Source organism: Ranitomeya variabilis, chromosome 2 (assembly GCF_051348905.1).
Source record: "Ranitomeya variabilis isolate aRanVar5 chromosome 2, aRanVar5.hap1, whole genome shotgun sequence".
NCBI lineage: Eukaryota > Metazoa > Chordata > Amphibia > Anura > Dendrobatidae > Ranitomeya > Ranitomeya variabilis.
The window spans coordinates 988,764,912-988,817,680 of NC_135233.1; the positions used below are offsets into that span (position 1 = coordinate 988,764,912).

At 45.6% G+C, this 52,769-nt stretch overlaps 1 protein-coding gene across 3 annotated transcripts; it reads left to right on the plus strand.

The window, feature by feature from the left end:
- Window positions 1–21,404: 21,404 nt before the first annotated feature.
- On the plus strand, window positions 21,405–44,994 carry STK25 (serine/threonine kinase 25). 3 transcript variants are annotated; one of them, XM_077290997.1, is made up of 11 exons: window positions 21,405–21,555; window positions 22,463–22,693; window positions 23,917–23,973; window positions 24,995–25,103; window positions 25,219–25,376; window positions 25,459–25,644; window positions 25,818–25,960; window positions 26,054–26,156; window positions 26,547–26,618; window positions 30,076–30,206; window positions 44,777–44,994. In XM_077290997.1, exons 2-11 carry the CDS (start codon window positions 22,472–22,474, stop codon window positions 44,793–44,795), a joined length of 1,200 nt encoding a protein of 399 aa, XP_077147112.1. In that variant the 5' UTR covers window positions 21,405–21,555; window positions 22,463–22,471; the 3' UTR covers window positions 44,796–44,994. The 3 variants fall into 3 exon arrangements, with proteins under 3 accessions (XP_077147112.1, XP_077147113.1, XP_077147111.1); XM_077290998.1 differs by having other exon boundaries at window positions 21,422–21,559; XM_077290996.1 differs by lacking the exon at window positions 21,405–21,555 and adding an exon at window positions 21,575–21,912.
- The last annotated feature ends 7,775 nt before the right edge of the window (window positions 44,995–52,769 follow it).

Genomic DNA, 52,769 nt, shown 5'->3' on the forward strand with positions numbered 1-52,769 from the left:
ATCCCCTGACCTTACCCTCGCTGTACTACAGAACGCCAGTGACTGTCTGTCTGCAGTCTCTGACATCATGTCCGCTCTCTATCTGAAACTCAACCTCTCCAAAACTGAACTTCTTCTGCTCCCGCCTTCTACTAGCCTCCCTAAATCTGACATTTCTCTCTCTGTGGGTGGCACCATAATAACACCCCGGCAGCAGGCACGCTGTCTGGGTGTTATGTTTGACTCCGATCTCTCCTTCACCTCCCACATACAATCTCTTGCCCGCTTGTGCCGCTTACACCTAAAGAGCATCTCTAGAATCCGCCCTTTTCTCACCATGGAGACAACAAAAACCCTCACTGTCGCCCTAATCCACTCCCGTCTGGACTACTGCTTTGCTCTATTAATTGGCCTCCCCCTCACGCGACTTTCCCCTCTTCAGTCTATCCTTAATGCAGCAACCAGGGTTGTCCATCTGGCTAATCGTTACTCGGACGTGTCCGCTCTTCGCCAGTCGTTACACTGGCTGCCCATTCATTACAGGATACAATTCAAAGTACTTGTTCTCACCCACAAAGCTCTCCACAGTGCGGCACCCCCTTACATCTCCTCCCTCATTTCTGTCTATCGGCCTAACCGACCACTGCGCTCTGCAAACGACTTTCGACTAACCTCTGCACTAATCCGTACCTCCCACTCCCGACTCCAACACTTCTCCCGTGCTGCGCCAATCCTCTGGAATGCTCTACCCCAAGATATTAGGACCATCCACAACTTGCATAGTTTTAGGCGCTCCCTCAAAACACATTTGTTCAGAGCGGCTTATCACGTTCCCTAATCAAACTCATTTTATGTTTGTGTGTGTGTAGCCCATTTGCTATCTCCATCTACCCCCCACTCCCTGAAGATGGCTGGACCATCATTGTAAATACATCATTGTAAATACACACCTGTACTTTGCATCTCCCCACCTCATTGTAGATTGTAAGCTCTCACGAGCAGGGTCGTCTTATTTCGTCTTATTTTGTCTTATTTTGCTTTATTACTGTATTGTTAACATTGTTACCTATGACTGTTGTGTTTGAAACTGTTAAACTGTAAAGCGCTGCGGAATATGTTGGCGCTATATAAATAAAGATTATTATTATTATTATTATTATTATTAATGCTCTCAATGTTCAGTGAAAAACAGAGAGAAGCAGAAGAGAAGCTCGTTGTCACAGGACCATAAGTATGAAAGTCGCATATGAGTGAAGTGTCCATGTGACGACTACTGGAACCTGCAGAGCTGAATCCTGACATTGCAGCTTCTGAATTCTCACAACGAATGCACTGCACACTTTTAGGATTCCCCCCTATCCGGTGGACAGTCATGTCAGCACAAGAATGCGATTTGTATACTTCTGACCACATTCCGACTAGACGTTCCCGGCCTCGCTCAGTTCATTTTCACAGAGTGAGGCCACACATGTCTAGTCAGCACAGGACTGCATGTATGTAAATCGCCAGCACGAGAGAATCCTGACAGCGTGCAGTGCGCACTGTGAGAAGTCAGAAGTCTGCAGTCACAAAGAATGACTGCAGACTCATTACAAACCTGGACATTCCCTTTAATGCTCCTAACATAAATAAAACATGAGAGTTAGTTAGTATCACAAATAACATTTACATCCAGGTACCTCTGGAGCCGTTCTCCTTCTTTTCTTCATCTTGTCCAGACCCCATGATGAGTTTTCTCATCCACAGCCGTCTCTGCAAACCTCCATCTTCTCCGCTCTTTTGCAGAAAATCTCCACATGATGCCCTTAAAGATACAAGTGTCATTATAATGCTCCTGAATGAAAAATTGCCCCTCACTATATTGTCTGCACAAAACATGACCCCCACACTGTCCCTCTTATGGTACATGCTCTTTACACTGACCTATCCTTTCCATACCGGCCCCTCTTCACACTGTCCACTCACACTGTGTCCCCCCTATAGGGCCCAGTATTTATACTGTACTCTCTCATCACACTCCCCCTCCTTGGTATACTGTCCCCTCCTGGCTGTGCCCTTACACTGTCCCCCATGCTACGAACCCACTACTCAGTTTCTATTCTGTGCCCACTCACTTTTCTCCCCCCATACTGTCTCATCACACTATTCCCCTCCCTCCTCATACTGTCTCCTCTCACATTCCTCCTGTTCACCATACTGTCTCCTCATATATTTACCCCCTCGCTTTCTATACTGCCTGTGCACCTGACTCCCCATACTGTGTCTGCACACATCCCATCACCCTCACTCCCCGTACTTTGTCCACATACATTTTTCACATCGCTACTCATACTGTGCCCGCATACATTCCCCCGTTCGCTCCTCATACTGTCTGCACCCATCCCCCCGTACTATTTCCTCATACATGCCCCCCATTGCCCATACATGCCCCCCATTCCTCAGTACTGTTTCTTCATACATGCCCCCATTCCCCTGTACTGTTTCCTCATACTTGCCCCCATTGCCTAGTACTGTTTCCTCATACATGCCCCCCATTCTCCCATACTGTTTCCCCATCTCCCCCTTTGCTCTTCATTTTGAGTCCTCAAATATCCCCCCACACATTAAATCCTCCATCCCCACTCCAATTCTCCCCACACATAATAAATCCCCCTATCCTCATGTAAGGAGGTAAAGCACAAGAAGAGTCTGGGGGCGGTTACATTCTCGGCTCTGTGCCTGGAAAAATTGAGCTGTGCTACAGGTTCCCCAGGGGGCAGACTTAGAGACTGGGACTGGAAGGAGGCCGGGCAGAGAGCGGGAAAGGCGCGCGTGCAAGGAACAGAGCAGCATGAGCAACGGTCAGAGCAGGGAGCAGCTGCGCTCCGGGAGAGAGAGAGCTCCCGGTCAGAGGACAAATACAGGGAGATGCTCAGAAAGACTGCATCTTGTGAGTACATGAAAGCGGACTCTGCTGTGACTGGAGATGGGCGCTTTGAGACCCGTGCAGAGACATTGGCCCGTGCAGAGACTGTGACCCCCTGGTACCCACGGTATCAGTACAGAGACTGTGACCCCTTGTACCCACTGTATCAGTGCAGAGCCCTTGATTCCTGATGAGAGACTTAATAATAGACTGACCATCGTTTTCCCGGGATAGGCTGTGCTGCAAAAGCTAAAGACTAAGAGCCTGTGCATATCACATTAACTCCCGAAACCCCAGGCAGCGGGCTCCTAGAGACTACCCAGCCCACGGACAACAGAGGGACGACAAGTGCCGCTGTTTCTCGGCGTCTGCGTTGGAGAAGACGACTCTTCAAGCAAGTCCTGATCAGACTGATAAATGTTCTGTTACTCAAGAAATCCTGCTTAGTTCTGTTACACTGTTTGATTCCCATATTTTTGCACTGTTTTATTGCTAGTTATATTCCACTGCTTCCTCCCTGCGAGGAGAACCTGATTCCTGTTATTAAACCCCTCAACTGTTGGTCTGTCTGTTCCATGGTGACATACTCAGTACCTGCATACTATTACACTCACTCCAATTGTCCCCACACATAATAAATCCCCTCATCCCCACTCAAACTCATCACACACATAATAAATCCCCCCATCCCCACTCAAATTGTTCCCCCTCCCATCTTGTATGAATGGCTCAGCTTCCCCCCCTCCCATCTTGTATGAATGGCTCAACTCCCCCCTTGTACGAATGGCTCAATTTCCCCCCCTTGTATGAATGGCTCAGCTTCCCCCCCTCGTATGAATGGGCTCAGCTTTCCTCCCCCCTTGTATGAATGGCCCAACTTTCCCCTCCTTGTATGAATGGCTCAGCTCTCCCCCCCTTGTATGAATGGCTCAGCTCTCCCCCCCTTGTCTGAATGGCTCAGCTTTCCTCCCCCTTGTATGAATGGCTCAGCTTTTCTTCTCCTTGCATGAATGGCTCAGCTCTCCCCCCTCTAGTATGAATGGCCCAGCTTCCCCCCCCTTGCATGAATGGCTCAGTTTCCTCCCCCTTGTATGAATGGCTCAGCTTTCCCCCGCTTGTATGAATGGCCCAGCTTCCCCCCCCCCTCGTATGAATGGCTCAGTTTCCTCCCCTTGTATGAATGGCTGTTGTGAACTATACTTCTTGGCTCCCTCTTGTGGTCACTAGTGATTTGGCACTTGGATTGTCTTTTACCAGGTTGGTACTCACCTGCTTCGTTAGGCCTGGGGTGTTGCTATTTAAACTTCCTGGATTCTCAGTCCAGTGCCTGGCATTGTTGTAATCAGTTCATTTCTGTTTGCTCCTGTCTTCAGGTCCTGGTTCTTTGCAAGATAAGCTAAGTCCTGCTTTCTTATTTTTTGTTATTTTGCTTTGTTCATATTTTTGTCCAGCTTGTACAATATGTGATATCTGATATTGCTGGAAGCTCTAGGGGGCTGATATTCTCCCCCCTCACCGTTAGTCGGTTTGGGGGTTCTTGGATATTCAGCGTGGATATTTTGCAGGGTTTTTTGCTGACCATATAAGTCATCTTACTATTTTCTGCTATTAGTCAGTGGGCCTCTCTTTGCTAAAATCTAGTTCATTCTTACGTTTGTCTTTTCTTCTTACCTCACCGTTATTATTTGTTGGGGGCTTGTATTACTTTGGGGTCTTTTCTCTGGAGGCAAGAGAGGTCTTATTTTCCCTGATAGGGTTAGTTAGTTCTCCGGCTGGCGCGAGACGTCTAGGATCAACGTAGGCACGTTCCCCGGCTACTGTTAGTGTTTGTGCTAGGATCAGGTATATGGTCAGCCTAGTTACCACGTCCCTATGAGCTGGTATTTATGTTTGCAGACTTTTGCTGTAATCTCTAAGATCCTTGCCATTGGGATCATAACAGTATGCCAGGCCAACAGAATAGTTAATGCATTGCAGAAGTGGGATTAAAAGAAAAGGAGTTCTGAGTTTTTTTTCTCCTCTTTCTTCCATCCCCTTTTTCTCAGAGTGGCTGTAAGCTTTGCTGCAGACATGAATGTTCAGACCTTGATTACTAGTGTGGATCAGCTTGCTGCACGAGTGCAGAGCATTCAGGATTTTGTTGTTAGCAGTCCTATGTCTGAGCCTAAGATACCTATTCCTGAGCTGTTCTCTGGAGATCGATTTAAATTTAGGAATTTTAGGAATAATTGTATATTGTTTCTATCTTTGAAACCTCGTTCGTCTGGAGATTCAGCTCAGCAAGTTAAAATTGTTATCTCCTTTTTGCGTGGCGACCCTCAGGATTGGGCTTTCTCGTTAGCGCCAGGAGATCCGGCATTGGCGGATGTCGATGCGTTTTTTCTGGCGCTCGGATTGCTTTATGAGGAGCCTAATCTTGAAATTCAGGCAGAAAAAGCTCTACTGGCTATCTCTCAGGGCCAGGATGAAGCCTAAGTGTATTGCCAAAAATTTCAGAAATGGTCCGTGCTTACTCAATGGAATGAATGTGCTCTGGCCGCAAATTTCAGAAATGGCCTTTCTGAAGCCATTAAGAATGTGATGGTGGGTTTCACAATTCCTACAAGTCTGAATGATTCTATGGCGCTGGCTATTCAGATTGATCGGCGTTTGCGGGAGCGCAAATCCGCTAATCCTCTGGCGGTGTTGTCTGAACAGACACCTGTTTCAATGCAATGTGATAGAAACCCCGATCCAGCAATGCAATGTGATAGAATCCTGACTAGAACCGAACGACAAAATCATAGACGACAGAATGGGCTGTGTTTTTACTGTGGTGATTCTACACATGTTATATCAGCATGCTCTAAACGCCTAACCAAGGTTGTCAGTCCTGTCTCCATTGGTAATTTGCAGCCTAAATTTATTTTGTCTGTGACTTTAATTTGTTCATTGTCTTCCTACCCTGTTATGGCGTTTGTGGATTCAGGTGCTGCCCTGAGTCTTATGGACTTGTCGTTTGCCAAGCGCTGCGGTTTTGTCCTGGAGCCTTTAAAAATTCCTATTCCTCTCAGAGGAATTGATGCTACGCCACTGGCGGAAAATAAACCGCAGTTTTGGACACAAGTGACCATGTGCATGACTCCTGAACATCGGGAGGTGATTCGTTTTCTTGTTCTGCATAAAATGAGTGATTTGGTCCTGTTAGGTCTGCCATGGTTACAGACCCATAATCCTGTTTTGGATTGGAAGGCTATGTCTGTGTCGAGTTGGGGTTGTCAGGGAATTCATTGCGATTCTCCGCCGGTGTTTATTGCTACTTCTACTCCTTCAGAGGTTCCTGAGTATTTGTGTGACTATCAGGATGTATTCAGTGAGTCCAGGTCCAGTGATCTTCCTCCTCATAGGGACTGTGACTGCTGTCATGTTTCCCAATGGCAGGGAAACATCAAAACACAAAGATAACGGACGAGCTCTGGGTGATGGAATCTCGAGCTGACCGTGAGCTAAATCTACCACACAACTAATAGTAGCCAGGGAGCATACCTGATTAACCCTAGATGCCACACGCCAGCCGGAGGACTAACTACCCCTGGTAGAGGAAGGAACAGACCTGGCTTACCTCTAGGGAAATACCCCAAAAGATGATAGCAGCCCCCCACATGTAATGACGGTGAGTTTAGAGGAAAAGACATACACAGTATGAAGGTAGATTTAGCAAAGAGAGGTCCACTTACTAGATAGCAGAAGGATACAAAAGAGGACTTCACGGTCAACTGAAAACCCTATCAAAAAAACATCCTGAAATTACTTTAAGACTCCTGTGTCAACTCATGACACAGGAGTGGCAATTTCAGCCCACAAGAGCTTCCAGCTACAGAGAATAACAAAACTGCAAACTGGACAAAAGATACAAAACAAAAGGACAAAGCCCACTTAGCTGATCAGCAGACTAGTAGCAGGAACATGCAACCGAAGGCTCTGGTTACAATGATGACCGGCAAGGAAATGACTGGAGAGCAAGGCTAAATAGGAAACTCCCAAACACTGATGGGAGCAGGTGAACTGAGACAGCAAAGACACACAAGTCACCAGTACCACCAGCAACCACCAGGGGAGCCCAAAAGCGGATTCACAACAGTACCCCCCCCTTAAGGAGGGGGCACCGAACCCTCACGAGAACCACCAGGACGATCTGGATGAGCCCTATGAAAGGCACGAACCAAATCCGAGGCATGAACATCAGAGGCAGTTACCCAAGAATTATCTTCTTGACCATAGCCCTTCCATTTAACCAGATACTGAAGTCTCCGTCTGGAAATACGGGAGTCCAGGATCTTCTCCACAACGTACTCCAATTCACCCCCTACCAGCACAGGAGCAGGAGGTTCAGTAGAAGGAACCACCGGTACCTCATACCTCCGCAACAACGACCGATGGAATACATTATGGATAGCGAAAGATGCCGGGAGGTCCAAACGAAAGGACACAGGGTTAAGAATCTCCAAAATCCTATAAGGACCGATGAACCGGGGCTTAAACTTAGGAGAAGAAACCCTCATAGGGACAAAACGGGAAGACAACCACACCAAGTCCCCAACACGAAGGCGAGGACCAACACGACGCCGGCGGTTAGCAACCTGCCGAGTCCTCTCCTGGGACAACTTCAAATTGTCCACCACTTGTCCCCAAATCCGATGCAACCGATCCACCACAGCATCAACTCCCGGACAATCCGAAGATTCCACCTGATTAGATGAAAAACGAGGGTGAAACCCTGAATTGCAAAAGAAAGGGGAAACCAAAGTGGCAGAACTAGCCCGATTATTAAGAGCAAACTCTGCCAATGGCAAAAAGGCAACCCAGTCATCCTGATCCGCAGACACAAAACACCTCAAATAAGTCTCCAAAGTTTGATTAGCTCGCTCCGTCTGGCCATTAGTCTGAGGATGGAATGCAGACGAAAAAGACAAATCAATTCCCAACCTGGAACAGAATGTCTGCCAAAATCTAGACACGAACTGGGTTCCCCTGTCAGAAACGATGTTTTCCGGAATCCCATGCAGGCGAACCACATTTTGAAAAAACAGAGGGACCAATTCAGATGAGGAAGGCAACTTAGGCAATGGCACCAAATGGACCATTTTAGAAAAACGGTCACACACCACCCAGATGACAGACATCTTCTGAGAAACAGGGAGATCAGAAATAAAGTCCATAGAGATGTGCGTCCAAGGCCTCTTCGGAATAGGCAAGGGCAACAATAACCCACTAGCCCTAGAACAACAAGGCTTGGCCCGAGCACAAACATCACAAGACTGCACAAAAACACGCACATCTCGAGACAGGGAAGGCCACCAGAAGGACCTAGCCACCAAATCTCTAGTACCAAAAATTCCAGGATGACCTGCCAGAGTAGAAGAATGAACTTCCGAGATGACTCTACTGGTCCAATCATCAGGAACAAACAGTCTACCAGGTGGACAACGATCAGGTCTATCTGCCTGAAATTCTTGCAAAGCACGTCGCAAGTCTGGGGAGACAGCAGACAAAACCACCCCATCCTTAAGGATACCAGCAGGTTCAGAATCCCCAGGAGAGTCAGGCTCAAAACTCCTAGAAAGAGCATCTGCCTTCACATTTTTAGAACCCGGTAAGTATGAGACCACAAAATTAAACCGAGAAAAAAACAACGACCAGCGTGCCTGTCTAGGATTCAGGCGCCTGGCAGACTCCAGATAAATCAGATTCTTGTGATCAGTCAAAACCACCACCTGATGTCTGGCACCCTCAAGCCAATGACGCCACTCCTCAAACGCCCACTTCATGGCCAAAAGCTCCCGATTACCAACATCATAGTTTCGCTCGGCGGCCGAAAATTTACGAGAAAAGAACGCACAAGGTCTCATCACTGAGCAATCGGAACTTTTCTGCGACAAAACCGCCCCTGCTCCGATCTCGGAAGCATCGACCTCAACCTGAAAGGGAAGAGAAACATCAGGCTGGCGCAACACAGGAGCAGACGAAAAGCGGCGCTTAAGCTCCCGAAAGGCCTCCACAGCAGCAGGGGACCAATCGGCAACATCAGCACCCATTCTAGTCAAATCAGTCAAAGGTTTAGCAACGCCAGAAAACCCAGTTATAAATCGACGATAGAAATTAGCAAAGCCCAAGAATTTCTGAAGACTCTTAAGAGAAGTAGGCTGCGTCCAGTCACAAATAGCCCGAACCTTAACAGGGTCCATCTCAACAGAAGAAGGGGAAAAAATGTACCCCAAAAAAGAAATCTTTTGAACCCCAAAAACACACTTTGAACCCTTTACACACAAAGAACTAGTCCGCAAAACCTGAAAAACCCTCCTGACCTGTTGAACATGAGACTCCCAGTCATCAGAAAAAATCAAAATATTGTCCAAATACACAATCATAAATTTATCCAAAAATTCACGGAAAATATCATGCATAAAGGACTGAAAGACCGAAGGTGCATTTGAAAGGCCGAAAGGCATTACTAAATACTCAAAATGGCCCTCAGGCGTATTAAATGCGGTTTTCCACTCATCCCCCTGCTTAATTCGCACCAAATTATACGCCCCACGAAGATCAATCTTAGAGAACCACTTAGCCCCTCTTATGCGAGCAAACAAATCAGTCAACAAAGGCAACGGATACTGATATTTGACTGTAATTTTATTCAGGAGTCGATAATCAATACAAGGCCTCAGAGAGCCATCCTTCTTAGACACAAAGAAAAAACCAGCTCCTAAAGGAGATGAAGAAGGACGAATATGTCCCTTTTCCAGGGACTCCTTAATATACTCTCGCATAGCAGCATGTTCAGGCACAGATAAATTAAACAAACGACCCTTTGGAAATTTACTGCCAGGAATCAGATCTATGGCGCAATCACAATCTCTGTGGGGAGGGAGAGAACCAATCTTAGGCTCTTCAAAAACATCACGATAATCAGACAAAAATGCTGGAATCTCAGAGGGAGTAGATGACGAAATGGAAACCAAAGGTACATCCCCATGAGCCCCCCGACATCCCCAGCTTATCACAGACATTGTTTTCCAGTCAAGGACTGGGTTATGAGATTGTAACCATGGTAATCCAAGCACTAAAACATCATGTAAATTGTACAACACAAGGAAGCGAATCACCTCCTGATGGTCTGGAGTCATACGCATAGTCACTTGCGTCCAGAATTGTGGTTTATTACTAGCCAAAGGGGTAGAATCAATACCCTTCAGAGGTATAGGGACTTCCAGTGGCTCTAAATCAAACCCACAGCGCCTGGCAAAGGACCAATCCATAAGACTCAGGGCGGCGCCAGAGTCCACATAGGCATCCACAGTAATAACTGATAATGAACAAATCAAGGTTACAGACAGAATAAATTTAGACTGTAAAGTGCAAATAGACTTGTCAGCCTTCTTTGTGCGTTTAGAGCATGCTGATATAACATGAGCAGAATCACCACAATAGAAACATAACCCATTTTTACGCCTGTAATTCTGCCGCTCGCTTCTGGACAGAGTTCTGTCACATTGCATATTCTCTGGCGACTTTTCAGAAGATACCGCCAAATGGTGCACAGGCTTGCGCTCCCGCAAACGCCGATCAATCTGAATAGCCATTGTCATGGACTCATTCAGACCTGTAGGCGCAGGGAACCTGACCATAACATCCTTAACGGCATCAGAGAGGCCCTCTCTGAAATTTGCCGCTAGGGCGCACTCATTCCACTGAGTAAGCACAGACCATTTACGAAATTTTTGGCAGTATATCTCAGCTTCATCTTGCCCTTGAGATAGGGCTATCAAAGCTTTTTCAGCTTGAATCTCCAAATTAGGTTCCTCATAAAGCAAGCCTAAAGCCAGAAAAAAGGCATCCACATTGAGCAACGCAGGATCCCCTGGTGTCAATGAAAATGCCCAGTTTTGAGGGTCACCTCGCAGCAAAGAAATCACAATCTTAACCTGCTGGACAGGATCTCCAGAGGAGTGAGGTCTGAGAGAAAGGAATAATTTACAATTATATTTGAAATTCAGAAACCGAGATCTATCTCCGGAAAACACCTCTGGTGTAGGAATCTTAGGTTCAGACATCGGAGTATGTATAACAAATTCTTGTAAATTTTGAACCTTAGTAGCAAGATTATTTAAACCTGCAGCCAAGCTCTGAGGATCCATCTTTAAACAGGTGAGATCAGAGCCATTCAAGGATTAGAAGGAGAGACAGGCAAAGGCTGTAATTAGAGCTGAAATACAACTATGGAGCAAACAGGAAAAAAAAAAAAAAAAAAACTCTACAGACTTCTTTTTCTCTCCTTTCTTCTGCCAGTAACTTTAACACGGGCCGGTCATACTGTCATGATTCCCAATGGCAGGGAAACATCAAAACACAAAGATAACGGACGAACTCTGGGTGATGGAATCTCGAGCTGACCGTGAGCTAAATCTACCACACAACTAATAGTAGCCAGGGAGCATACCTGATTAACCCTAGATGCCACGCGCCAGCCGGAGGACTAACTACCCCTGGTAGAGGAAGGAACAGACCTGGCTTACCTCTAGGGAAATACCCCAAAAGATGATAGCAGCCCCCCACATGTAATGACGGTGAGTTTAGAGGAAAAGACATACACAGTATGAAGGTAGATTTAGCAAAGAGAGGTCCACTTACTAGATAGCAGAAGGATACAAAAGAGGACTTCACGGTCAACTGAAAACCCTATCAAAAAACCATCCTGAAATTACTTTAAGACTCCTGTGTCAACTCATGACACAGGAGTGGCAATTTCAGCCCACAAGAGCTTCCAGCTACAGAGAATAACAAAACTGCAAACTGGACAAAAGATACAAAACAAAAGGACAAAGTCCACTTAGCTGATCAGCAGACTAGTAGCAGGAACATGCAACCGAAGGCTCTGGTTACAATGATGACCGGCAAGGAAATGACTGGAGAGCAAGGCTAAATAGGAAACTCCCAAACACTGATGGGAGCAGGTGAACTGAGACAGCAAAGACACACAAGTCACCAGTACCACCAGCAACCACCAGGGGAGCCCAAAAGCGGATTCACAACAGACTGCGCTGTAGATTTGATTCCTGGCAGTAAATTTCCTAAGGGACGATTATTTAATTTGTCTGTACCCGAGCATGCCGCGATGCGTTCTTATGTCAAGGAGTCTTTGGAGAAGGGGCATATTCGTCCATCCTCTTCCCCTCTTGGTGCGGGATTCTTTTTTGTGGCCAAGAAGGACGGGTCTTTGAGACCTTGTATAGACTATCGGCTTCTGAATAAAATCACTGTTAAGTTTCAGTATCCTTTGCCACTATTGTCAGACTTGTTTGCTCGGATTAAGGGTGCCAAGTGGTTCACCAAGATAGATCTTCGTGGTGCGTACAACCTTGTGCGCATTAGGCAGGGAGATGAATGGAAAACTGCATTCAATACGCCCGAAGGTCATTTTGAATACTTGGTGATGCCCTTTGGGCTCTCTAATGCTCCTTTAGTGTTTCAGTCCTTTATGCATGATATCTTCCGGAAGTATCTGGATAAATTTATGATTGTTTATCTGGATGATATTCTGGTTTTCTCGGATGATTGGGATTCTCATGTAAAGCAGGTCAGGATGGTGTTTCAGGTTTTGCGTGATAATGCTTTGTTTGTGAAGGGCTCAAAGTGTCTCTTTGGAGTGCAGAAGGTTTCCTTTTTGGGTTTTATTTTCTCCCCTTCTGCTGTGGAGATGGACCCAGTCAAGGTCCGAGCTATTCATGATTGGACTCAGCCCACGTCTGTTAAGAGTCTTCAGAAGTTCTTGGGGTTTGCTAATTTCTACCGTCGCTTTATCGCTAATTTTTCTAGCGTTGTTAAACCTTTGACGGATATGACCAAGAAAGGTTCTGATGTGGCTAATTGGGCCCCTGCAGCCGTGGAGGCCTTCCAGGAGCTGAAGCGCCGGTTTACTTCGGCGCCTGTTTTGTGCCAGCCTGATGTCTCACTTCCCTTTCAGGTTGAAGTGGATGCTTCTGAGATCGGTGCTGGGGCTGTTTTGTCGCAGAGAGGCTCTGGTTGCTCTGTGATGAGACCATGTGCCTTTTTCTCTAGGAAGTTTTCGCCTGCTGAGCGGAACTATGATGTTGGTAATCGGGAGTTGTTGGCCATGAAGTGGGCATTTGAGGAGTGGCGTCATTGGCTCGAAGGTGCTAAGCATCGTGTGGTGGTCTTGACTGATCACAAAAATCTGATGTATCTCGAGTCTGCTAAGCGCCTGAATCCTAGACAGGCTCGTTGGTCATTGTTTTTCTCTCGTTTTGACTTTGTGGTCTCGTACCTGCCTGGTTCGAAGAATGTTAAGGCTGATGCTCTTTCTAGGAGCTTTGTGCCTGACTCTCCTGGAGTCTCGGAGCCAGCTGGTATTCTTAAAGAGGGAGTAATCGTGTCGGCCATATCTCCTGATTTGCGACGTGTGTTGCAGAGATTTCAGGCTGGTAGACCTGACTCTTGTCCACCCGACAGACTGTTTGTTCCTGATAAATGGACCAGCAAAGTCATTTCCGAGGTTCATTCCTCGGTGTTGGCAGGGCATCCGGGAATTTTTGGTACCCGAGATTTGGTGGCTAGGTCCTTTTGGTGGCCTTCCTTGTCACGGGATGTGCGATCATTTGTGCAGTCCTGTGGGACTTGTGCTCGGGCTAAGCCTTGTTGTTCTCGTGCTAGCGGGTTGCTTCTGCCCTTGCCCGTCCCGAAGAGGCCTTGGACACACATTTCCATGGATTTCATTTCTGATCTTCCGGTGTCTCAGGGAATGTCTGTCATCTGGGTGGTGTGTGATCGTTTTTCCAAGATGGTCCATTTGGTACCCTTGCCTAAGTTGCCTTCCTCTTCCGATCTGGTTCCTTTGTTTTTCCAGAATGTGGTTCGTTTGCACGGCATTCCGGAGAATATCGTGTCCGACAGAGGGTCCCAGTTTGTGTCCAGATTCTGGCGATCTTTTTGTGCTAGAATGGGCATTGATTTGTCGTTTTCATCTGCCTTCCATCCTCAGACTAATGGTCAAACGGAGCGAACTAATCAGACACTGGAGGCTTATTTGAGATGTTTTGTTTCTGCGGACCAGGATGATTGGGTGACCTTCTTGCCATTGGCGGAGTTTGCCCTTAATAATCGGGCTAGTTCCGCTACTTTGGTTTCGCCATTCTTCTGCAACTCTGGTTTTCATCCTCGTTTCTCCTCGGGTCATGTTGAGTCTTCTGACTGTCCTGGGGTGGATTCCGTGGTGGATAGGTTGCAGCGGATTTGGAATCATGTGGTGGACAACTTGAAGTTGTCACAGGAGAAGGCTCAGCGGTTTGCCAACCGCCGCCGCGGTGTGGGCCCCCGACTTCGTGTTGGGGATTTGGTTTGGTTGTCTTCTCGGTATGTCCCTCTGAAGGTTTCCTCTCCTAAGTTTAAGCCTCGCTTTATTGGTCCTTATAAAATTTTGGAAGTTCTTAACCCGGTTTCTTTTCGTTTGGATCTTCCGGTGTCGTTTGCCATTCACAACGTGTTCCATAGGTCTTTGTTGCGGCGGTACGTTGTGCCTGTGGTTCCTGCTGTTGAGCCTCCTGCTCCGGTGTTGGTTGAGGGCGAGTTGGAGTACGTGGTAGAGAAGATCTTGAATTCTCGTCTCTCTAGACGGAGGCTTCAGTATTTGGTCAAATGGAAGGGCTATGGTCAGGAGGATAATTCCTGGGTGGCCGCCTCTGATGTTCATGCGGCCGATTTGGTTCGTGCCTTCCACGCTGCTCATCCTGGTCGCCCTGGTGGTCTTGGTGAGGGTTCGGTGACCCCTCCTTAAAGGGGGGGTACTGTTGTGAACTATACTTCTTGGCTCCCTCTTGTGGTCACTAGTGATTTGGCACTTGGATTGTCTTTTACCAGGTTGGTACTCACCTGCTTCGTTAGGCCTGGGGTGTTGCTATTTAAACTTCCTGGATTCTCAGTCCAGTGCCTGGCATCGTTGTAATCAGTTCATTTCTGTTTGCTCCTGTCTTCAGGTCCTGGTTCTTTGCAAGATAAGCTAAGTCCTGCTTTCTTATTTTTTGTTATTTTGCTTTGTTCATATTTTTGTCCAGCTTGTACAATATGTGATATCTGATATTGCTGGAAGCTCTAGGGGGCTGATATTCTCCCCCCTCACCGTTAGTCGGTTTGGGGGTTCTTGGATATTCAGCGTGGATATTTTGCAGGGTTTTTTGCTGACCATATAAGTCATCTTACTATTTCCTGCTATTAGTCAGTGGGCCTCTCTTTGCTAAAATCTAGTTCATTCTTACGTTTGTCTTTTCTTCTTACCTCACCGTTATTATTTGTTGGGGGCTTGTATTACTTTGGGGTCTTTTCTCTGGAGGCAAGAGAGGTCTTATTTTCCCTGATAGGGTTAGTTAGTTCTCCGGCTGGCGCGAGACGTCTAGGATCAACGTAGGCACGTTCCCCGGCTACTGTTAGTGTTTGTGCTAGGATCAGGTATATGGTCAGCCTAGTTACCACGTCCCTATGAGCTGGTATTTATGTTTGCAGACTTTTGCTGTAATCTCTGAGATGCTTGCCATTGGGATCATAACAAATGGCCCAGCTTTTGTCCCCCCCTTGTATGAATGGCTGTTTCCTCCCCCTTGTATGAATGGCTCAGCTTTCCCCGGCTCCTGCTCCCATCTAGCATGCATGGCTCACTCCCCCATCCTTCCTCCGCCTTCCTTCATCCTCCCCCCTGTCCTCCCTGGCTGTTATACTCACCTTTCCACAACGTGCCGAATTCAGCTCTGTCCCGGCGCGGCAGCTTCTTCCTGCGTGAGCGGTCATGTGGTACCGCTCATTAAGGTTATGAATATGTGTCCCTATTCATCACCTTAATGAGCAGTACCATGTGACCGCTCACACAGGACGAGCTGCAGGCGCTGAGACCAGGCATCGCTGGAGTAGGTGAGTATGACGCAAGCGGGAAGGAGACCCCGGACTTAAATTTAAAAAAAAAAACAGATCAGAACAAAAAACTTGCTCAGGTGATGCCCCCCCCCCCCCCCCGCATCGTCCCGCCCTAGGCACGTGCCCTCAAGTGCCTAGTAGCAAATACGGCCCTGCATTTAGGCAACATTTACACGATCAGTATTTTCCCTCAGTATGTGTAAGCCAAAACCAGGAGTGGAACAATCAGAGGAAAAGTTTAATAGAGACACGGCACCACTTCTGTATTTATCACCCACTCCTGGTTTTGGCTTACAAATACTAATGGTAAATCCTGACCAAGTACTGAACATGTGACCGTAGCCTACAGTCATTATCTCCATGCACTCCGGAGTTTCTGTGTGATCTTCCATCAAGTAAAAAACAGTATTACTGGTCATTTATAATAAAGAGAACCTGTCATCTTGTATAACACTGTTTACCTGCAGATATATTGTTAATGTGCAGGTAAATAGTGTTAAGGTATGTTCACACATATGCATTTTTGGTGCATTTTTTTCTCCAGATTTTTGTATGCTAATTTTAGGTGCATTTTACAGTACCGGCTATGGCTATGAGATTTTTGTCCTTTGTTTTTTTGTCCTCGGTATTTTGTGCAAAGGAAAGAGCATGTCACTTATTTCAGCGTTTTTTCAACGTTTTTCACCCTTTGAAAGTTATGGGTGGTGAAAAAAAAACACTGAAAAAATGCAGGTATCAGGTTTTGCTGCGATTTTGGGGCCAAAACCTAATGAAGTAGAATCAGATTATTATTTTTTTGCCACTAAACTTCATCAGCATGTGAGTCGCCCGCCAGGGCCATGGGGTACCCGGTACCTGCTCCGGTATTCACAGGGGGATGTCACGGTGGTGACCCGGTCCGTGGCCCTGGGCGCCCATGTAAAAGGGGTATTGATTACAGTTTGTGTTCATGACGCCACCTGTGGTATTCGGTCAGTGGGGACCGACGCTGCTTTAAGGGGTCCTCTGGGGTGATGTTATGGCAACTAGATGGTATAACTTCCCACAGGTGAAGTATATCCCCAAGGCTCCTGGTGTGTAGATGGAAGATGGTGAATGGTGCAGTAAAGAATGAGGACACAGGTTTGCAGTCTCTTTACCTGGTTTACTGAAGACATCGGGCAGCCACAGTCCAGGACACCAGATCACAGGTACAGGCAGGGTCCAGCCAGCTTGGAAGTGAATCCAGAGTCCCCTTTACCAGGTGGAGTCAAAAGCCTTCCTCTTAGCGCGGTGGTATTATAGTCCCTTACTGCCTATGGCTTCTGATAAGGTCCTCACAATTCTCTCTGTCCTCCATAAAGGTGGGACATAAACCCGTATGGCAGGTGACTCGAGCCTTTTTACAGGATCTCTATCATGACCCAGGCTCTATGTGTCACTGTGCCTCCTGGGTGTTAGGGCGGACAAGTGATGTGTAATCCAGCTGTGCTGACTGTTTCTGCTGTCAGTCTTAGGCTACTTTCACATTTCCGTTGGTAGTCGCCCGTCACAAAGCGTCGGCGCGACGTACCGACGGAAGTGTGACCTTTCACATTTCCGTCTGCAGTCCCAGCCAGGAAAGAGACAGAGAGAGACATTTCCTGCTGGGCATGCGCAGACGGAAAAACTGGATACAACGCACAGAAAAATGTTCCCTTGAACGTTTTTCCCAGACGACGGGCTGCCAAAACCCGACGCAACCAGTGCACGACGGATGCAACGTGTGGCCATACGTCACGATCCGTCGGCAATACAAGTCTAGGGGAAAAAATGCATCCTGCGGGCAAATTTGCAGGATGCGTTTTTTTACCAAAACAACGCATTGTGACAGGTAGTGCCCGACGTAAATGTGAAAGTAGCCTTAGAGTCCCTCACAACATCGGTGTTCCGGCTACCGGTAATCTGCGCCAGCCTGGGAGATAGCTAATTCACTGCTCTGCTCCACTTGTGTTCCTCTCCTGTGCTTCGCTCTCCCAAATGCTCACTACAATACGCTTTCGGTATTATTTCTGTCCAGGAGCTGCAGCACTTTCTCGTGGCTGCATGGCTCCGAGTCCTCATACGTTCTTCCTGCCTCAGACTGCTCCAATCTGTTCTCCGGCACTATCTGACTAACTTTCCCTCCAAACCACAATATATCTCTATATGCAGGGGAGTCACCTAGAAATAGGATCAAAAGCTCCCCCTTGTGGTCTGGAGTGTGAACATGTTGCATGTTTGTGTTACCTGGTGAGAGTTATCCTTCGTCGCTTCCAAGCGTAACATTACTCTCCCCGTGAGGAAAGCAATGCCACTGTGACGACCAGGACCCTGGGGCGTCACACATGCACAAGAGACAAACGTACCATGACAAAAACGCAGCAAAACACACAACAAAAAAACAAGCAAAACCTGCTTTATTTGCAGCAAGTTTCTTACTGCCAAGAGAGCAGGTTTTTCTGCAGAAAAAAAAAGCAGCAAAAATGCAACTTGTGAACGTAACCTTTCAATGGCGCCCAGCCTCTTTACTGAAAGTGCGACTACTGGGAGAAAAAAAATATTTCTTCCCAGTAGCCACCATTTTTCAGCCAAAGAAGCATGAATGAACCAACTTCAGTCACCACTCACTACACTGTGAGCAGCGGCTGTAAGTGCAACCCGGCACTTTGACAGTTCGCTCTGCCTCCAGATCTCTAAAGGCCTCTCTTATTGACCCAAAGGACCTTTTTAAGGGCCACCAGAACTAATATATGTGTTATGACCTTGGGTTTAACCCCTTTTCCCAATGTGCTGTATATATATATATTACTGGTATATTAATTTATGGTATGAGCAAGTGGGACTTAAAAAGGTTTTTCAGTGCAAAAATATTGATGACCTATCCCTTTGTTGGGTCATTAATATCAGATTTGTGGCGGTCCAGCACTCCCTCAGACCAGCTTTTGCCAAGAGGGTGCAGCGGTCGGATGTAAACAGTACGATTGCCATACAGCAGCTGTCCGTTCACTGTTCAGTGTCTGCCACGGGTTATTTCACCAAAATTGTGACAGCATGCCCACCAGGTGCTTTCATAATTTTGTAGTCTAAGGGGTTTTCGGGGTTTTAGAGCAATGTAAGCAGTCAGTCTCCGCCAGTTTAAACACCAGTGTAAGCCTAGCCTAAGGGCTACTTCACATCATAGAAATTTTGCAAAGAAACACTACTATGAGCATGCTGCCGATTTATCAAAGCGATTACGCCAGAATTTAGTTGTAGCGCCCTGTGAGAAGACGCAAAATTTATGCAAAATGCGGAGTTGTGCAAAACATTTGATACTTCCGCGTGTGTTACCAAATGATATGGATAATGTAGTGTATAGAAGAGAAGCTCACAGAAAAAATTCTACAATTAAAAGCTAAATTTTTTGTCATGGCTTGGTTTCAGGATTCAGTCTGGTGACCTTTTGCTGCATGGTCGGTTTCCCACTCTGCTGGGCTACAGTCCTTTTAATCTCTGTCCAAATGCAGATGATTTCTTCTGTCTTGTTTTTCCTTTCTTGGTTGGCTTCTCTCCAAGTGTTTTTGCTCTGTCCTACCACATTTTTGGGATGGTTTTATATGTTCACCTTTCACTTGCATCACTTGCTGTCTATTCTTCCATATAAATTAGTGTTTGGAGTTTCAGCTCCTCAGCTAAGGGGTTTACCTTGTCCGGTAAGTCCCAATTGTTTTTCCTGCTGCAATACTGTAAGTTTTCTTCCCCAGCACCTTTTCCTTCTTCTTCAAGTTTGGGGGTCTGGGAGGTTTCACTTATTCTGTTTTGTCTTTTGATTCTCCTTATTTATCCCAGTCTATACTTTGTGACGGTGCTTTAGTTTCTCACCCTGCGTTCTTGTGACTACCTGCACACTTTCCTGTACCTTTGTTGGATTTGTGTTGCGGCCACCACTTGGGGCCCCAGGAGGTACGAGAAACCCCTCAATGGCTTTTTAGGGAGCCAGGTCCAAGGACGTGTAGTAAGTTATGTGGATAGTTCCGTTTTCTAGTCTATACAGGAACCAGTTGGGTACAGGTGCGGCTTCTCTCTTTGATAGTTATTTCCCTCCTCTGTTACTCGTGTGAGCATGATCATAACAGTTTTATTAGATATGCAATAAAAAGGTCTTTATGTAGAAACTAAAATAATATATAAAAAATCTGGAAAAACAATGTAGAGGTCTGTCTTATGTTTCTTTATGAGGGTGAGTAAGGGTGTTATGAAGACAGAGAATACGTAGCCAATGATTGTTAGTAACCTCACTTTGAAGTGCCCTATAAATCTCTCATAGGAGACACCCTGCCTGACTGCAGAGGTTACCACTCTAAGTAATGCAAATGGTGCCCCCACACAACGAAGGCTCCCCTTCTTATAGCCCTAGTAGGCCCTAAAGCTACACGTGTGAGATGCGTTACCTGTCACACTTGCAACTGCAATGTGAGAAACTTGGGCGAGTCTCTCGCCTCAATACCCGGAACTGCTGCCAGCACTCGGGACCGGAGCATTCAGATACATAGAAATACATGCAGCTGAACACTCCGGTCCGAACCGCCGGTGGCAGTGCCGGGTATTGAGGTGAGAGACTCGCGGGAGTTTATCGCAATGCAGTTGCAAGTGTGACCCCGGCCTTATAGATACAATCATACCGCATTCAGATATATTCCAAAAAATGCCCAGGCAGCTTCTGGAGTTTCGGTAACCTATTGACTTGTATGCAGCATTTTTTTTTTTTTCTTAGCAGAAAACCTGAAGAAAGGTCTGGTCACTTATTTTAACGGCTTGGGATTTTGGACACTTGATGCTAATAAACAAAAACTATTGAAAGCCTGAAGGTAATAATAATAATTATAATAATAATAATTTTTATTTATATAGCGCCAACATATTCCGCAGCACTTTACAATTAAGCGGGGACATGTACAGACAATAAATTCGGTACGAGTTAAGACAATTTAAACAGTGACATTAGGAGTGAGGTCCCTGCTCGCAAGCTTACAGTCTACAAAGGTAAGAATAGAAAATTCATTCATCAATAGAAATAAATAGGAAGAGACTTGTAAGCGATTTTTTTCAGACGGAGCCACTCAAAAAGTGTCTGACAGAAAACCTTGTGTGAACACAGCCTAAGCTTCCTCTGACACCTGCGGGTTTTACTTTCCGTCTTTTCTTAGTTTGGTTCCACATAATGGAAGCAGGTGGACCCCGCTGACAATAATGAGGTCAGTCTGGCCTCCATTATGATGCCCGTTTCTTACTGGGACACACAGCGCATGCTAATATCATTTTAGAACTTAAATGTCAGTATTAAAACCACTTTTTTTTATTACTAGGCGCAGGTTATTGTAGAGGCCAGTAGTGTTACAGGGAATACATTTTAGTTTCTATTGTCTGTGACAACCACACGCGTCCGCACACGGTCTCTCCACAGTATATCGGCAGTGCGTGGGTTACTTGTGGTCACGTGACACCAGTTACCCTTATTTCCTCCCACTTTCCCGGAGCGGTTTCCATGGGCGTGACGTAACGCCTAACTCCGGTCACATGACTTAAATTTCTCCTGTTTACGTCCACATCTAGCTACTACAACTCCCAGAACACCCCGCGCCTTTAGCTTTTGGGAGTTGTAGTTCTCGGTGCTGTCAGCACAATTGACGACGTTTTTCAAAAGAACTACGTGTCCCAGATTCCCGGGCGGGGATGACGTAAGTACGTGTGTGACATTCGGGTGGGCTGTTTTGCTCTCCGTACAGAGCAGGCCAGCTGTGCTGAGCGGCTATGGCTCTCGCTGTGGGCTGCCATAGCTTAGTATAGGAGGGAGCTGCGTGCAGCCTGGGGATGTAGTGTGTGCTGGGCGCGGGACACGTTATCTGCACACTGCTGGAGACTAGGGGTATTAGTGGCATTAGTGGCAGTGCAACCTCACAGCTGCTGCTCCGTGTCAGTGTGTGTAGAATATAGAGGGGGCGAGCGATGTGGGGCGAGCTGTGCCACCATCCCCAGTGTGCGGGTCACTGATCTGTCGCTCCAGAATGGCGCATCTGCGGGACTTCCCATCACAGGTAATTGTCCCTCTTATTGCAGGACGCCGCTATGGTGCTCGCCCACCGACAAGCTCCTGGGCCGATGGCTAGCGTGGCTTCTTCCCGGGTCCGTGCCGCACTAGTCAGGCTCTCGTGACCGGTACCTGCACTAACCTGCTCAGCACTGATCCACAGCCTGTAGTACAGAATGAGCCTCCGGCATCGGTGAAAGAATGTCGCCTACAGGCAGTCGTGTTATTCTTATCATGCAGATTGGAAAATGAAAGACGCTTTTTGGTTGATTTCAGAAAAACAAAATTGTCAAACTGATTGTGGTTTAATCCCAAAAGGCGACTGCTGCCTGTACACCGAATCCACCATTGGTTACGGTTACATGAGGCGGGCTGTGACCGGTATAACTGCCTGGCGCGGCCTGCATTACGCTGCCACGTGCCCCGGGCTTTGTATGTGGAATTCGGTAAAGGAAATGGGACGGGGGGAGGGAAGCCGCTCTCATGTGACAGCTCATCTAGACTAAGTGGTACAAATGCTATGTGTTGTGACTTTCTGATTATTTCTTCCTCCGTAGGGATCGAGAATGGACCCAGAACGCCTCTTCACCAAGCTGGAGCGCATTGGGAGGGGATCATTTGGAGAAGTGTACAAGGGTATAGAGAACCGCAGCAAAGAAGTGGTGGCCATCAAGATCATAGACCTGGAAGAGGCAGAAGATGAGATTGAGGACATTCAACAAGAGATCACTGTTCTGAGCCAGTGCGACAGTCCTTACATCACTCGCTACTATGGCTCCTACCTGAAGGTAAACGTCCTAAATCTTTATTAATGTGCTGTGCATGCTCTGCACTAGGAAACAGAGTCTAGATGAGAGACTTAAAGGGCACCTGTCACCCCGTTTTTTCCGTAAGAGATAAAAATACTGTTAAATAGGGCCTGAGCTGTGTATTACAATAGTGTATTTTGTGGACCCTGATTCCCCACCTATGCTGCCGAAATACGTTACCAAAGTAGCCGTTTTCGCCTGTCAATCAGGCTGGTCTGTTCAAAAGGGCGTGGTGTCTTCCCCCAGATCTTGCTTAGTTTTCCGTTGGTGGCGTAGTGGTTTGCGCATGCCCAAGTCCAGAATCCACTGCACAGGGGAGGGAAAAGAGCGCGATCTGTGCTATTCCCCTGGTGATCGGTGGGGGCGGCCATCTTCCTGTAGATGCGAACTCTGCTTCAGGAAAATGGCCGCCGCGATCTCCATCTGCGCACACGCGGCATCCCGCGGCCATTTTCCTGAAGCCCCGGGCAGCAGAGCGCTCAATCTGCGCACGCGTGGCCACAGGAAGATGGCCGCCCCCACCGATCACCAGGGGAATAGCGCAGATCGCGCTCTTTTCCCTCCCCTGTGCAGTGGATTCTGGACTTGGGCATGCGCAAACCACTACGCCACCAACGGAAAAATAAGCAAGATCTGGGGGAAGACACCACGCCCATCTGACCAGACCAGCCTGATTGACAGGCGAAAACGGCTACTTTGGTAACGTATTTCGGCAGCATAGGTGGGGAATCGGGGTCCACAAAATACACTGTTGTAATGCACAGCTCAGGCCCTATTTAACAGTATTTTTATCTCATACGGAAAAAAAGAGGTGACAGGTTCCCTTTAAAGGGATTGTCCAGCCCAAAGTAGTACAAAAAGCAAAGGAATAAAACATTCTTATCCTCAAAGTGTCCCGATTTCCATGGCGGTTCAGGAAGCTTCTCTTCCAGTTTTGTTTCGTACCAGCAGAGCGCTCCGTTTATCTCTGCGTAACATGTCAGCTGATAATATGAGCAGCTAGATCCCTTCTATGTCCCCACATCAGCCATGACTGATTGAGGTGCGGACTTTGATAATAAATGGAGTCATGTAGTTAAACCTCTTTATTGGAGGTGGGAGGAGGAGGGGTGTGTGTAATATATATTATTTTATATATTTTACTTTTTTTCAATTATATTTTTTATTTCCAACAATAACATATTACAATGTCTTTGTTACAGGGATCAAAGCTATGGATCATCATGGAGTATTTGGGTGGAGGATCTGCTCTAGATTTGGTAAGTTCACATGGGTTTTGTTTTTTTTCGGGGAGGGGGAGTTATAGAGCAGATGATTTCCTGCTGCATACCTCCAACACAAGGATGAATGTATCAAACTGACCCTAAGAGATAGGGAGAAAAAAGGGGAACAAACACAGCGCACGATTTAAGTGTAGTACAAACTGTTTCTAAATTGCACGCTGTAAGGGTATGTGCACACGTATTTTTGAGGGCTGTGGATTTTACCGCAGCAGATTTCACAAATCCGCAGGTAAAAGGCACTGCATTTTACCTGCGGATTTACCGCGATTTTTATGCCGATTTTGTGCAGATTTCTATTATGGAGCAGGTGTAAACCGCAGCGGAATCCGCACAAAATTGACATGCTGTGGAATGTATCCTGCAGTGCTTCCACGTTTTTTTTCCGCAGCATGGGCACTGCGAATTGCGGTTTCCATAGGTTTACATTGTACTGTAAACGCATAGAAAGCTGCTGCAGATCCGCAAAGTGTGCACATAGCCTAATAGATGCACTCACCAGAAACAGGCAGAATGAGGCATAAACAGGATCCCACAGGAATCCCGAGAAGGCGGACTGCAGCTCGTCCAGCTGGGCTCACGGGAGGCTTCAGACAGCCGTGGTGAAAGCAATCAATAGACAGGGAAATACCCAGATAGTTGTCGGCGCTTCCATCACAAGATTCTCATGGAAATCAAATATTGTTTATTTAGGAGTTACAGGATAAAACAACAATATACATATTTTTAAAATAACCTGAAGAAGACTCCGGGATGTTGGAGTCGAAACGCGTTGTTTTATCCTGTAACTCCTAAATAAACGATTATATTTGATTTCCACGAGAATCTTGTGACGGAAACGCCAACAACTATCTGGGTATTTCTCACAAGGATGAATGTATAAGTAAATAATACTGAGCTAATTTTTTTTTGTTTTTGTCAGTAACTTCCTGACTATAGGAAGGTGCCGCAGACTGCAGTTCCATAGACCTCATCTTTTTTCTGCTCTCTATTGCTGCAGTTAAAGCCCGGCCCACTGGAGGAGTCCTATATAGCCACCATATTACGGGAGATCCTGAAAGGCCTAGATTATTTACACTCCGAGAGGAAGATTCACAGAGACATTAAAGGTGAAGCACTGGTGCAACATTTACAGAAAATTCATATAATGTTTTGTCATGGAGAAACCTCCTTTTACTTCCAGTGGGTTGTCGGCTCATGTAATTGTCCTCTTTGTCTTTTCAGCTGCTAATGTGCTGTTGTCAGAGCAGGGTGATGTGAAGCTGGCTGATTTTGGGGTAGCCGGCCAACTGACAGATACTCAGATCAAGAGGAACACCTTTGTGGGAACACCATTCTGGATGGCTCCTGAGGTCATCAAGCAGTCTGCCTATGACTTTAAGGTTGGATTCTCTTACAGCTTCTCTGCTTATTCTCTAAAGTCTTGTTTTGTTTTTATAATTTTTTTTCCTTTTTTAATTCCAGGCTGATATCTGGTCATTGGGCATCACAGCCATTGAGCTGGCTAAGGGGGAACCTCCGTATTCTGACCTCCATCCTATGAGAGTCTTGTTCTTAATTCCTAAGAATAACCCTCCTGCTTTGCAGGGGCAGCACAGCAAACCGTTCAAAGAATTTGTGGATGCCTGCTTGAACAAAGACCCCAGACTGGTGACTATTTTTACGCTATAATCCCATTCTTTAACAGTCTTAGATTTGAATGGTCATCGGAAAACCCAACAACAAAATATATAGTAAATCCATATTTTAAAAAACAAACTTAAATTGAGTATTTTGAATTGTCGTATTCCTTTCTGTGGTCTCACATATGTCCTACATTGTAGAGGCCTACAGCAAGGGAACTGCTGAAACACCGCTTTATCTTACGATACACTAAGAAAACCTCCTTCCTGATGGAGCTCGTAGAGCGTTACAGGCGCTGGAAATCTCAGGGCCACCGCGACGACTCCAGCTCGGACGACGACTTGTGAGTACAATTAGTAAAGTGTGGAGTATCCGTGCTGATACTTATTTATATGCGGCATTGTGCAGTACCGATTACTTCTATCGTTATACCCAGAGACAACGAGGATGACAAGAGTCAGTCCCAGACTCCGCACTGGTCATTTCCAGAAACCATGCGCCCCTCCTCCATGAGCCGTCTACAGTGGGGATACCAGCAGGTGAGTGTCATTCCTTTACTTTCTGAATTTACTAAATTGTCACTCTGCATATAGAAAAATCTCGTATATGTAACATTATAGGGAAGATCACGTTGTAGGCAGCTGATTGTCTGTAAAAGTATTTTCTTTAAGTATGATAGAAGAGCTGTGAGCCAGTCTGAATTATTTTATTTATTCTTTAAGTATCATGCTTTCAGCCATAGGCATGGCATTATACCCAAGTACATATTTTTCTGGAGAAAAAAAAAATACATCTGTGTAGTGTTCCGTTCCTTGTAAATCAGTTTACAGACTGCAATTTTTTTTTTCTGAGATGAATTAAGTTTTGACAATTGTTTAAATGTTTGTGATGAATTTAGGAAAAGACTTACCTTGTGCTTGTATCTGCAGCCAGCAGAAGCGATAAAACGCTTGCCAAGATCCCGCTGCTTATCAGCTCTTGTTGCTCCAGTTTTCCAGGAGGTGAGACTCTACTTTATGGACAGAATAGCAAAGGCATAGCCAGTAATGGTGCCCCCTATTGTTTGTGACTCAGTATTGTTTTAATGCAAAACTAGGTGGTATGCTGCACCAGTGAATCATACACATTGCTGAAAATTGATTTACACTAATTACAACCTATTGCTTTAAATAGTCATGTATATTGCTTCATTTTACCTGTGGGGGCCAGGGCTGTGGAGTCGGTAAGCCAAACCTCTGACTCAGACACAGCTCTGCCTCACTACTGAGCACGTACGTAAAGTGCAGCACAGATTCATCTCACCTATGACTCCACAGCACTGATCACTACTGAGCACGTACATAAAGTGCAGCACAGATTCCTCTCAACTCCACAGCACTGATCACTACTGAGCATGTACATAAAGTGCAGCACAGATTCATCTCACCTATGACTCCACAGCACTGGTCACTACTGAGCACGTACATAAAGTGCAGCACAGATTCCTCTCAACTCCACAGCACTGATCACTACTGAGCATGTACATAAAGTGCAGCACAGATTCATCTCAACTCCACAGCACTGATCACTACTGAGCATGTACATAAAGTGCAGCACAGATTCATCTCACCTATGACTCCACAGCACTGATCACTACTGAGCACGTACATAAAGTGCAGCACAGATTCATCTCACCTATGACTCCACAGCACTGGTCACTAATGAGCACGTACATAAAGTGCAGCACAGATTCATCTCCACTAATAGCCAAGATCCTTAGATCAGGAACAGAACAGACATTTATAGGACAACTCATAACTTTCCCAAATTCTTATGAAAAAAATTTTACAGCACAAACTGCATTGTACTATTGTACCCAAGTTATTATAAATTCTCTGAGTCGGTCCATTTTATACCAAACTTGAATGACAAAATAGGATTCTCCAAAGTCACCACACACATGACGGCGACTTTACTGGTGGCATGGTCGCACTGGCCCCTGAGTACTCCCCTGATGGGTGATGATGAAAAACACGTCTAGAAAAAGGAGAATGGGGGAGAGTGTCCACCACTGAATTAGGATAGAGGAATACAGCAATCATTTCTTCCGAATCGGGTGAGGCCACTCCTATATACATGATTTATTTTGCCTACATGTCGCATTTGATTCCTTTATGGATGTTATGAAGGGTCTGATTTAGAGTGTGGTTTACCATAGACCATACCATACCATAGTACAGAGTGTATGTACAGAACATAACACCGTATATATCGGTGACACCTCCTTATGGCTCGTATGTGGCGTGCTATGACCTTAAATTATTAATGGGAACTATGATAGTCGACTGGAGATTTGTGAGACATGCCATAATATATAAAGTCTGATTACACAGGCCAACAAAAAACAACTTTTTTTATGTTTCTTTGATGAAAATAGGCAAATATTACTAATTTTGGGTCGAGAAACTCAAATATACCCACAGAATTGTTTAATTAGCTCTCGTTTTTTAGATACACGCCATGGAAGTATGTGCTGTAGGTAGCGAGAAGAATTCATTACAAGAGTATAAATTGCACAGTACAGTACACATATTTAGTATCGCCGCGTCCGTAACGACCCAACCTATAAAACTGTCCCACTAGTTAACCCCTTCAGTAAACACCGTAAGAAAAAAAAAAAAAAAACGAGGCAAAAAACAACGCTTTATTACCATACCGCCGAACAAAAAGTGGAATAACACGCGATCAAAAAGATGGATATAAATAACCATGGTACCGCTGAAAACGTCATCTTGTCCCGCAAAAAACAAGCCGCCATACAGCATCATCAGCAAAAAAATAAAAAAGTTATAGTCCTCAGAATAAAGCGATGCCAAAATAATTATTTTTTCTATAAAATAGTTTTTATCGTATAAAAGCGCCAAAACATTAAAAAATGATATAAATGAGGTATCGCTGTAATCGTACTGACCCGACGAATAAAACTGCTTTATCAATTTTACCAAACGCAGAACGGTATAAAGAAATTCATGAATAGCTGGTTTTTGGTTATTCTGCCTCACAAAAAACGGAATAAAAAGTGATAAAAAATGGTCACGTGTCCGAAAATGTTACCAATAAAAACGTCAACTCGTCCCGCAAAAAACAAGACCTCACATGACTCTGTGGACCAAAATGTGGAAAAATTATAGGTCTCAAAATGCCACGTATATAAGTGCCACGTATTTAAGTGCCACGTATAAGTGCCACGTATTTAAGTGCCACGTATAAGCAAAGTAATGATGGTAAGCAGTCTTCACAAGTGGAGTAATTGGTCTTCTTTGGTTGGCAAATGTCACATAACCACACACGTAACAAAAATTGTTAACAATATTTGCACATTTACGAGGCATTTTCAAAGTGTAAATTCTCTCCACAAAATTACTGCAACAAGAGAAAGAGACTTCAATTAGTACAAACTATGCAGACACAATTTATAAAATGGCTGACATTGGTTCAACAGGTCTGTAATCAGGTTTACCAATACACATTTGTTGAAAATTCAAAATTTCCCTATTTTCCTGCATAATAATCTTAAATGACCTGTATCTCAGCAACAAGAGCTAATAATGATTTTTAAGTAACATATTCGTTTTTAGGATGCTAAAATTATTACAAACCAGCTATTTTCATTTCAGAAACATTTTCACTGTTGGCCAGTGTTAGTGGCAATCAGGTTGGTTGCGTGGCAAGCCATTGTGTGCAGCACCTGTTAGTTATTTGTTTAACCTATTTGCAGACGGTTTAAGACCAGGGCAGGTATTTTTTGTTGGACTTAAGGAATATTCTCGATTAGGTGGTCCGCAAAACCTGCCATGTTGTGGTCTCTTACGGATGCATAATAGTGGGGTTTACACAAAGCTTGGTTCATTGCCTGTACCTGTCTCTTAACAGTGGCGGGCATCTGTAATCCCAGCAACTAGGGAGGTTTAGTCTGGTGCATCGCTTGAGTCCAGGAGTTCCGGGCTGCCCTGGGCTATGTCGATTTGGTGTCTGCACTAAGTTTAGTCTTAACAGAACTGGTATAGTCATGGTACACAGTTATAGAGAACACCAATGATTGCCATACTCGGCTTGTAACTGAAGGACCACGGGTCTTAATAATAGATTATTGTGTTAACCCTGCTGGTGTATACTCCACTGTGTTGTCTTTTTTAGCACCTTGCACTTTAGGTTATTTTTGTACGTTTGTATTTTTTTTTATTTTTAAACCTATATATTAAAAGTTATATTTTATTTCAATATGCTGCTATATAGCGAGTGAATCACTCTGTATTTGACATAATCATTGCTGCCATCAGCCACACTCTGTGCCCTTTACATCAGTGATTCTTTATTGAATGTATTTAGGTGGACGGAGAACTGTTTTGTCTTCAGGGTTTGCAGCAGTTGTTCCATCTTCATTATGGGTAAATGTTCTTTCCCTGTGTCCTCATACAGCTGAGGGAGCAGCGCTGCGCTGGAGCATTTGGATCCGTACAGGAACTAGAGAACGCTTTTAGCTTAGCGGAAGAGTCCAGTCCTGGAATCACAGACCAGCTCATTTCTCACTTGGTTCAGCGGGTACAAAGGTAATGTAAAAAACAGAGATATATATTTTATACCTGTTGACCGAAGCTGTATAGAGCTTTAAAAGCCCAGGTTAACCCCTTCCCGACATGCGCCGTAGATATACTGCTCTACGGGAGCTGCGTTCCCGCAAAGAGCTGTAGATGTACGGCGGCACAATGTGTATGAGAGCTGACACCCCGCAGCAACGCCCACGATCGATGCTAGCATTGATCTTGGGTATTTAATCCCTCTGATGCCGCTGTCAGTAGTGACAGCAGCATAGAGGAGCAATGCACAGGGAATCAGTTCCCTGCACACTTCCATTAGGATAACGCGATGCAATCGCATTGTCCTAATGCTCCCCATTGAGATCCCTGGGCCCAAAATAGCCACGGGGTCCCTCCTGGTCCTGCAGGGGAAGGTGGATTGTGAGCGCCTGCAGGGAGCAAGCGCTGGCATGCCTCCTTCCCTGCCTGTCAGATCCTGATCTACGGTAATACTCTGCAGTGCAGAGTGTCAGATCAGCGATCTGATGTAATGCAGTAATGTCCCATCCTGGGACAATGTAAAAAAAAAAAAATTCCTGTAAAAATATTTTTTTAAAACATCCCTAAAGAAATTTTTTTTTCCAATAAATACATTTATTTCTGTAAATAAAAAAATAAAAGTACACATTTGGTATCGCCGCATCCGAAACGAGCCACTCTATAAAACTGTCCCACTGGTTGACCCCTTCAGTGAACATTGTATAAAAAAAAAAAAAAAAAAAAAAGACAAAGGAGGCAAAAAACAATGCTTTATCATCATACAACAAAAAGTGCAATAAAACGCAATAAAAAAAATGGATGTAAATAAAAATGGTACCGCTGAAAACGTCATCTTGTCCCGCAAAAAAACAATCCACCGTACAGCTCCATCAGCAGGAAAATAAAGAAGTTACAGCTCACAAAATAAAGCGATGCAAAAATTATTTTTTTCTAGAAAAGTTTTTATTGTGTAAAAGCGCCAAAACATAAAGAAAATTATGTACCGTATTTCTCCTTCGCCTCATTGGGGGACACAGACCATGGGTGTAGCTGCTGCCACCAGGAGGCTGACACTAAGTATTACAAAGAAAGTTAGCTCCTCCCCTGCAGTATACACCCCTCTGCTGGCTCCCAGCTAACCAGTTCTTGCTTAGTGTCCGTAGGAGGCACACGGACTGGTCTGCTATTCAGACCCAAAGAATCTTTTTACTTTTACCTTTTACCGGACGAAGGGGGCGACGGATTCTTTCATGTTCCGATCTCCCCCGAACCAACAACAGGCGAGCACGGGAGTTTCACCTCTCCGTATCCTCTCCTGCGACGTGGGAAGCCACTGCCTGAGCTGATTCTAGGGGCGATGGGCCCCTTCATGGGACCGATCTCCCCCCTCCCTTATCAGACGAGCACTGGAGTGTCACCTTCAGTATCCTCTTCTGCAGCCAGGCCTATTGCCGGACATCAGCCCTGCCCACCAGGTTTTACCCTCGGTTGTTCAGAGGCACAATCCAGTGTGGCATCCGAGCAGCCCCCACTGCACCACCACTATTAAGAGCGGATGGTACAAGGAGGCGGACGGTTCCTCTCCTCCTCCCTAACAAACGGATGATGGATTGATGAGGTTTATCCCTGCACCGTCCACGCTGCACAGAACAGCGCTGAAACCCACATCCGCGGCGGCTCCATGCCGGGACGCGCAACGTTGGTGAGTGGATCCATCTTCAGAGGGATATCCATAAAGGCGCAGGCAGCCTTAGCCACTTTCCTGTGGCCCACCTCTCTGAGGTAACGCTCTGGCCGGCTACAAAAATTTAGCCCCTGGCTTCGGCCGATGTGTAGGCCGCATCCCGGAAGTCTCCTGAAACGCCCCGCTGGTGTCGCCCGCCTGCTACAGAAATTTAGGCCCCGGCTTGGGCCTATTCAGCATCGTGTCCGTCGCTCCGCCCCCCGAGTTGGCGCTTCTCGCTCTCTGCGAGATTTTATCTACTCTGCAGCTCACAGTGGCCATCTTGGTCCACCCGGCCGGCTCACACGGAGGCAACGATTTTTAGCATTAAGGGGGCACAACCACTCTACATCAAGGCATTAAACGCGCAAGTATTCTCCCTTCTTAAAGGCACATGTAGTATTGTCTGGTCTTAAAGGCGCATGACCAGTATTCTCTGTTCTTAAAGGCGCATGTCCAGTATTCTCTGTTCTTAAAGGCGCATGTCCAGTATTGTCTGGTCTTAAAGGCGCATGTCCTGTTTTGGCTGGTCTTAAAGGCGCATGTCCAGTTTTCTCTGTTCTTAAAGGCGCATGTCCAGTATTGGCTGGTCGTAAAGGCGCAGGTCCAATATTGTCTTATTCTTAAGGGCGCATGTCCAGTATTGTCTGGTCTTAAAGGAGCATGTCCAGTATTGTCTGGTCTTAAAGGCGCATGTCTAGTATTGTCTGGTCTTAAAGGCACGTGACCAGTATGTCCTGGTCTTAAAGGCACGTGACCAGTATGCCCTGGTCTTAAAGGCACATGACCAGTACGACCTGGTTTTTAAAGGCACATGACCAGTATGCCCTGGTTTTTAAAGGCACTTGGCCAGTATGCCCTGGTCTTAAGGGCACATGACCAGTATGACCTGGTTTTAAAGACACATGACCAGTATGCCCTGGTCTTAAAGGAACATGACCAGTATGCCCTGGTCTTAAAGGCACGTGACCAATATGCCCTGGACTTAAAGGCACATGACCAGTATGCCCTGGTCTTAAAGGCACGTGTTCAATATGCCCTGGACTTAAAGACACATAACCAGTATGCCCTGGTCTTCAAAGCATATGACAAGTATGTCCTGGTTCTTAAAGGCACATGACCAGCATGCCCTCCTCCTAAAGGCACAAGACCAGTATACCCTGGTCTTAAAGACGCACGACCAGTATTCCCTAGTCTTAAAGGCGCATGACCAGTATTTACTGGTCTTAAGGGTACATGATCAATCCGAAGCTGGTCACCCTAACTGAGCTCTGGAGCCTTCGCCACTCATCCCCTAACCGCAACCCATGGTTTTCTCGGACCAAGAGATTGAATCCCTCTGTGAACCCTCTGTGGCTCGGAGTGCTCGCAGGACCGAGATACATGGTCCCTCTCCTACATGGGAGCGTCCGCTAGCAGGGGCCGCAAGTGTTCTAGAAAAACGTACAGGCGTCTGCAAAACGGAAGTTTTTAATTTCCTAATCTCTCCCCCATGATTTGTTGAGAACAACGCTGAATATGGATCGCATATTGCCTTGGATTGCAAGAGCTTCAGAAAAGGAGGGACTCTCCTATTTATACCATCAACAAATCGATGAGCAATTCACTGGACAGAAGCCGCTAAGTAGGTTGCCATACCTGGTCTGATTTTTATGGGCGACGGGTCCTTTTAAGGGCACCGATTCCCCCCACATCTTCAACAGACGAACACATGCAATGTCGCCTCCATGTATCCTCTTCTGCATCCAGGCCTAATGCCAAACAACCTGCCCTGTCCACCCGGGGACCTCAACTCTGGGGATGTACAGAGGCACACATCTTTGGCGTCCGAGCACCCCCCTTTGTATCAATTTAGGGGATGATGCAAGAAAGCGGACGATTCCTCTCCACGTCCCTGTTAACAGAATGGTGGATCGAAGGTTCCTAATTTTCTACTCTGCACGAAGATGGCAAGAGGCCTGCTGGTTGCAGCCCCGCATTCTGCCACTTGGCAGTCTAACCGGGTGGAATTTCTTGTGGTATACCTACCAGTATCCCTGCCCGATGTATCATCAATTAAAAAACCACAGACGGTCGGATAGCAAATCTGGTTCGTTCCGTCTTGTGGCTTCGGGTTCAGCGCTCTACCCTTCTTTAGCGCCACATGATGTTGCTTGACCAATAGTCTCCTGGTCAGAGACCTTATCTACTTCAATTCAAATCAAATCTTCTGAGCGGGAGACTAACAAGGGATCGTATTTTTTCTACAGACCCATCCAGCAGTAGAAGCATTGTCCTGGACAGTCTAGATCTAAGAGATCTTGGTTTCACGAAGGAGAAAATGAAAAGTATGATCATTCCTGGACCTCAAACTTCTAACAACCTTTGACAAGGCCCTCCTTTTTCAGATGCAGTTCCTCCGCTCAGCCATTACTTAAAAAAAAAAAAAAAAAAAAAGTGGAGTTTTCTGGCATCCATCGACATTCGGTTTTCTTACCCTCACATGCCTACTTTTTTCCCCTCTACAATTATCTCTTCTCCTTTCCATTCGCGAACAGCATTTTCAAGTCACGACCTTGCCCTTCAGCCTGGCTACCGCACCACAGTGGTCGCAACGCTCATAGCAGTTGTCATGTGCGTCTTGCACCCTAGAAACATGGTCGTCCTGCCCTACTCGGTCGACTTTCTAGCCGCTCTACAAGGACTACGCTAAGTCATCTATATCACTTGCAATACCCTCTCACTTGGGCTGGCAGCTAAACTTAGACAAGTTTTTTCCTCATTCCCAGCCCAGCAGATCCTCTTTGACGATGATCCTGCACAAGAAGGATGGTAATTCTCTCTCTCGAGTCAAGGTCGTGGCCCTTCAACACGGAGCTTGTGCACTTGATCACTCATTCCCTCGGTTCATTCAATTAGCTAGGAGGGTTCTGAGCAATAAGACGAAAACGGAAGTAGTTTTCTTTTGCTCCGCTCGTTTTCAGCAAGTCAATCAGGCTTTCAAAAGGTAGTCTCTAAGCTCCTTCCTCATCCAGAGCTTTCTTCTGGTCCAATGGTTATTAGGGATACCAATGCCCGTCTTCTTCTCCCGATCATTTCTCTGGGGATCCGAACAGTACGGCTAATCCTACAGCAGGTCCACTGCCCTTAGGCGGGTCAACCATCCGTCTTCAATTTGGATAATGCCACGGCTGTGCCATACGTCAATCATCTCGCAGGTACCCACAGTCAAGCGCCATGGCCGAGGTACCTCGCACTCTCTGATGGGCCGAGATCTATCATTCGGTGATCTCAACAGTACATGTCCCTGGAGTAGAACACTGGGCGGCTGACATATTCAGCCGTCAGGGTTTTCTCCTCAAGTGAGTGGGAACTTCACTCGGAAGTCTTCCTTCACATCTGCCTTCACTGGAGTACTCCAGATGTAGGTCGGATGGCGTCCAAGCTGAACGCCTATGTACTACAGTTCATGGTTTGGCTTCAAGATCCAAGTCCATCGCAGTGCATGCTCCGTTTCTTCCACGGTACCAATTTCCATAACTCCTCTTCCACTACGTCTTGAGATCTTTTTGGAAGCAGAAAAGGCCCCCAGTGATCCCGGGAGACCCGCACTGACCATGTCAGGTTTTCTCGCTTGCGGTACTAGTATTTCTCCGTCTTATTTCGTCAAAACTGGAAATATGGACCTTCTCACAGGGAGCCTTCACCTGTAGTTCTTCCCTACCGCGTACCGTTAGATCTGGGGGACCTTAATGGTCCTGGGGATCTTACAGTAGACTCCTTTTTCAATCCAGAAAGACTTTACTATCAGGGAACGTCACTCCCCTTTTTTCTCTGCGTTCTTGTCATCCTGATGAGTCTTCAGAGCTTGCCACTCTGTTCCTTTCAGTCTTTTTTCCTTATTACCATCAGTGCATCGTTGCCCTCAAGCCATCCCCTTCCCTCGTTGCCAGGGTGGTTTTGTATTCCCACTGTTGCAGGGGCATCGTCCTCTCATCTCTTTCGGCTCCAGTCCACACAACGGAATGGGTTCTCCATAATCTGGAAGAAGTGAGTGCTCCAAGTGGGTACGTATCGAGGACGGCGTCCTTCCGAAGGTTGGACACTTTGCTTGGGCTTCTCGATGGTAAGTAGGCTTCCCGACGGTCACAGGAAGGGTTTAGCCGTGTTCATCGGCCACGTTAGCCTGGTGGATTCTTTTCACCATCCAGGAGTCCTTCCGTGCTAGATGTCAGCCTATCTCCCTGTCTCAGGGCTCTAGGCACCAGGCGTCGGCAAGCACGACCGCAAGCTTGCGAATTCCTCCAGTCCGCATGCATTCTTGAAGCACTATAATTCACACACTTCCACAGATGTGAGTCTGGGCAGGCGGACTTTGCAGGCCGCCTTGGCGCACTTGTAAGTAGCGGTTACACGGCCTGATCTGATGTTGTCCCCACCCAGGGACTGCTTTGGGACGTCCCATGGTCTGTGTCCCCCAATGAGGCGAAGGAGAAATAGGGATTTTTGTGTACTCACCGTAAAATCCTTTTCTCCGAGCCATTCATTGGGGGACACAGCTCCCTCCCTATTATTAGTTGTATTTGTTTTTATCATTTGATATGTTATACTCTCATATATAATGTGACATGCTATACGCTTATATGTTGTTATTGATCTCCTACTGCTTTTGCACCGAACTGGTTAGCTGGGAGCCAGCAGAGGGGTGTATACTGCAGGGGAGGAGCTAACTTTCTTTGTAATACTTAGTGTCAGCCTCCTGGTGGCAGCAGCATACACCCATGGTCTGTGTCCCCCAATGAATGGCTCGGAGAAAAGGATTTTACGGTGAGTACACAAAAATCCCTATTTTTCGGACTATAAGACGCACTTTTTTTTTTTTTTTTTTTGGGGGGGGGGGCGTCTTATAATCTGAATCTGTGTGCTGTGCTGTAGAGGAGGGCGGCGGCTCTGGGGTGGTGTCAGGGGGCTGGGGTGGGCTGCCTGCGGGCTGCTGAGACAGCAGGAGGTTCTGTGCTCCCGCTCATTAGCCTCATGTAATATTCACTGCACCTGCTGTCCATCACCTCCGTGCTGAACCTGTGCCGAGTTGATTCACGGGAGCAGCGACTATTATATGTCCCCGCATCTCCCCCCCCCCCCCCTTCACTCCCATCATGGATATGCCCCCCCCCTGTGCTGCTGGCAGGCGCATGATAAAATAAACACTTAGCTCACCTTTCCCTGATGGCTCCGTGCTCACAGCTCCTTGGTTGCTTCCTGTGTCTGTGCTGACATCCGATCATATGATCGGCACAGCACAGCGATTACATCACTGTGTGCCCAGGTCACACGATCCAATGCCTGGGAAACAGGAAGCGCAACCGAGGAGCTGTGAGCACGGAGCCATCAGGGAAAGGTGAGTTAAGTGTTTATTATTTTAGCAGGTGCCTGCCAGCAGCACGGGGGGGGGGGGGGGCATATGCCTGCCAGCAGCACGGGGGGGGGGGGGGGCATGTGTCTGCCAGCAGCAGGGGGGGTGGCATGTGCCTGCCAGCAGCACGGGGAGGGCATGTGTCCGCCAGCAGCAGGGGGGGTGGCATGTGCCTGCTAGCAGCAGGGGGGGTGGCAAGCATGTGTCTGCCAGCAGCAGGGGGGGTGGCATGTGCCTGCCAGCAGCAGGGGGGGTGGCATGTGCCTGCTAGCAGCAGGGGGGGTGGCAAGCATGTGTCTGCCAGCAGCAGGGGGGGTGGCATGTGTCTGCCAGCAGCATGGGGGGGGGGGCGATGTGTCTGCCAGCAGCATGGGGGGGGATGTGTCTGCCAGCAGCAGGGGGGGTGGCATGTGCCTGCTAGCAGCAGGGGGGGTGGCAAGCATGTGTCTGCCAGCAGCAGGGGGGGTGGCATGTGTCTGCCAGCAGCAGGGGGGGTGGCATGTGTCTGCCAGCAGCAGGGGGGGTGGCATGTGTCTGCCAGCAGCACAGGGGGGGGGCATGTGCCTGCCAGCAGCACAGGAAGGGGGGGGCATGTGTCTGCCAGCAGCACGGGGGGGGGATGTGTCTGCCAGCAGCACGAGGGGGGGCGATGTGTCTGCCAGCAGCACGAGGGGGGGCGATGTGTCTGCCAGCAGCACGGGGGGGGCGATGTGTCTGCCAGCAGCACGGGGGGGGGGGCGATGTGTCTGCCAGCAGCATGGGGGGGGGGCGATGTGTCTGCCAGCAGCATGGGGGGGGATGTGTCTGCCAGCAGCATGGGGGGGGGGATGTGTCTGCCAGCAGCACGGGGGGGGGGGATGTGTCTGCCAGCACAAGAGGGCATATTGTGACCGGGGGGCATGTGCCTGCCAGCACAGGGGGGCATGTACCAGCACAAGGATGGGGGTTATATAGATACCAGGATGAGGGACATATGATTTGTAAGACGGACACTGGCATTATAAGAGACAGACCCCCATTTAACATAAAACATTTTTTTTCTCTTTTTCTTCACCAAATTTTGGGGTGCGTCTTATAATCAGGTGCGTCTTATAGTGCGAAAAATACAGTAAATGAGATATCGCTGTAATCGTACTGACCCGAAGAATAAAACTGTTTTATCAATTTTACCACAGGAACGGTATAAAAAAAAAAAATCTGTCTCCCAAAAATCAGAATAGAAAACGATCAAAAAATGTCATGTGCTCGAAAATGGTACCAATAAAACAGTCAGCTCGTCCAGCAAAAACAATCCCTCACATGACTCTCGGACGAAACATGAAATTATAGCTCGCAAAATATGGTGATGCAAAAAAATTTTTTGCAATAAAAAGCGTCTTTTAGTGAGTGACAGCAGCCAAACATAAAAACCCCATATAAATCTGGTATCGCTGTAATTACACAGACCCGAAGAATAAAGTCACCTAAACCACTTATACCGCACGAGGAACAGCGTAAAAAATAAATAAAACTAAATTCTTCACATGCTGTTGATTTTTCAATTTTGCCTCCCAAAGATCGCAGTACGGCTCGTCTCACATTTATCCTGCACTCTGTGCTGAGCGCTTGCACCAGGGTTTCCGTGTGAATCTCTGAAATAAGTGATTCAGACGGACTTCTCGGTGGAAGATTACTTTAATGAGGCAGATGGAGGCACTGTGGACGCCATGTGACCTGTGATCGGGCGGTGTCTGTCTTTTTAGGATTGCATCAAAGTGCCGTCGGCCACAGTTTTGTGCGCTTCTGAAAAGGACACCGCTGAACAGAGGCCAGACGTAGTGCAGAGTAACTCTGCTGCCTCATTATAGTGAACGACCCGGGTTTCATCTGAATCACGTCACTCGGAGATTTAGATGGAAACCCCAAAGTAAGTGGTCAGCATAGGGATGTGATCCCAAATGTTATGTAAAATGTTCACAATAAAACATTCAACTCAATCCACAAAAAAAGCAAGTTCCCACTCAGATCTGTCATCTGTTAACGGAAATATAGGGGGAATCCACGTTACTGATAGCACAAAGGCTCTGGAAAAGCGAAATGGCTCCTCACCCGCCAAAAGAAATTCAGCAAATTCTCTGCTCTCAAATCCAAATGCCCCCCTCCCTTCTGAGCCCCAGTGTTCTTAAACTATATTTAGCACCCACATGTTTGGCATTTCTGTAGTGATGAGAGCCCACCTAATCTACAGGTGCGTGTCTCCAGAAGCATGAGCTGGGCATAATGTACTGGGCACTACAACATACTGGGCACTACAATAGCAGTTTGCAATTTTCACTCGGCAACACTCACTGCTGCTTGTTTCTGGAAAATACCCATGGTGTCAAAATCATCACTACATCTGTAGATAAATTCCCAAAGTGTTATAATTTCCAAAATGTGGTCACTTGAGGGGGGATTCTGTTTTGCTAGCACTTAGGGGCTCTTTATATGGAATCTACAAACTAGTCTAGGAAAATCTGTGCTCCAGGAGGCAAATAGCGCTCTGTCCCTCCCAAGTCTCGCCGTGTGGCTAAGTAGTACGTACATCCACATATGGGTTATTTCTACATTCAGCAGAAATTGTGGGACACATTCTGGTGCCATTTTTACCAATTTCCCATTGTGAAAATGTAAAACTTGGTGGTAAAAATTTAAATTATTATTTCTTCACTGACCAATGGTATAAAAGTCTGTGAGAGACCTATGGTGTCAATATAATCACTGCACCCCTAGATGATTTCATTGAGAGGTTTAATTGGTAAAATGGGGTCACTTATGGGAGGGGGGTTGTGATGTCCTGGCACCTCAGGGGCTCTGCCAATGTAACATGGCACCCTCCAACAAGTGCAGCAAACTCTTCACTGTAATATGGCACCTCTTCCCTTCTGAGCTTTGCACTGTGCCTCAAAAGTAGTTTTCAACCACATGTGGGGTATCAGTGAACTCAGGAGAGATTGCACAACAAACTTTGGGGTCTATTTTCTCCTTTTGCCCTTGTGAAAATACAAAATTTGTAGCTAAATAAGATTTTTGTATTTTCACGGCTTAAAAACTTATAAACTTCTGTGAAGCACCTGGGGGTTCAAGGTGCTCAATACACATCTAAATAAGGTCCTAAAGGGGTCAAGTTTCCAAAATGGTGTAATATAGTGGGGGGTTTCCACTGTTTAGGCACATCAGGGGCTCTCCAAACACGACATGGAGTCCAATAATTATGCCAGCAAATTTTACATTCAAAAAGTCAAATGGCACTCCTTCCCTTCTAAGCCATGCGCCCAAAAATTTCTGTGAAGCACCTGAATGGTTAAATAATATGGTTTTGAGCACCTTGAAGGGAGCAGTTTTTAGAATGGTGTCACTTTTGGGTATTTTCTGTCATATAGGCCCCTCAAAGTCACTTCAAATGTTAGGTGGTCCCTAAAAACATGGTTTTGCAAATTTTGAGGTAAAAATGAGAAATCGCTGGTCAACTTTCAACCCTTAACTTCCTAACAAAAAAAATTATGTTTAAAAAAATTGTGCTGATGTAAAGTAGACGTGTGAAATGTTATTTATTAACTATTTTGTGCGATATGACTCTGATTTAAGGGCATAAAAATTTGAAAATTGCGAACTCTTCTAAATTTTCGAACAATTTTTTTTTTTCCACAAATAAACGCAAGCCATATCAAAGAAATTTTACCACTATCATAAAATACAATAAGTCATGAGAAAACATTCTCAGAATCATCAAGATCCGTTGAAGCTTTATAGAGCTATTACTTCATAGTGACACTGGTTAGAATTGTAAAAATTGGCCTGGTCAGGAAGGTGAAAACAGGCTTCGGGGTGAAGCGGATAAAGGGGTTGTCTTATGAAGACAACTCCTTAACCCGGACTCCACCTGGCCCCACTGCCTAGTATCCGCACCTGAGAGGATAACCATATATGAGGCAGTTAGCACAGGTTGGGAGACCCGGTGGTCGGGCCCAATGTTGTGATGTCAGCCCAGTCTGTGTTTCACAGTCATATGAAGTAAGGCCATCAGAAAAATTGGCTAAACGCTGAAGGTTAGGCTTCTAAAACCCCCAGCATCAGGAGAAGTTGGATCAGCCATACATTACCCCTGAATTGGGAGCAAGATATAATGGAAATCTCTGTGCGCACTCTCATGCCACCTTAACCATGAGCAGCAGGAAACTTGCTGCAGCTTCACAGACAAATCATAGTTTTTACAGGAACTGAGCAGGAGGAGAAGAGTCCCCCTTCTTGATTGACAGGTTAGGGTTGAGCGAAACGGGTCGTTCATTTTCATAAGTCGCCGACTTTTGGCAAAGTCGGCGTCTCATGAAACCCGACCCGATCCCTGTGTGGGGTCGGCCATGCGGTACGCGATCTTGGCGCCAAAGTCGCGTTTCGTATGACGCGTTTAGCGCCATTTTTTCAGCCAATGAATGAGCGCGGGCAGAGTGATGACATAGGTCTTAGGGGAGTGAACGCCTATCGTCATGTTATCGCTTGTGGGCGGTGTCTTAGGGGAGTGAACGCCTATCGTCATGTTATCGCTTGTGGGCGGTAGGGATTTGGAAAGAGAGAGAGAGAGAAGAAAAAAAAAAAAACACACAAACAAACAACAACACCACACAACAACAATAATATTTCCTTCATTGGGTTTCGTGTTTCAGCCGAAACCCGACTTTTCGCGGTGGTCGGCCGATTTCACTCGACTCGACTTTTAAGACAGTCGGGTTTCACAAAACCCAACTCGACCCTAAAAAACTAGAGGTCGCTCAACCCTATGACAGGTGTCTCCCTTTTGGGCCATCAGGCCACTGCTGCCACGTTCCGTAGAACACATACCTGGGGCCTCACAGGCCCTCCAGGTTACTTGTTTTCTATTTTCTGTAAAAGTACTTTAGTTAGAATTTTGAAAATCTAGGTAATCCTCAGGTATATAGTTGTTAGTAATTTCCAGTTATTCATATATTTTTATGTTACAGACATTTCGGTATAACAACCTTTTTTTGGGACTACCCCATATTCACGCACCTGGGGCCTTTTAGGCCTGTACTAGGTTTACATGTGATACTCAGTCTTTTTGTCTGTATTATTGCTGGGGAAGAACTTTTATGACTCTGCTATTGCTGGGAAGAATGTGGATTCTGCATGACAACATAAAAATAAGAAAAATAAGAAAAAAAGAATAAAAATATTACAATGGATAATTACTTTACCAATTTTGAAATGGCCAACTTTTTGCTTCAAAAGCAACTTACACTTGTTGGTACTATGAGGCCAAACCACCGCGAAATTCCTCCAATCATGAAGCACAATGCACAGCGAACAATCTACCTACGAGAGTGTATTCAGTTTCTGCAATCAAGCAACAATGGTGTCTTATAAAGCCAAGAAAGAAAAATCCGTGATATTACTGAGTACAGTGCATCATGATGGAAGTATTGACACCAATGACAGGAAACAAAAACCTGAAATCATACTGCATTATAATAAGACAAAAGGAGGTGTCGACAAGATGGACGAAATGATTGGAGAGTATTCATGCAAAAGGCAGACTAAACGTTGGCCTGTTGCCCTTTTTTCCAATATCCTTGATGTGTCAGCCCTCAATAGCTACATTGTTTATTGTCAAACTAATCCAGAATTCCATGCCAACAGGAAAGACAAGAGACGTCTATTTTTGACAGAACTTTGTTATGAACTTTTGATGCCTACTATGATGGAGAGAAGCAGCATGATATGCTTATCAAGGCAAATTACAGAGGCAATGATCCGATGTGGAATACGCTTTCTGGAACATCCAGAGCAAAGAGAAAAAAAAAAGAAAGCGCTGCTATATTTGTCCAGCAAAGAAGGAAAGAAAATCGGAGCGTTTTGGTTCTACTTGCGGACAAAATGTATGCAAGGAACATTCAGCCGAAAAAATTATATGCGAGAATTGTCGGGGGAATATGTAAAGTTACAAATAAATATTCCTGCACCAAGTTTGCTACAACCAAAAAATGTTTTCATAAAAAAATTGCATATAGAATGCCTATATTTGGCATGCCTGTTTACTTACTTTTTTGTTGTTTTATGCACATAATTATGTTTTGAAATATACACATCTTAGGCTGTGTTCCCAGTAGCGCTGGGGTTCGCCAGAAGGGGATCCATAATGGATCTGACCTCCTGGAAACTCCAGCTAAGGCTGGTTTCACATTCACGTTTTTTGCCTCTGCGTTTTTTTTGTATGCGTTTTGCCGCGTTTGACGACGCATGCGTCGTTTCTATGCTTGCGTTTTGTTGCAGAAATGCAACATGTAGTAATTTCTAGAGGCGTTTTTTTGCTGCAAAAAAACTTATTGCTGTCTATGTAAACGCATGCGTTTTTAAGCACATGCGTTTGGTTGCGTTTTAAACGCATGCGTTTCAATAGAAAAAACGAGAATACACACTGATAAGCCACCCCCCACCATCAAGGTGATAAAGGGATCCAAACCGTACCCCTACCCCTAGGGATCCTAACCCTAACCCTAGGGATCCTAACCCTAGCTATTTCTATTTATAGTGGGTTTTCTAGATGATTTTGATGATTGGCAGCTGTCACACACTTCTCAGCATGCGTTTCAAAAACGCAAACGCAGGAAAAAACGCATGTAAACGCGTCAAAACGCCGCGTTTTTTTTACCGCATGAGAAAACGCATGCGTCTAAAAAACGCAGCGTTTGCACGCGTTTTTTTCACCACCTGCGTTTGCGTTTTAAACGCTGCGCTTTTAAACGCAAATGTGAAACTAGCCTAAGGCTGCCGGAATGGCGGGATTCCGCCAGCCTTAGCTGGGGTCACCAAGAGGTCAGATCCATTACGGATCCCCTCCTGGCGGACCCCAGCGCTAGTTGGAATGCATCCTTACCTTGCAATTGTAAAATAAATTTTGAAAAGTATTTTTATTTGAGTTATTCCGTGTTATTTGCACACAGGCCTAAAAGGCCCCAGGTGCGTGAATATGGGGTAGTTCCAAAAAAAGGTTGTTATACCGAAATGCCTATAACATAAAAATATATGAACAACTGGAAATTACTAACAACTATATACCTGAGGAATACCTAGAGTTTCAAAATTCTAACTAAAGTAATTTTACAGAAAATAGAAACCAAGTATCCTGGCAGGCCTGCGAGGCCCCAGGTATGCGTCCGCCAGCCTTAGCCGGGGTCACCAAGAGGTCAGATCCATTACAGAATCCCGTCCTGGCGGACCCCTGCGCTAGTGGGAATGCATCCTTACTTTGCAATAAACTTTGAAAAGTATTTTTATTTGAGTTATTCCATGATAATTGTAAACAGGCCTAAAAGGCCCCAGGTGCGTGAATGTGTAGATTTCTATGGGTATGCGTTCTAGGGTTAAGGGTATGTTCACATAGGATGGGCTGAGCTTTCCTATTTGTCTTTCTAGGTTCTCCTCTGCATCATGAGTCCACTACTTGGTGCTCCACACTTCCCCCCTCATGTCTCAGCCTGGACCAGGACGACACTGTGAACACTGTGACAGGACCAACATGGCATTACTTCAGTTGTATTATTCTTTATTTTATTGTAACATACAAAAATGTTTACCAATGTTTCTCATCAACACTTACTGTAAAAAAGAATAAACTGACATTTCATACATAATCCTCGATTTGTTATATCCAACGTGAAAATTTGGGAGTCTCAGATCGTCCTTTACAATGGAGAGCTATGGAAATGAGGTGGTTCTAAATGTGTAACTCAAAAGTAGTGACAGCGCCACCTGCAGGGAACGTGTTGCATTTTCGTGCTGTAAACAGCACCAGGTTTGTGACAATCCAGGTTTAGGGCATTATTGGATTTCTTGAAACCACTGTATGCAAAGAAATAGCACATCCAGTCAAGTGTCCATTGGTCACAGAATATCTTGTCTTTAAACAGGGTTTTCCAACATTGATCTACACAGCTAAATCATGTCAGACAGGATGTAGACCGCATGTCTCCATGCATAAACTGGAATGTGAGATCACGTCTCTGTTACGGTAGATTTGCCACTGTCAGGTGCCTCTGAGGTGCCAAAGACTCCTAAAGAGATGTTCCTTGGAGAGAATACATTTTGCAATGCTGCTGTCCGTGATTTTTATTTTTTAACAAACTCCATATAAGCAACCTATGTGTAAAACTGGAGGTACAGTATGAAGTCATCGCGAGCTATAAGCCCCATAATATGGATGAGTAGCCACATATTCATAATACTTCCGTAGTACTCATTTTTTAAAATACCATTAAAGAAAATTCATGAGCCCGAATTTTGTGCCAATCTGCCTCAGTCCCCACCATGATGTGTTCTTGAATTTTATCAACTCTTTTGGAACATGTGAATTTAAGATTTAACCCCTTCTCAACCTTCACCATATATTTACGACAAAGGTCATGTCCCTGCAGGCCAAGCCCACATCTTTCCCTGTACAGGATACTGATTTAATCAGTCATCATGAGCCTTTAACAGCTGCAGGTGGAGCAGAGTTCCATCCGTGGCTGTTAACTAGTTACATCCTGCTGTCATTAACTGACAGTGGGATTTAACACATGGTGGACGGAAGCACGTCATTTCATTCTGCCCATCAGCACGCACCCCTGTCATGTGATCCCGGGGAGACGATGGGCCAGGGGTCTGCTGAAGACACCCATGCCTGTCATTGTGAACCTCCTCATGGCCGGCTTTATGGGAGATCGTCATTTCTGCTATACATAGTAGTACTGAAGCACTGCTCTGTACAGCACAAGCAATCGGACGATCGCAGCTTCAAGTCTCCTAAGAGGCTATTAAATACAGTAAGAAGTTAAAAAATAAAACACAAGTTCAAATCTCCTTCCTTTTGCCCCATTAAAAATATAACAAAAGAAAAAAACACATTTGTTATCACTGCGTTCGTAAAAGTATGATCTATCAAAATATAAAATAAACCAGCTGGTAAATGGCGTAACGAGAAAAAAAAAACGCTAGATCTAGGTTTTTTTGGTAGCCGCAACATTGCAATAAAATGCAATAAGAGGCGTTCAAAACATCATATCTACCCCAAAATGGTATCCATAAAAACAACAGCTCAGGGAACAAAAAATAAGCAATCACACAGCCCTATATACCGAAAAATGGCAACAAGCAAAATTCTATTTTTCTTACAAATTTTGGAATTTTTTTTCACTACTTAAATAATAAAAGAACCTATAAATGTTTGGTATCTGTGTACTTCTGACCTGGAGAATCATATTGTCAGGTCAGTTTTACCATATAATGAACATGGTAAATGCAAAAAATAGTGCAATTCTACATTATTTTTTTCTTTAAATTTCAATGCGCTTGGATTTTTTTTCTTGCTCTCCAGTGCATCAGATGGTAAAATGAATGGGGTCATTCAAAAGGTACAACTATTCCACAAAAACCAAGCCCTCACACAGCTATGGGGACAAAAAAAAAAGTTATGGCTCTCAGAAGAAGAGGAGGAAAAAAATAGAAGTGGAAAATCGCAAGGTCATGAAGGAATTAAACAGGTGTTAAAAAATAAAAATTAAGGAAAAATAAAAGACGTCTTGATCTTGCAGAACATTTATGAACCACATGCACTATTTGTGAGAATTTGGAGCTAAAAATGGCAACAAATACTACAAAAAAAGAAAAGTGACTTAAGATTAGATGCAAATGATTAATCAGGCCCTCAGTGTTCGTATCTCTGCCTCCATTATTATGCAGTAAAGTATAGGGCTCATACACATTTGCAAGAAAAACAAGTGCAATCTGAAAAAAACGTGAATGTCCTCGTATATTGGATGAGACTTGTCAATGGGTGGGATGAAAAAAAAATCTGTCAGATTTTTACGCACCCATCTCCAAAACCCAACATTTCATCAGCCGCGTACAGTAAAATCACAGCGTGACCCAACATAATAGAATAGATCTTTATATCTATCTATTTGGTGTATAATATATATATATATATATATATATATATATATATATATATATATATATATATATATATATATACACTGTATATACACACCCACTCACACAATCAGTGCAGTGTTTGTGTAGCTTACTGTACATGTATTTAATAACTAAATAGAGATCTGAAAAAAATTGTGGGATCCCCTGAAATTTTTATTAACCAGCAGAGGGAAGGCAAACAGCTGGAGTTGATGTTTATAGCCTGGGAAGGGAGTAATACCCATGGAGCGTACCAGGCTTTTAATATCAGCTATACGATTGAAGAGAAGATCCAGCTCAGAAAATATTAAAGATAAAAAATTATTTTATTCCAAAAATATTTAAAATGGAAACACTGCATGTCACAATCAGCAATAAGCAAATTTACAGAGGGACATCCATGAGATGGGTCCACAGGCTGTGGACTAAGAACACCGAGAGTATTTGAAACGCGTTCAGCTATCTCATGGATCCCTCCGTAAATTTGCTTATTGCTGATTGTGACATGCAGTGTTTCCATTTTAAATATTTTTGGAATAAAATAATTTTTTATCTTTAATATTTTCTGAGCTGGATCTTCTCTTCAATCGTATTACTTCAAGAGTGCTGGAGCAGCAGCACTTTCCGTGCTCGGATTTTTCAAGGACTATGAGGAAATGTTTCCTGAAGGGTGAGCTGAAATATTTTTCTTTTGTTGTTTCTAATTAATATCAGCACACAACTATATAGCCTTTACTGGTTATTAAAATGGAAGACATAAAGAAAAAAAATTATGTATATAATTATTAATTACCTAAATGCTAAACAGACAGCTGTGGGCTTATATTAATAGGCTAGGAAGGGGCCATGGATATTGACCCACTACCAGACTAAAAACATCAGCTCTCAGCAACCCCAGAAAAGGCGCATCCATGAGATGCGCCAATTCTGGTGCTTAGCCTCGCTATTCCCACTTGTCTGGGTGTGTTGGCAAGTGGGGTAATAGGGATGATGTCAGCTTTGTATTGGCAGCTGACATCAAGCCCAGGGGTTAGTAATGAGAGGCGTCTATTAGATGCCCCCATTACTAACCCCATAGTCATATTGTAAATATACCCTTTATTTGAAATAGACACTGACAATTTATTTTTTCTTTAACCCCTTCCCGACCCATGACGCCACATAGGCGTCATGAAAACCCGTGCCAATCCGACCCATGACGCCTATGTGGCGTCATGGAATGATCGCGTCGCTGCAGAGCGGGTGAAAGGGTTAACTCCGATTTCACCCGTTCTGCAGGGACAGGGGGAGTGGTACTTCAGCCCAGGGGGGTGGCTTCACCCCCCCGTGGCTACGATAGCTCTGATTGGCTGTTGAAAGTGAAACTGCCAATCAGAGCGATTTGTAATATTTCACCTAAAAAACTGGTGAAATATTACAATCCAGCCATGGCCGATGCTGCAATATCATCGGCCATGGCTGGAAATACTGAAGTGACCCCCCCCCCCACCCCACCGATCGCCCCCCCAAGCCACCGATCTGTCCCGTAGTCCCCTCCGTCCTGTGCTCCGCTCCCCCGTCCTCCTGTCCGCTCCCCCCGTGCTCCTATGTCACCCCCCCGTGCTCCGACGCCCCCCCCGTGCCCCGATCTCCCCCCCCTTATACTTACCGAGGCTCCCGGTGCCCGTCCGCCTCCTCCATGGGCACCGCCATCTTCCAAAATGGCGGCCGCATGCTCAGTGCGCCCGCCGAAACTGCCGGCCGGCAGATTCATTACAAAGTACATTTTGATCGCTGTGGTAGGTTCTATCACAGCGATCAAAATAAAAAAAATAATAAATAAACCCCCCCCTTTATCACCCCCATAGGTAGGGACAATAATAAAATAAAGAAAATATTTTTTTTTCTTTTTCCACTAGGGTTAGGGTTAGAACTAGGGGTAGGGTTAGGGTTATGGCATGTGCACACAGTGCGGATTTGGCTGCGGATCCGCAGCGGATTGGCTGCGGATCCGCAGCGGATTGGCCGCGGATCCGCAGCGGATTGGCCGCTGCGAATTCGTAGCAGTTTTCCATCAGGTTTACAGTACCATGTATACCTATGGAAAACCAAATCCGCTGTGCCCATGGTGCGGAAAATTCCGTGCAGAAACGCTGCGTTGTATTTTCCGCAGCATGTCAATTCTTTGTGCGGATTCCGCAGCGTTTTACACCTGTTCCTCAATAGGAATCCGCAGGTGAAATCCGCACAAAAAAACACTGGAAATCTGCTGTAAATGCGCAGGTAAAACGCAGTGCCTTTTACCTGCAGATTTTTCAAAAATCGTGCGGAAAAATCTCACACGAATCCGCAACGTGGGCACATAGCCTTAGGGTTAGGGTTGGAATTAGAGTTAGGGTTGGAATTAGGGCTAGGGTTGGAAATAGGGTTAAGATTAGGCTTGTGGTTAGGGTTACGGATAGGGTTAGGGGTGCGTTGGGGTTACAGTTGTGGTTAGGGTTGGGATTAGGGTTAGGGTTGGGATTAGGGTTAGGATTAGGATTAGGGTTGGAATTAGGGTTACGGGTGTGTTGGGGTTAGGGTTGTGATTAGGGTTATGGCTACAGTTGGGATTAGGATTAGGGGTGTGTTGGGGTTAGTGTTGAAGTTAGAATTGAGGGGTTTCCACTGTTTAGGCACATCAGGGGTCTCCAAACGCAACATGGCGCCACCATTGATTCCAGCCAATCTTGCGTTCAAAAAGTCAAATGGTGCTCCCTCCCTTCCAAGCCCCGACGTGCGCCCAAACAGTGGTTTACCCCCACATTTGGGGTACCAGCGTACTCAGGACAAACTGGGCAACAACTGTTGGGGTCCAATTTCTCCTGTTACCCTTGCAAAAATAAAAAATTACTTGCTAAAACATAATTTTTGAGGAAAGAACAATTATTTTTTATTTTCACGGCTCTGCGTTATAAACTTCTGTGAAGCACTTGGGGGATGAAAGTGCTCACCACACATCTAGATAAGTTCCTTCGGGGGTCTAGTTTCCAAAATGGGGTCACTTGTGGGGTGTTTCTACTGTTTAGGCACATCAGGGGCTCTGCAAATGCAATGTGACGCCCGCAGACCATTCCATCAAAGTCTGCATTTCAAATGTCACTACTTCCCTTCCGAGCCCTGACGTGTGCCTAAACAGTGGTTTACCCCCACATATGGGGTACCAGCACACTCACAACAAACTGGGCAACAAATATTGGGGCCCAATTTCTCCTGTTACCGTTGTGAAAATAAAAAATTGCTTGCTAAAACATCTTTTTTGAGGAAAGAAAAATGATTTTTTATTTTCACGGCTCTGCGTTGTAAACTTCTGTGAAGCACTTGGGGGTTGAACGTGCTCACCACACATCTAGATAAGTTCCTTGGGAGGTCTAGTTTCCAAAATGGGGTCACTTGTGTGGGAGCTCCAATGTTTAGGCACACAGGGGCTCTCCAAACGCGACATGGTGTCCGCTAATGATTGGAGCTAATTTTCCATTCAAAAAGCCAAATGGCGTGCCTTCCCTTCCGAGCCCTGCCGTGCGCCCAAACAGTGGATTACCCCCACATATGGGGTATCATCGTACTCAGGACAAACTGGACAACAACATTTGGGGTCCAATTTCTCCTATTACCCTTGGGAAAATAAAAAATTCTGGGCTAAAAATCATTTTTGAGGAAAGAAAAATTATTTTTTATTTTCACGGCTCTGCGTTATAAACTTCTGTGAAGCACCTGGGGGTTATAAGTGCTCACTATGCATCTAGATAAGTTCCTTGGGGGGTCTAGTTTCCAAAATGGGGTCACTTTTGGGGGGTTTCTACTGTTTAGGCATATCAGGGGCTCTGCAAACGTAACATGATGCCCGCAGACCATTCCATCAAAGTCTGCATTCCAAAACGTCACTACTTCCCTTCCGAGCCCCGGCATGTGCCCAAACAGTGGTTTACCCCCATATATGGGGTATCAGCGTACTCAGGAGAAACTGGACAACAACTTTTGGGGTCAATTTCTCCTGTTACTCTTGCAAAAATAAAAAATTCTGGGCTAAAAAAATATTGTTGAGGAAAGGAAACACATTTATTATTTTCACGGCTCTGCGTTATAAACTTCTGTGAAGCACTTGGGGGTTCAAAGTGCTCACCACACATCTAGATAAGTTCCCTTGGGGGTCTAGTTTCCAAAATGGAGTCACTTGTGGGGAGTTCCTACTGTTTAGGCACATCAGGGGCTCTGCAAAAGCAACCTGACGCCCGCAGAGCATTCCATCAAAGTCTGCATTTCAAAACGTCACTACTTCCCTTCCGAACCCCGACGTGTGCCAAAACAGTGGTTTACCCCCACATATGGGGTATCAGCGTACTCAGGAGAAACTGGACAACAACTTTTGGGGTCCAATTTCTCCTGTTACCCTTGGGAAAATAAAAAATTGTGGGCTAAAAAATCATTTTTGAGAAAAGAAAAATTATTTTTTATTTTCATGGCTCTGCGTTATAAACTTCTGTGAAGCACTTGGGGGTTCAAAGTGCTCACCACACATCTAGGTTAGTTCCTTGGGAGGTCTAGTTTCCAAAATGGGGTCACTTGTGTGGGAGCTCCAATGTTTAGGCACACAGGGGCTCTCCAAACGCGACATGGTGTCCGCTAATGATTGGAGCTAATTTTCCATTCAAAAAGCCAAATGGCGTGCCTTCCCTTCCGAGCCCTGCCGTGCGCCCAAACAGTGGATTACCCCCACATATGGGGTATCATCGTACTCAGGACAAACTGGACAACAACATTTGGGGTCCAATTTCTCCTATTACCCTTGGGAAAATAAAAAATTCTGGGCTAAAAATCATTTTTGAGGAAAGAAAAATTATTTTTTATTTTCACGGCTCTGCGTTATAAACTTCTGTGAAGCACCTGGGGGTTATAAGTGCTCACTATGCATCTAGATAAGTTCCTAGGGGGGTCTAGTTTCCAAAATGGGGTCACTTGTAGGGGATCTCTAATGTTTAGGCACACAGGGGCTCTCCAAACGCGACATGGTGTCCGCTAACGATTGGAGCTAATTTTCCATTCAAAAAGTCAAATGGCACGCCTCCCCTTCCGAGCCTTGCCGTGCACCCAAACAGTGGTTTACCCCCACATATGAGGTATCGGCGTACTCAGGAGAAATTGCCCAACAAATTTTAGGATCCATTTTATCCTGTTGCCCATGTGAAAATGAAAAAATTGAGGCTAAAATAATTTTTTGGGGAAAAAAAAGTACTTTTTCATTTTTACGGATCAATTTGTGAAGCACCTGGGGGTTTAAAGTGCTCACTATGCTTCTATATAAGTTCCTTGGGGGGTCTAGTTTCCAAAATGGGGTCACTTGTGGGGGAGCTCCAATGTTTAGGCACACGGGGGCTCTCCAAACGCGACATGGTGTCCGCTAAAGATTGGAGCCAATTTTTCATTCAAAAAGTCAAAT

What these genes read in the sequence shown, in the direction of transcription:
- STK25 (XM_077290996.1), top strand. Translation starts at nt 21,883, where the DNA reads ATGGCGCATCTGCGGGACTTCCCATCACAG. An exon ending in TGCGGGACTTCCCATCACAG is followed by an intron (nt 21,913 to 22,462) that starts GTAATTGTCCCT and finishes CTTCCTCCGTAG; the next exon opens with GGATCGAGAATGGACCCAGA. An exon ending in ACTATGGCTCCTACCTGAAG is followed by an intron (nt 22,694 to 23,916) that starts GTAAACGTCCTA and finishes TCTTTGTTACAG; the next exon opens with GGATCAAAGCTATGGATCAT.